The 69,615-nt window shown below is 47.7% G+C and overlaps 12 protein-coding genes across 12 annotated transcripts; 9 read left to right on the top strand and 3 right to left on the bottom strand.

The window, feature by feature from the left end:
- Nucleotides 1-6,814: 6,814 nt before the first annotated feature.
- Nucleotides 6,815-7,724, top strand: PtA15_13A341 (uncharacterized protein; the record flags this gene model as incomplete). Its single annotated transcript, XM_053162529.1, has 6 exons — nt 6,815-6,834; nt 7,022-7,117; nt 7,199-7,215; nt 7,337-7,357; nt 7,460-7,533; nt 7,635-7,724. 6 exons carry the CDS (start codon nt 6,815-6,817, stop codon nt 7,722-7,724), a joined length of 318 nt encoding a protein of 105 aa, XP_053026496.1.
- Nucleotides 7,725-8,419: 695 nt separating this feature from the next.
- On the bottom strand, nt 8,420-9,475 carry PtA15_13A342 (uncharacterized protein; the record flags this gene model as incomplete). The annotated part of the gene is made up of 5 exons (XM_053162530.1): nt 8,420-8,580; nt 8,663-8,707; nt 8,767-8,888; nt 8,992-9,212; nt 9,446-9,475. The coding sequence occupies 5 exons, from the start codon at nt 9,473-9,475 to the stop codon at nt 8,420-8,422; spliced, it is 579 nt and encodes a 192-aa protein (XP_053026497.1).
- A 1,765-nt stretch (nt 9,476-11,240) lies between these two features.
- Nucleotides 11,241-11,851, top strand: PtA15_13A343 (uncharacterized protein; the record flags this gene model as incomplete). The annotated part of the gene is made up of 2 exons (XM_053162531.1): nt 11,241-11,648; nt 11,801-11,851. 2 exons carry the CDS (start codon nt 11,241-11,243, stop codon nt 11,849-11,851), a joined length of 459 nt encoding a protein of 152 aa, XP_053026498.1.
- Nucleotides 11,852-16,098: 4,247 nt separating this feature from the next.
- PtA15_13A344 (uncharacterized protein) lies at nt 16,099-17,540 on the top strand (the record flags this gene model as incomplete). Its single annotated transcript, XM_053162532.1, has 2 exons — nt 16,099-16,106; nt 17,024-17,540. 2 exons carry the CDS (start codon nt 16,099-16,101, stop codon nt 17,538-17,540), a joined length of 525 nt encoding a protein of 174 aa, XP_053026499.1.
- A 1,080-nt stretch (nt 17,541-18,620) lies between these two features.
- PtA15_13A345 (uncharacterized protein) lies at nt 18,621-19,757 on the bottom strand (the record flags this gene model as incomplete). The annotated part of the gene is made up of 2 exons (XM_053162533.1): nt 18,621-19,239; nt 19,318-19,757. The coding sequence occupies 2 exons, from the start codon at nt 19,755-19,757 to the stop codon at nt 18,621-18,623; spliced, it is 1,059 nt and encodes a 352-aa protein (XP_053026500.1).
- Nucleotides 19,758-20,140: 383 nt separating this feature from the next.
- On the top strand, nt 20,141-20,389 carry PtA15_13A346 (uncharacterized protein; the record flags this gene model as incomplete). Its single annotated transcript, XM_053162534.1, has 1 exon — nt 20,141-20,389. One exon carries the CDS (start codon nt 20,141-20,143, stop codon nt 20,387-20,389), a length of 249 nt encoding a protein of 82 aa, XP_053026501.1.
- Nucleotides 20,390-20,488: 99 nt separating this feature from the next.
- PtA15_13A347 (uncharacterized protein) lies at nt 20,489-22,979 on the top strand (the record flags this gene model as incomplete). Its single annotated transcript, XM_053162535.1, has 15 exons — nt 20,489-20,687; nt 20,752-20,803; nt 20,887-21,037; nt 21,112-21,145; nt 21,235-21,258; nt 21,351-21,415; nt 21,506-21,518; nt 21,598-21,614; nt 21,698-21,869; nt 21,958-21,961; nt 22,073-22,142; nt 22,233-22,366; nt 22,455-22,545; nt 22,627-22,779; nt 22,869-22,979. 15 exons carry the CDS (start codon nt 20,489-20,491, stop codon nt 22,977-22,979), a joined length of 1,290 nt encoding a protein of 429 aa, XP_053026502.1.
- A 26,118-nt stretch (nt 22,980-49,097) lies between these two features.
- On the top strand, nt 49,098-53,105 carry PtA15_13A348 (uncharacterized protein; the record flags this gene model as incomplete). The annotated part of the gene is made up of 5 exons (XM_053162536.1): nt 49,098-49,895; nt 49,980-50,292; nt 50,360-50,661; nt 50,744-52,399; nt 52,482-53,105. 5 exons carry the CDS (start codon nt 49,098-49,100, stop codon nt 53,103-53,105), a joined length of 3,693 nt encoding a protein of 1,230 aa, XP_053026503.1.
- Nucleotides 53,106-53,788: 683 nt separating this feature from the next.
- PtA15_13A349 (uncharacterized protein) lies at nt 53,789-54,040 on the top strand (the record flags this gene model as incomplete). Its single annotated transcript, XM_053162537.1, has 2 exons — nt 53,789-53,839; nt 53,888-54,040. The coding sequence occupies 2 exons, from the start codon at nt 53,789-53,791 to the stop codon at nt 54,038-54,040; spliced, it is 204 nt and encodes a 67-aa protein (XP_053026504.1).
- Nucleotides 54,041-54,136: 96 nt separating this feature from the next.
- Nucleotides 54,137-55,045, bottom strand: PtA15_13A350 (uncharacterized protein; the record flags this gene model as incomplete). Its single annotated transcript, XM_053162539.1, has 2 exons — nt 54,137-54,296; nt 54,390-55,045. 2 exons carry the CDS (start codon nt 55,043-55,045, stop codon nt 54,137-54,139), a joined length of 816 nt encoding a protein of 271 aa, XP_053026505.1.
- A 1,467-nt stretch (nt 55,046-56,512) lies between these two features.
- PtA15_13A351 (uncharacterized protein) lies at nt 56,513-58,319 on the top strand (the record flags this gene model as incomplete). The annotated part of the gene is given in 4 exon segments (XM_053162540.1): nt 56,513-56,573; nt 56,591-56,830; nt 56,896-57,152; nt 58,032-58,319. The coding sequence occupies 4 exon segments, from the start codon at nt 56,513-56,515 to the stop codon at nt 58,317-58,319; spliced, it is 846 nt and encodes a 281-aa protein (XP_053026506.1).
- A 1,084-nt stretch (nt 58,320-59,403) lies between these two features.
- On the top strand, nt 59,404-60,659 carry PtA15_13A352 (uncharacterized protein; the record flags this gene model as incomplete). Its single annotated transcript, XM_053162541.1, has 3 exons — nt 59,404-59,877; nt 59,951-60,189; nt 60,293-60,659. The coding sequence occupies 3 exons, from the start codon at nt 59,404-59,406 to the stop codon at nt 60,657-60,659; spliced, it is 1,080 nt and encodes a 359-aa protein (XP_053026507.1).
- Between the last annotated feature and the right edge of the window lie 8,956 nt (nt 60,660-69,615).

Here is a 69,615-nt window from a genome sequence, read left to right on the forward strand (position 1 = left end):
CAGAAGCTCAGGCCTCAGCCTTTAAATCATGACATTGGCTACAGGAGTGGAAAATAAGTTCCCAAGAATGATTATGAAATAAAAAAAAGTAAAAGTAAAATAACAAACATGCTGAAATTTTCTAACTTCTTGCAAATTTCTCAGAATTTTCATTACTGTTCAAATGAAGGAGGGAAAATTGGAGAACAAAGTATGGCATGCAACAAGAATGATAAAAAATTAAAAATTTTGAAATCATTTTCAATTATTGGGGCGTGTTACTTCTGGGGTGCAATGTTACATGGTGTGAACATGTTACATGTTGGGTTACATGTTGAGTAGCGCATGTGTACATGTGTTATGTGGTGTGTGTACATGTTGCTTACAGGTTACATGGTGTATGTCACAGGTGGTGCATACATGCTACATGTTCTACACAGGTTACACTGTGTTGCATGTTGCACAAGCTTGATACATGGGTATTATGGGTCGTAGCATGGGCTCCGCAGTGCAGACTTCCATGTACATAGACTATATGTACAGTGCCCAGAAGAAAGTTTTCATGAAATTTCTCTTGACTAGAACACATACAAACCATGCCTGTTAATTTCTGATTCATTGGGAGGATGGACAGAAAGGTTCCAAAAGAATGAATATAAGTAATGTTTTTGGAAAAAATAAGTGCATACTAGCTGAAAATATTTTTTCATTAAATGATAATTTGGGAAAATCTTTAATACTATTCCAAAAAATCATGAATAATCAGAATCAATAGACTGACATGTGATGTGAATGATAATAAATGAAAAAAATGAATCCCAAAATCCATCCTAAATTTTTGTGGGCAGGGAAAGTACATCAAAAATTGCAAATTTGCACTGCAGGTAACAAAAAAACAGTGTCTGAGGTGTTTTCACTGCCAACTAAAATTTAGGATGGATTTTGGGATTCATTTTTTTCATTTATTATCATTCATGTCACATGTCAGTCTATTGATTCTAATTATTCATGATTTTTTTGGAATAGTATTACGGACCTACTTCGCGCAGCAGGGAAAAACTCTTCGCGCACAGAATCGACCGTCCCCTGACGTCAAGCCCGCTGTGCGCGCAAGCCAAAAATTACTTCGCGCACAGCGACTTCCCCCAAAAGAAGGAGGGGATTTTTCTCAAAAAAAAAATTGATTAATCAAAAGAGGGGGTCTTAACTGCCCTCTCCAAAAAATATTGGATTTTTCGGAGGTGTCCTTGTCATGTAAAAAAAAAAAAACATAATTAATATCCAAAAAAAAGGCACCCGCTACCCCGATAGCCCACCCCGGGGACTTTTCACCTGCTAAGACTTAAGCGGTCGGGTACCCAGCCCCTCGAAAAGAAAGTTTGAGGTTCTTTTTGAGGGGCAGCAGTGTTATGACACATGATTTCATGTGTCATTTATTTCACACACTTTTATGGGGTTTGGTTTCTCACCAACCCAATCATGTACATATTTTTGGCCCATAAATAGTGATGCCTATCAAATACATTTCCCCTTGGGGGAGTTTTCATCTCATTCTCGCCATTTCCTGATATCCCAGCTCTTCAGGTTATGAGCCCGCGCTGTCACCAGCGGTAGTGCTATCTCGCTAGTTACTCTCCCCATCTGCAAGCCCCCAGCGGATTATCTTTTTTTCTTTCTTTACATGACTCGCCGCTATCTCGTGGTAACTGTTGATTGATCAAGCTATCTTTAATTCGCTTTCAATCCTACGGTGTCAATCTTACGGTTTGTTTTATCGCCAAGCCGCACGGATTCATGGTCCTCACACGACTTCTTGGATTATCATTGCTTTCCTCGACATCAATCCCTGCTTTGCTACGTTTGCCATCATCAGGCACCTCGTTTTTTTTATGCGTTTTGATGCTATCTTACCCGCATCAATTTGCACGATTTATCGCCACTATCCGGCGGCTCAATCTATTGTTTGCGTTTTTTGATGCTATCTACCTTGGCACCAGTACGCTCGGTTCATCCCCAACCTGTGTTTTTGAACGCTTCATCATCTGGCATCAACACACCATTCTCGGCCCCTCAGTATTTACAAAACCTCGGTTCTTCATCAAGCTGCCTTGTCGATACGGATATCCCATTGATTCTCGACCTGCATCAACTCCGGCGCTCACGGCCTTTCAATGTTGATCGTTTTCAAACTTTTCAACTCGGACGTCTTCGAGCTTCTGCCCGCACTCGGCCAGCTCACCAAGGACATCCGGTCGCTCGATTAGCTCAGGCCACACTCATGTCCCCCGCCCACCCTGACATCACTCTCCAGCCCCCACTTGCGTCGGAACCTCCGGCGAGGCCAGCAAATTAGGGAGATATCAAGACCAACAGCCTTCCCCTCCGGCTCTTTGTTGTTGGTTTGCTGCTGGATGACTCAACCTGTTTGCGCTGGCCCTTGCAACATTGGCTCATTGTACAGCTCTCGTCATCAAGACAACATTGGTGGCGGCCGGCTACACTTGATCAAAACAGTCCACTCCTGTCTTTGGTGGTCTTCAATCAAATCCCCTACACTCTTTTCTTTTCCTTTCATTCACATTCCTTCACTTTCCTTCTCATCTTTTCTTGGGTTGGTGAGGGGGGGAGTGTTATGACACATGATTTCATGTGTCATTTATTTCACGCACTTTTATGGGGTTTGGTTTCTCACCAACCCAATCATGTACATATTTTTGGCCCATAAATAGTGATGCCTATCAAATACATTTCCCCTTGGGGGAGTTTTCATCTCATTCTCGCCATTTCCTGATATCCCAGCTCTTCAAGCAGCTCCGGGCCCGGCTATACCCCAGCCGCGTGCCGATGGCCGGCACAGGCCATCGAGCGGAGTTGCACACTCCCCCGATGACCGGCCGGCCAGCACACATGTGTGCATCTAGCACTATTTACCGGTCATCGAGGGGATTGTGTACTCCTCTCGATGGCCACTCTGTCCCGGTCATCGAGTGGAGTACATACTTCCCTCGATGACCCGGTCCGTTCCGGTCATCGAGGGGAGTACATGCTTCCCTCGATAACCGGGTCCGTCCCGGTCATCGAGGGGAGTGTTCACTCCTCTCGATGACCGGGTCCATGCCGATCATCGAGAGGAGTACATCCTTCCCTCGATGACCGGGTCCGTTCCGGTCATCGAGAGGAATGTTCACTCCTCTCGACGACCGGAGTAATCGGGTCGCCGAGGGGAGTGTACTCCTCTCGATGGTCGGAACAGGGCGTCCATCGAGAGGAGTACATCCTTCCCTCGATGACCGAGTCCGTTCCGGTCATCGAGGGGAGTGTTCACTCCTCTCGCCAACCGGAGCAACCAGGTCACCAAGCTCCGGTCGTCGAGAGGAGTGAACATTCCTCTCGATGACCGGAACGGACCCGGTCATCGAGGGAAGGATGTATTCCTCTCGATGACCGGCATGGACCCGCCCGGTCATCGAGGGGAGTGTCATCGAGAGGAGTGAACACTCCCCTCGATGACCGGGATAGATTGGCCATCGAGAGGAGTACATAATCCCCTCGATGACCGGTAATTTGTGCCACATGCACGCATGTGCTGGCCGGTCATCGGGGGAGTGTGCAACTCCGCTCGATGGCCTGTGCCGGCCATCGGCACGGCGGCTGGGGGATAGCCCGGCCCGGAGCTGCCGCCCCTCGAACTTTCTTTTCGAGGGGCTGGGTACCCGACCACTTAAGTTTGAGCAGGTACAAAGGCCCCGGGGTGGGCTACCGGGGTAGCGGGTGCCTTTTTTTTGGATTAATATTATGATTTTTTTTTTGCATCACAAGGACACCTTCAAAAAATCCAATATTTTTTGCAGGGGGCAAGTAAGACCCCCTCTTTGGATCCATCGAAAAAAAATCTGGAAAAATCACCTCCTTCTTTTGAGGGAAGTCACTGTGCGCGAAGTAATTTTTGGCTTGCGCGCACAGCGGGGTCAACGTCGGGGGACGGTCGATTCTGTGCGCAAAGAGTTTTCCGCTGCTGCGCGAAGTAGGTCCGTAATAATTTGATAATTATTATTATTTACTAAGTTATTGCAGTCTTTTGGATACTTGATGTATCTCTAAGGCTGGCACCTCCAAAGCCACCAAACTCTGACAACAACTGGCCCACATCACTAAGAAGCCCAATGAAGAGGAGAAAAAACACCGCCAGGCCAAGGCCAGCTTAGCAGACACACTTCAAACTCAGAACCCACCCCTCCCCCCAACGCAAGTACTGACCACTGGAGCAGGGGTAGCCGCGACCAAGGCCCCCAAAGTTGCCCAACCAGACAAGTTCAATGGCAAACACGGAGCAGTGGCGAAGACGTTTGTCCGCCAGGTCGGCATCTATATGACCTTGAACAAGGCTTTTTTCCCCACCAACACAACACAAATACTTTTTGTGTCCTCCTACATGACCAGACCGGCGGGCGTATGAGATGCCCCATTCCTTGAACAGGCAGCAGCAGACCCGCCCACCCTGATGTATGTAGAATTCACAGCGGCCTTCCGGGGTTGACCCGGAAAAGAAGGCAAAGGCAGAACAAGCCCTTTGAGCGCTGAAGCAGACCGGTTCAGTGGCGGACTACACCCACTCCTTTGTCCAGCATTCTTCCGCCGCAGGAGGGGAAATCCCCACCCTGATCAGCCAGTTCCGCCAGGGCCTGAAGCGGGACATCCAGATGGCTCTAATTTTTTGCCGCACCCCATTTGCAACTATTAACAAGGTTGCTAGCTTGGTACTAGAGCTTGACACGGCAATGAGCGTAGCGGAGAACGGAATAGCGCTGACCAAACAGAAGATTGACCCCGACGCCATGGACCTATTGGCATCAAACGGCCGACTCTCCAACTTTGAGAAGACCCGGATGATGCAGGAAGGCCTCTGTTTCCAATGCGGAGTTTGTAAAATTTAACCTGAGTTACTTGTTGCTGAAATATTTAGATGGTGTTTATCTATGGAAATGTGTTGTACATGGGTTACATGTTGCATAACAATTTAATACAGTTGTAAATTTTAAATGGGGTTACTTTTTGCCAAAATATTTACATGGTGTTTATCTGTGGAAATATCTTTTACAGGGGTTACATGTTGCATAAAAATTTTATACAGTTGTACTACATTTTACATGGGTTTACTTGTTGCTGAAATATTTACATGGTGTTTATCTGCGCAAATATATTGTACAGGCCCCAGGGGTTACATGTCACATAACAATTTCATATGGGAGTTGGTTGTGGTGCCCGCGTACAACTCCCAAAGAGGCCCTCTGCAAAGGGCCTTTTGGGCAGACAACTCCCTTTTATCCTGTCAAAAAATTATTAAAAAAATTATAAAAACAACTCCCAAATGAAAAAGGGAGAAGGACTCCCAAAACTTGTCCCGGCAATGTAAATCTGGAAATGGGAGTTGTTTTCCAACCCTCTATCTTTATAGTGGTAAAACACTTTAGAGGGAGGGATTTGCAGGCTAGGTGGACCCTGTGGCCTGAGAGAGTTAAGGGTTTTGGTGGCACTTTATCACATTCCCTCTCATGTGCTGGTGCTTTATTTTTTTCCCCCTCTAAGAGCATTCACATTTGTTTGCTAAATTTGCGGGCCAAGTAAGCCCGGGTTTGTGGGCAGGGTAGCTGACCAAGGCTATTTTGAGCGGGCAGACGCTTTTTTTGGGTCAGCTGAAGGCTAGCTGATGTGAGAAACACCATATAAACCTGAGGTTAAATTTCAGGTTTAGGTTTGCTAAATATAGCAAGCCCAAACCTGAAATCAAGCCTGGGCTTGTTGACCCGGGCAATTGTTGTTCTAAGTTGCCAAAAACCAGCAATTTAGAGCATCTCCAGCAGTCCGGGGGTGGATTGCGCTGCTTTTGGCAGGCAGAGATTCACTTTTTTCCAATCTCTCAGAGATTTCCAAGTCTCTCACCTGCCGCTGGCTTCCACAGGCTGCTATAGACATGGGAATGTAGCAGGCTGGAGGCAAAAATGATACATTTTTGATGCTTCCATCAAAAAGTACCTTCTGGCACAAAGGCCACCCAACAGGGAATGCTGATTGTATTGTGAAAGATGAGGTTGGCTGGACCTTCAAAAGCACATGGACCAGCTTGAGTAAGCAAAAATGGGTGCAACCCAAGCCACAGCCTGTTTAAGTCAGCACTATCCACCCCCGGACTGCTGGAGATGCTCTTAAGCTGACAAATGTGAATGCTCTAATTCTCATTTCCATTGCATCTCAAACTATCCCCATCTCTGTACTATTCTCCCAGTGCCACCTCTTCTGCCCATTTCCTTGATCTACAATCATTGTTGTGACATCGTGAGTTTTGGATTCTGTACAGTGCAAGTTATGAAGGAAGCAGACCCACTGGGAGACACAAAAAAGGATATTGAGTGCCACTAAAGGCCCAAAAAAATTAAGAAAAATATTGAAAGGTTACCAAACATCTTGGGCACAATTTTTTCTCCCAAACCTTAGCCTCCCAATGAGAAATGGGATCATTCAAAAGGATTGAAAAACCCCAATTCTTTCAGTCCACGGGCTTGAAAAGATATGTCCCTCGTCTGGTTGAGGGTACATACGGGACGGCGTCCCCCCTCCAGTAATAGAGGGACTTTTAGAAATGAGTTACACAGTGGAGTCGAGTAGAGTCGAGTTGGACTGAAATGGACATGTCACTCGGCTGTCGCGGCGATGTCCCGGCCCTTTTGCAGTCAACCGACCGGCTGTCCACCTCGGTTGCACAGTCAAACACAAAAAACAACCATCCCAAGATCAACTCGATATCCCTTCCGAACAAGAAACATTCAAGCAACCGACGATGGTCAAAGGAAGCGACATGTCAGTCTCGAACTGCTTGCTTCTACCCCCGCCGTGTCCCCAGACTCTCTCTCTTTCTTCTCTTCCGACTCATCAGATCAACAGGCCTGTTTATCTTCCGAGCACACAAGAATGACCAAACAAGCAAATGACCGCCGCGGAAAAACAAGCACTTCGCTGACTTTCGATTCTAATCTCCGCTCGACAGTATCCTGATTCTCGTGGCAGTCATTTTCCCTCCTGCGGCGGCCCTGTTCGTGACAGGCTGTGGATGCGACCTTCTGATCAACATCCTCCTGACGATGCAAGTCCTCATCCTATCTCTCTCTCAGGACCCGGCCAAGAATTCTCAGCTAACGGGTTAATCTTTTTTTGGACTGCACAGATTGGGATACCTTCCTGGTCTGTCTTAGAGAATCTTGAAAGCATATAGATTGCCTTTGTTGGGCGCAGAAACCTTCCGCTAACCTCTCTCTCTCTCTTGTTCACCTCTTCCGAAAAACCCATCGAACGACCGTCATAGGACATCTGCATGCATTCTACCGTTCGTATCTTCGAGTCTTTTTTTTACACATCGACTTGCTTACCGCCGAATGGATGTGAGGCTGATATTGGTAGCGTTCTGTATTTGTACCGCCTTGAGCAGTGATCTATAAACGGATGCAAGCCGAAGAGCGATATGGACAAGAAGGCTACAAATACGTCGGAAACGCGACCTATGTGAGTCAAGTCCACCAGCCTTTTCCTCAAATGACCGTTGTCCCATTTGTCTCTGCTTACCACTACCACCCCTGTGGGTGTATTTCGGTTCGTATATACAGGAGCCTATTGGCTATCAGTCTCCGCCGAACCAACAACCTCCCATTTTGCATCAAGCTTCGGCACCTCCGGCTTACGGCTCAGCTGTGTAATCAAATCCCTCTCAGCCCCTAGTAAATTACTTCATCATTCAACCCGCCCTATCCACTTCAATCTGTCTTGACGCCTTTCGTCTCCCTGTCAACTATCTTCCATCCTCGTCGAATCCTCACCGGTCTCTAGAGCCCGGTCTTGTCCATTTCACATCTTGTATCTTCATCGGCCTGCTTTCATCCTCACATTGGTTAACTGCCCATACACATGCACTAGTTGCTTATCTCTTCATTGTGTTATGTTGTTGTACCATTATTCTTTTTTTGAAGAACCAGAATTAAACAAAAGTTAAAATTTGTCCACGTGTGTCTATGCCACTTTTGTTGAGTCAATTCAACCAAAAATTAAAGTTTTTGGTTTATGTGTGGGTGGGCAGTTGCCTGGGTCAAGGTTTGTATGCACGAAGCTCCACAGCCATTCAATCAGTTCGCAAAACGAGTAAACCGTTTCCAATGGGACTGTAAAAAAATAACCTCCTTCTTTTAAAACAGACATTCAAAATGAAATTTGTGGTAAAGGGAAAAAAAGATACACAGGGTAGACACGCATTGAAAAGCAGAAATTTTGAGAGGACCTAGGTACCGTAGATATATGTTGGGGGTAATTGAGACGGCTGAATGAGAAAACAACAGGGTCCGAGATGGAAAATCGAGACGAGAGGTCAGAAAAGCGTCCAGAACAAGAGTAGAACAGTTTATTTGTATGGAGGGACGGAGCCGTAGTTGGGTACGGGCTGGTACTGGGAGTTTGGCTGTGTGTGGTGTGGATCATGGTGGCCGACGGCAGGCGGGGGCGTGTGGTCGGGGTATTTGGAGATAATCCACCAGGCATGAATGACTCCGGGGATCCAACCCACTGCGTAAGATAACCAAGAAATCGGAACCATTCAGCTCTATCAAGGGTGCTCGAAAAAAAAGCTAGCTTTCTAAAGACTGACGGATGAAGAGGGCAACGTTGATCCAGAAATCGGCCGCACAGGCGCCTGTTTATGTGCTCTCAACCAACCGTAATTCAATACGTCAGTTGTTGTTGTCTACATACAGGTTGGAGGCAAATGTACAGCAAACGAAAGCGCAGGAAGAAGAAGGAAGGTCGACTTTACGTTTGATGAACACCGATGCTGGGGGCACGAAGATCGCCAGAAAGTAAAGCAAGAGGTCGGTCTACATCCATACATCAGAAAGTAAGTACAGAGCCATCCCAGACGTGTAAGTTGTTCAGTAAACCAATGAAAGCTGGGCCGAATGTGGGTGTTCATGGACTGACCGTGGATGAAGGTGTCGAGCGAGCCATGTCCGATGCTGGTTGTGGTTGCGGTTTTGTTTATTGTTTTGATAGGACTCCAGCAAAATGATAATTGTTTGCTCCTGGTCGAGATGGTCCCTGGGTCCCTTCAAATGTAACCTTTCCCCCGGGGGGAAGCTGTGCCCCCTCTGGCGGTGAGTCACCGGAGTCACCGTGGCTACACACCACCCCCGGCGGGTCACCTGATTAGGACGACAATTGCATCATCGCAACCTTGAACGAGCAACATTAGGCAACATTCCCTATTTACTTCCCAACGCTGCAGGCAGGTAAATGCAAATGAGAGCCCCGGTGGAAGAGCCGTCAGATTTGACGGCTTCTTAACCGGAAACCACGTTTCCGGCCGGTATCTCCGGTCAGCTCAGGAGTCAGAAGGCACTAGATTGGACGCAACGCGTAATTCGTAACTACGAACCTGCTGATGGGTTTCACCTCTTAGATGCATGATGGCTCCAACTTGTCGGTCTAGGTCTGTCCGGGTCCGCCTTAAGATAGACCTACAACAAACTTCGTCCGAAACCATATGCAGATGCCTCTATACCACTCGGATAGAGACGTATTTGCGAATGAGTCTTAACCAGGATACCTATTTATAGAGCACTTTTGTGCACACAGAAACGTCGAACGCAATCCACATTTTCCAAATATTTGCAGTTTAATTCCTCGCGACAATTCTCAGAACGCCTTTTGCAGCTATGAAGCTAGTCTACTACACCGCCTCTGTGCTTGTTCTTTTGATTGCTATCTTGCATGCCAGTCCGGCGTCTAGTACAGCCCGTGATATGTTACCGGATGGGGGCTACGAGTCCGAAGAGTCAGTCAACAGCCGACCGAAGGGAATACGACGATGGCCAAAAAGGAAAAAGGGGAAGGAAGATCTTCGCCCATTGCCGTGGGCCTCGACGGACGGGCAGCTTTCCGCTGAGCCAAAACAAGGAGGCTGCTTCTGGCACTGGTGGAAGTTTTAGCGAAGTCCTTTGACCAAGCGTAAGCAGAAAATCTGCAATGTTTTTCACCATTCAGTTGTCCTCCCGACCTCAGTCATTGATGCTTCCCTTTCTACATCACTCACACCTTCCATGAGGTCCAAAGGTATAAAAAAACCCTTTCATGAACCCATCTCGTGTGCACCAACAAGCTCAAACTGTGTAGTTTCCACTCATTCAAGTTGCCATATTAACATGAACCCTCTTGTTGGACCAAATTGCATGCCTTTACAAAGTCTCCATCCACACACCGCCAAAGCCTTCCTATGTTTCTCTCTGAAAGTGAGAAAGTGCAGGCGCATCATCGAGCCTTTTTATAAATAGTCTTGCATTCCTTCAATCTCTCAAAATTGAAAGACTCTGTTCTCCCTTTGTTCTCCAGCATCGGGAACCTCTCGTAAGAGGCAGATGAGTAAGAATGGTAATGACTTGTGTAAGACCCAGCGCTACGATTATTCCGATGGGTAGCGCCGACGTGCATACATAGTTTTTTTGTCCCTTGTCCCTGGTAAATAATTTAACCAAGTCCCTCTGTTTTTTGAGGTGGATGGCTGTGCCGCTGGGGTCCGGTCAGCGCAATGCGACCTGTTATGATCCCCCGGTAGACTACATAGGAGGGTGGCCAGTGTTTTACCACTCCACGGGTAGGAGGTGGCCGGTGTTTTACCACTCCACAGGTATGTGAGGGTGGGACTTTATTGAGTTGGCAAATATTTACAATCCCACTGCCTGCAGTGGTGCTAAACGGTTTATGCTGTTTTATGATTGTTTTTCAGAAATCTTGATCTGGTCTGGATGTAAAGTTCCAAAATCTGTTCTTGGGCTTTGTGTAAAGTTCCAAGAGCTGTTCTTGGGCTTTGAACGTGGTGGGCCGGTAGCTTCAGCGGGTCAGGTCCGAGATACTAGAGTCTACACCAACATATGGTTCCAGGTATTGTAGGGCTTGCAACAAACTTGATCCGTAGCCAGTACGGCATGTAAACAGAGGCCCCAATGCCTATCCAAACCACTCGGACTGAAGCATCCTTGTGGAAGCCAGTAAAATGGGCCTTTCAAAAGATATAAAACAGAGCCCTCCGGCCGCAACTGTTGGGCGTCATCAGCCATCAGTCCTGCCTTAGAAACACATTTCATACCTTGACCAGGATAAGCACCTTCACACACCACATCCAGAAATACCACATTGGAATCCCTCACGACAACCCCAGCACACCTCTTGCAACTATGAAACTAGTCTACTACACCACCACCGTCCTCGCTCTTTTGATTGCTATGTTGCATGTCAATCTGGTCTCTAGCAGTAACAGCCTGGTCCGCCAAGGGTCTTCAAAAGTCCTATCCCAGGGGGGAACGCCAGCAAACCCCGGTTTGGCAATAGAATCGGAACAGGCGAAGCGGGCTAGGAGGATAAGAGAAGAGCGTCGCGAGGAGCGAAAAAAACTTAGAATTGGATGCCTGGAGTTAATTCCAGAAGAGGGAACTGGCAGCTCCAAAGCCAAAATGTCACCACCACACCCGCAAGAAAACACATTTAGAAACCCAGAGTTGGGCAAAGACCTTGACGAAATCACCGAAGACCAGTGGACTGCGAGTGCTAGCGACAGAGCCATTCGGCAATCGTGCGATGAGGAAGTAGGATGCTTGTGGTTTTTATCGTTACTTCATTAGCCAGGCCTCTTGCCAAAGCGTAAGTGGAAAATCTGCGTTTTTTCTTCAAAAGTAAAGTTGCCTCCGGACAGCTGTTGATATACATATAAATACTTAACTTTTGTTTACCCCACTAGATCACGCGCTCCACGAGGTGCAAAAGGAATCTAAAGGAATACTTTCATTAAACTATCAGATCCGGTCGTGCTCGCTATTCACAAACAAACTCAAACTGTACCTATTCTTATCTTATTCGATTCGCCATCTCCTCTTGAATCCTCTTGTTGGCCCACCTTACAGCCAATCCGAAAAAGCTTGGCTCTGCTTGGCTTCTTTGGATGGAATTTCCAGCGGAAATTCCTTCTGGATTTGCCAACCTGTGTGTATCCAACAACACGGTTTGACAGATGGATATCCATCCCCGCGAGCGCAGTTGCTATCGGCAGCGCCGTTTGGTAGCAAAAAAAAAAATGCAGGCCACTGGGGGGACCGGCACCATGACACCCAGGTGCGTTCATGGGAATGGGAGTCGAGGATGAAAATTGGTCAAGGATTCTGATTCTGGAATCAAAATCCGGGAAAACCAACCGGAAGTCTCTGATTGAGCTTGCCTGATTTTGATATAGGCATCCTGCATATATCAAAATGTCCAACCTTGTCACTTTATTGCATACAAGGTTGGAAAATCCCACAGGAATTTCCAGTGGAAATTCCCCCCAAAGAAGCCAAGCTTTTTCGGATTGGCTGTACATTCCTTTACAAAATCTATTGTGTTTTGAATAATGCTTGGATCTTTCCTCAAATTTTCTGGTTTTGTTATGTAGTAACTTTATTTTAAACTTCACACCAAACTGTAAAAGCCAGACCCAACTTTAAACAAAACCTTGAAATTGACTTCCGCCCGGGATGTCTTTGTGTCACGACCCAGCGCTCGGTCGGCCTCTCCCTGCCCGGCCCATACTGGCAGAGGGCAACGGCCGATGGTCATGGCCTGTGGTGGGTGGGGTAAAGAAGCTGCTCTGGTTCTGAAAATGAACTCGGTATTTCTCTAACCCAACTCCTTCACCCCCTACTGGAGGAAATTGGCTCCGGGGGTGGATTTAGCCTTGGGCCTCATCTGACATCTGTCAAGATGCACCATGTGGAAAGGATATAAAAAATATGGAGTTGACCTCGGTCAACGAAACCAGAAAATTTGAGAAATCATCCAAGATTTATTCAAAACACTATACATCCACCCTCCGCCAAGGCCGTCCTTTGTTCCTTTCTGAAAATTTCAAAGCGCACCCAGTTAACCTCCATATTAGACACGTCATTCATGCTTGTTGTGCACGCTCATTCATTCCTGTATTCTCCCAGAATTGAAAGTATTTCCTTCCCCTTTTTGCTCTGGTACGGGGAACCTCCACAATGAGACAAATAATTGACCACAATTGAAACAGTGTCAAGGGTACCTTCATTCCAATTGATGACACCAACATGCCTAAATATTGTCTCTGGTGAGTGTAAGAGACGGAGATGACAAGAGCACGAGTTAAGCAACCGGAAGGACAAGAGAGATCAAAGAGAGAATGTCAAGTATCAAAGGGGTTTGGCAATGGCGAAAATAATTCAAGCAAGGAAAAGATTGGATGAGAGAGGAAGGGAATAAATCACTCAAAAATAGAGGCCGACAGCCTATAAGCACGAAGAGATATCACAGCCCCATGAGCTCTTTGCGGTCATTGTTTCACACCATCCAAATTCCAATCCATCATCCCATCAATGCATGGCGCAAGTGACATCATTCCCCCCTTCCTCCCTCTTGGGATTTGTTCTTATCATCACCAAGTGCGTCCCTCTCCTGCACTTCACGTGCGGAGCTTGCCTTAATCCTCGTAAGTCGTAATCAGGATTGGCGTTTTCATACATACACAAGTAAAAAACCTTCCTTCGCCGCATCTTATAAACACCACACGCCTTTTGCAACTATGAAGCTAGTCCACTACACCACCTCCGTGCTAGTTATTCTATTCTTTGTTTTGCATGTCAGTCTGGAAATGGATCAGCCTCAGAGGCTCAGGTCCGACTCCGAGAGGTCAGTAAACAACTACCTGACGAAACAACAAAAAAAGGAAAGGAAGGCACAAGAAAAGCAAGAAGCAAAAGAAAGAAAAGCCGCCCGCAAGGCGTCAGGGAACGACGTTTATGATCTGCAACTGTTGGCCTCGACCGCGTCTCTTGACAATGCGTCAGCCTCGAGGAACGCACCCGCCCGAAGCAAAGACCTTTTCTCAGTGACATCAACCGGGGAAAATGTTCCCGATGAGGACCTCTACGAGGTCAAGGTGCCAAAGTCAGGGTGCCTCTGCGGCTTGTGGAAGCGGTGATGATCAACTCCATTATCCACTGCCAGACTACTTGACCATGCAAGCGTAAGTAGAACATCTCAAATGTCTTTTGAAAATCCGTTGTTCACCCCACAGTTGCTTACAATTCATGTTTTTGCATCACTAAATTATTCTTTCCACCAGGACCAAAAGGAAAACTTGGATCTGTCAGAATCTGAGCTTTTAGTCCGCTCACTTTCTTTGTTCCCAGTTCCAGTTCCAGTACCTGTTCCTGTTCCCTTTTCCTGTCCCAGTCCCAGTTCCTGTCCTGTCCTCTGTCCAAGTTCCAGTTCCTGTCCCTGTCCCCTATCCCAGTTCCTGTCCTGTCCCCAGTCCCAGTTCCTCCCTGTCACTGACTTGTTACAGATTTTAGTTCATTTTGTCTTGTGTGTTACATGCTGTTAGGCCCCCTCTGGATCTCGTGCAGGGGGCTCTCTAGTTGTGTATACGTGTCTGCTCCTTGAGTATGAAATAAAATCCTTGAGTCTGAGCCAAGGCCCAAAACTGCTCTAGCCCCACCTGAGCCATCAACCTTCAGCAAAGCTCCTTGGTCAACCCCTCCGCCTTGCCTCTCAATCTCTCTGTCCTCAAGTGAAAACTCAACAGGATCAACTCATCAGCTCTGTCCATAGTCTCAACTCATTCAAGCTGCCCACCTTGAATTCATTCACAAAGTATCCAGCCGTACTTCACAAGAAATTGCTTTGTTTCTGCCAAAGAGTACATAGTCAACCTACTAGACACACGATCCATTCTCCTTGATTCTTCCAAAATGGAAAATATTTTCTGCCCCCTTCTTTCTGCGGCATTTGATCCTCCAGAATTAGAAAGAGAATGTACATGATGGAGACAGTGCAAGAGCTATGTCACTGCCAGAATAATTGGCTGGGCTGAGGTTCTCCCAGTTCAACCGGGATGAATTCAACCCAGCCAAATATGCTGGCAGTGTACCAGCAACATGTCTAGCCTTTTTGTCTCTGGTGAGTACATCCAGGAGCTGCATTGGATAGGTAAATGACTCTATTTTGATTATATTTATGTGGAGCTGACCATTGTCCTGGTGAGTTGTAAGTGGGTTGGAGAATTAAGAGCTTAGTGAGTAATACATGTTAATGAACAAATCAAATAAGTATAAGGTGTGGGTAACTAACAAGTAACTTCCGCTACTATGACTCAACAACACAGAGAATAGCTGAAGCTGTCATTTTGAGTTTCAACATCAAAACTATTATCAAAGTAATGTATTTATTCAATTCATTCAACTTATTGTTTCATTTCCATTCACTGAAAGATAGAAGAACTAATTATATTACTTTATTTCTGTGATGCAGAGTCTTTTGTTATCCAAATCACAAAGGCTTGACAGGTCAACTATATTATAATTAGCTTACTTCTTTATCTTTATCTGAAATAGCAAAGTAAGTTTTATCTGCCTTAAGGTTTAAAGATTTCTTTTATCATATGCTGCAATTATAAATTAAAGACAAGTATATAACTAAGAAATATGATCCTTAAGTTGTCTGAATTCTTTTAACAAAGCCAGAGTTGAAGTTGAACTCAGACTCCAGCAATGGGGTCACAGGTGGCATGGGACTTTCTCTGAGCCATATAGCAACCATCACTTGTTTTGATCCTTGTTATTCAATTCCTGTCAATTGCAATTCTTGTTCTCTGTTCCAATTATTGATCCATTCCTCCAATCTGCTTGCTCCGTTCTGAGCTCTGCAACTTCACCAGTCCTCTTCCCCAAACCCCCAAACACCAACAATGAGTCTGAAGACTCCATTTGTTTTTATCCACTATTCTCCAATTAAGGCAGCCTCAACAGCACCTTTCCCTTCCACCAACTGCCTTCCACCTGGCATGGTAGGAGTTCCACAATGGTTAACAGAATTAGCTGAAATACTACATCTACAGCTAGGGCTTGCCAAGTCTCATCAACTAGAGGTCTGAATACGCAGCAATGTTCGGCCCTAGATGCCTCAAAAGCTTAAGGTGGGATCAGAAATCACAAGTCCCGATTAAACTCAGAAAAAAGTGGGCTGCTGCAGACTGCTTTGGTGGCAATGGAAGTGTCCGTAGGTCTCAGTGCGTGCAGCCTCGGGGCAAATCAAGTCTTGGTTTTTTTGTGGAGGCTGGCCGGCATTGCAACCCCGTCGGTCAGTTGTAATTGTGCGGTCTGCTCAAATGCTGGGTAGCTTCCCAACAGCCTGTGTGATTGTGACCTTCAAAGGCCTGGCGCCAGCTTGCCGGATGGGGGCGTGGACAGCGATCGGGCGACTGACAGTCAGCCCGGGGTTGGCTCCAGCCACCGAGCGGCCGCCCGGCAACAGACCGGCAGAGCTGTGGTCGGTTGACCATAGTCATGCCGCTGTACCTCTTGACCTCAAGAGGTACAGCGGACAGCCCCTCGCGTGACCCCGACGACGCGCTGCCCTTCATTAGCCATGGCAGCCGGACAGGTGGACCTTTGTCGTCGGACTGTCGGAGACAGATCTCTTTCCCTATTGAGAGGAGATCATCTGGGCATGTCCAGTCAAGAGGGAGGCGTCATGGTGCACAGACAAGAAGATGACTCGGCCGCCTTCCAGACCGGCTATAGGCGGTGTTTCCCGAGAAACTCTTCAAAAAGATTCTCCATACACGTTTCAAACGCACACGGACTTTTCCGGTCACATCTTCATTGGTTGGCCGAATGCCCATGTGCGGATAAACCCCGTATGGTCAATACAGCGCTCGTAAGAAGCTTGATCCGAAACCACGGCAGGAGAGGCCCAATGACTATCCAAACCTCATGGACGGAAGCGTCTTGCAATTTAGGGACAAGTCTGCTGGGCAACCGATATAAAGGGAGGCCCCTGGTGTCGCTCTGCCTCTGCGCCGCCACCCTCACCCAGATAAACGATTCAACCAGGATAAGGCCTTTCAGCGACCGTAGATACCCCACACAGCTTATCAAACGACATTTGATTCCCTCCCGACACTTCTCAGGACGCCGTCCGCAGTTATGAAACTAGTCTACTACACTACCTCCGTGCTCGCTCTTTTGCTTGCTATACTGCATGTCAATCCGGTGTCTAGCAGCCCAGTCCCTTCTGAGCTTCCAACGGAAAAATCCCGCGGGGAAACGCAAACAAGCAGCCCACCGACAATAGAAGAGGACAGAGTGAAAGACGAAGAACACTATCCATCTGAATCCCTGCAGGGAAGACCAGAGAACGCACCACTTGACAAGCTTTACTCAATACCGCTAACAGATGAAGAAGAAGAGGAGAAAAGCTCAGTCCTTACCGAGCCAACAGGCGACTCCCATGATGAAATGCCAACACATTATAGCCAGTCGGAAATAGTAGAACTAGAGCCGCTTCCTATCAGAGAACCTCCATCTAGAGAACTTTACAGTTCACCGACGGAACCGAACAACAAGTACCTCGCTAAAATCGCCGAGAAACCGTCTGCAGACGAGCCGAAATGGTGTGGCTGCTTCCCCTGGGCGCACGGGAAGTAGTCATGGTTCATTAAATTTACATCAGCCTGGCCACTTGACCAAGCGTAAGTAGCAACTCTGCAATGTCTTGCACAAATCAGTTTTCCACAGCTGTTAACTTCACTATTCCACTCCCCTAGATTATTCGTTCCATGAGGCCCAAAAGGCAAAATTTTCATCTCCTCATCAGCACCGGTCGGATTCACAAACAAGCCCGACCTTCACGTACTTTCAACTCCACCGAATCGCCCTCTCAACACGAATGCTTTGTTGGCCAACCTTACATTCCATTACGTATTCTGCAGCCGTAAACCCGATCGATACTTCTTGTGGCCCCATTTCGGGGCTTCCATTCCTTCATTCTCCCGCAATTGCAAGTCTACTCTCGCTTTGTTCGCAGGCATCATGAATCTCTAGATGGAGAAGCATGATTGACCGTGGTAGAGACTGTGTAAGAGCCGCGAAGCGCCGACACGCCCAGCCTTTTCGCCTCTGGCGAGTGTCTGTAGGGTCTGCATCGGATCTTCTCTCACTTGAGACAAAGGGTGTACTCTACCCTTGTCATCGCGAGTTTTGAGGGGGTGGGTGATGCCAGAGAGCTGGTCAGTATTGCAGCCAGTGCGGTGTTCATCGCCTTCTTTCAGGGATCATACGCGCTGTTCATAGCCGCAAGTTTCATAAACATTCATGTGGACAACTTGGCAAAAAAGGGCAACCAAGTTTGATTCATCTGACCCCGATAAATCAGAATTTGAGTCTTGTGTGAGTAGCACTGCAATAGAAATCAAATTGAGAGCAAACAGTACAACTCGTAAAATCAGACATGTGTGTAACTCTTGTGCCTCCTTCATGCGTGGGGCGCGCGGGAATTCGAAAAAAAAGATGGGCTTGCGGTTGGCGCGTCTGGAGATATGAAATGATGAACCTCGAAGAGAAAGAAAGGAAAGGAGAACAGGAGGATCGGGAAAAATAGCTGATGAGGCGGCCGTTCGATTGGACCATAAGAAGCAGGATTGTTCCATCTGGCCAGTTGAGATGGATAACGGCCAAAGAAACGGAGCAGAAGCGACCGGCTGCTGGTCCGCTGTCCCGGGCAGCGACCTAGATGGCCGGCCTGGGCACCAGCGCCAAGGAGGCCGAGGGCCTGGGCGCGGCGGCCTGGAGCTTCGCAAGGATGGCCTGTTTCTTGAGGCTGAAGAACTGCCGGGCCTCGTCGTCGGGCAGCCGGGCGAGGTCTTTCTGCATGAGCTGGCAGTCCGCGGCGTCTTGCTCGATCTGCAGCCGGGCCGCGTCCATCCGCAGACTCTCGCGCTCGTTGGCGGCCTCGAGGGCGTCGAGCGCGGCCTCGTCGGCGAGATCCGGCCCGCGTCTTTGGGCCAGCCCGGCCGGTCCAGCTGGAGGCCGAGAGCCAGTGTGCGGAGGGTGTTCGCGGATGGTGTCCGAGGAAGTCCGGGCGCGGGCCGCATCTGCGGACGCTCCTCCCCCGGGTCCGGCGCCTCCAGCTGCCGCTTCCTCGGCCTCGCCTTCCCTCCATCCAGGCAGGTAGCGCAGATGGTAATGCCACTCGATCTTGAGTCCGAACGCGCGGCCATGCCGGGCCTGGAACATCTCCATCGCTTTGTCGATCAGCCCTGCCTCGGTTCTGTCGCTTTGGCCAGAGGCCTTGGCCTCCCGATAGTACGCGGAGAAGGTGAGAGTGTCTTCTCGAACCTGCTCCCATCTAGGCACCATCACAGACAGAGACGCAAAAATTAGTCTGGACTGTTGGTGGTGGCTGGGAAAAGCGGTGCATAGGTACCTTGTTTGTAGCACCTTTTCAGACCGCTTGAAGCCGAAGAAATGGGAGTTGAAGACGGCCGCCAGGGTGGACCAAAACACCTCGTCGGTTGGCCGGGGTCTGTTTTTGAAGAGTTTGGTCACTTCGATCCAGCTGAGGACGAGTCGCTCGTCTTCCCCATCGTAGAAGTGGGTGGTCAAGTCGGCGCGTGGTCTGGCTGGCTCTTGGCTTGCCTTGGACGATGATTGGGGATTCATTGTATGTTGTCGGATAAAAAGAGGCGTTGAGGATGAGCAGGTTTGTGGAGCGGGGCTGGGAGTTGTGTGCTGTGTTTGCGAACGACAAAGGATGGGGTTCTGGGATATCTGGTCGAAGGGGGTGCAGATCAGGGTGAAAGGATTGCTGGGGGTGGATTCCACGACATAGCACGCAGCCAGACGGTTTATATACACGGCCAACATCCCAACGGACAAAGCTTTGTTTTAGTGTGCACTATCAAAACGAACTGCCCTTCACAAAAGACGGGCTGGATACCGGAAACAAGGGCCCAGCTACAGCATCTGTGCCTTGGTGGCGGATTGCGTTATCCAGGCAGCACTAGCTTCAGAGAGAAGCGAAGGGCGGCAGGGAAACTGGGCGGATCTGGCTGGAGAAACAACAGAATTCGAGACGGGGCCAGTTCCATTCTACAGTCTGAGCTCAAGTCAAGTACATACACGACTGGCTTGAGTGGAGCTTGGGGAGCGGTGAGCCGGCCTTTGGAGGGAGCCACCCAGCATGCATCGTTGTCCACCTCGTGCAGCCATGGTGTCTAGGCGGAGGAGGGCTGAGAAAGAGCAGTGCCATGTTGACTCCGGGCGGCCCCGTGGGTGGCGCGGGCATGAACTCCGCCGGCCGAGATGGCCCAGACCATCCAGGAGATTCGATCTCCTCCCTGTCCCGCTGGATCATACGCAACTTTCCGATCCGATCACCAACCGCCAAAGAACGGCTGAAAACCCCCCGGAAGGTCGCTCTCCTCCTATCCCATCATTGGCTTCTCCAAGTGGTCCCACCGGTGAGTCCAAGCCTGTTTCTTTCTGGAGCTTGGTGATAGATTGGAAACGAAGACATACATAACCTTCTCAATACCTCGGAAAGCGTGAGTATCCACCCGACGAGAATACTCTCATACATACATCGTTGGCTAGACATGATCACGACGAGTGAAGTGGCGAAGCTCATTCCATCCGGCGCCGAGCAACAAGCGGCCCGGGAAGCGTTCGTGCAGAAGTACGGCACATCGGCGTCCGCGTCGGCTTGGCCGATACCCGAGGACCAGGAATGGTACTGGAAACAGACCCCGCGGCCGGTCGACTTGCTGCCCATCTGGAAATTCGTCTTCGTTAATCGTTCGTGTGTGCTTTCTCATCAACCCGTGATCTCCTCCGCGGCTGAGACATCTGGCCCGTGCAGCCCTGTTGGAAAGCGTCGGTCTTCGCACAAACGACGACCCCACATACGGAAGGTGCTTCGCCAGATATGCTCTCTCAAGCTTCGTCCATCCGCAAACGATCGACACTGAATCCAAACGCTCTGCCCTTTCGCCAGGTATTCCCTGCCCTTTTCCCCGAGTGAAAAGCTGATCCGGGACGACAAGAAAATCACCTGCTGGGATGGACGGGTGTTTCTGAAGGATCGAGGCGACGGGCTCGTGGCTGAGCCGGTCGAAGACAAGACCTCCCAGTGGGTTTGGTACCAGGTCAGATCCTCCAGTCTTTCGCCCTTGAAGTTTTCCATCGCTCTGTCCGACACATTCTTACATGTCATTCATAGGTGTGGTGGGACGAGGAGGCGTCAAAGCGTACAGGTACGCAAGATATTGCACCACTTTTTCAATGTGCATTCAGGATACCTCAATCTGATTGTCATGATACTCTTCTTTTTGGCATGGTGAAGGTGTCGAACTCGACTTATTGTATTGTAGGCACGAGATTCAAGTCTACCATTCATGGCACACAAGAAGCCACCTGCAATCTTTTCCATTCAAACGTAGTATCCTATGTCTGATCTAGGCCACGGCATCTGTGAATACGGAGGCACTTTTTCCAGAAACGCCCGCAAGTTCTTGGACGCAGGTGTCAGTAACACTCTGCCCCTGGGATAATCCATTGATACGCATTGCTCATTTGATTCTTGATTGTTCGGCTTTGAAAATCCTGGGTATCAGTATAGATTGATTGGTGCGTCCCAGAGTGGCTCTTGCATGGTCGGAGAGACCCTTGATGAGAAACCCCCAGCTGACCGAACTCTGGACAACAGTCCCAGATCTCCCATCAGTAAGCACACGCAATCCCCCCATGAGAACCCTTATTTATCAGCTAATTATCATCTGCCGAAAAAAAAAACTGTTAAATCTCAGCATGGCCGCAGTACTGGCTTCCATGCATACTTGACTAACCTGGACTGTCTGGCGCATGCTGTCCATGCTGTCCTGGCGGACATCATCAAGCGGGACTCGGCTGCGGGTCGTGCCCAACGGCCCGTGATCGTGGCTGGCCAGAGCATGGGCGGGTTTACGACCGTCCTGTATGGTCCGTTGTCTCTCCGCCCGTCTCCACCAGTCCCACGTGGCCTCACTCATTTGCTGACCACACCGCGACCCGTCGTTTCTCATCTTAGGCCTGTAAGTTCACCGGCTGTTGTCCAATCGGCGGCGGCTCTCTGGCCCTGAAATTCTGGATGCGTAGATCATAAGGCTCATCCAACTGATCGTTTCTCTTCCTCTTCTTCGAAGCTTGTACCACTCGCCGGCGGTCAAAAGTCGCCCGGTGATCCGAGGCCTCCCGCAACCGAAACTGCTTGGCGTGAGTGGTGCCGCAGGCCACCCGGATCCTTCCCCTAAAGTATCATTTTTTTCTGACTAGCTGGGGTTTTCATGTACATTGTCGACCCAGTTGATACCACTATGTCCAATGCTGGCCATAGCACCAGACTCAAGACCGGCATATGTGGTCGAGCTTTTCGCTAGAGCCGTGTCTCGGTTTGCCGGTAGAATGCCGCTTGCGAATGCCAACAAGGGCAAAAACACGTGCGTCAATCTCATCGACTTGATTCTTTGATCATCAAAACATTTATTTACTTTACTTTGGATGACTGACATTCCTTCGGGACGGTAGGCCAGATTCCTGGTTTGAGGACCAGTTCAGGTGCGATCCACAGAGCTACACCGGCAACTTGAGAATCTCGACCGGGTTGAAGATCCTAAAGGTATCCATCTTTCCGCTCAAGGCCTCTTCTTCACTTCATCCGACCAAAAAAAGCTGATGCGGGAAATAAAACGGAGTTTAGGCACTTGACTTCACCAACGAACATCTCGCCGACCTTGTCGTCTCGTTCCAAATCATGCATGGAGGGAGTGATCGAGTGACCAACCCCAGCGGAAGCATAACCCTCTTCGAACAATCTCGGTCGACCAAGAAATCGATCAAGATCTACCCTTTCGTTCGTCCCCCTCCTTGTCTCGTATGTCTAAAAGGCGCGCCTTTGATGTGTCCCGGGTTTTGTCTCGCGATCTCTCTGTGGACGTGTAGGTTGAACACATCATGATGAGGATCGGCAGAGATGAAGAGGACGACCAGCCCCGTCAGAAAATCCTGGACGACATCGTCGAATGGATCGACGAAATCAGGGCAAACCCATAGAATCCGGCGATCGATGCCGGCCACATTCTTCACCCATCGCGCCGACAACGCTTCAAGCCACTTGCCCCTATCTACATGCATCTGCTTTCTGCTTCTTCGCCGGGAACACGGATGCTCTCTTGTTTTGGACGGGGGATACCGCTCTTAATACGATGCGTTGGCCCTTTTTTGTATAGCACTGTATCCTCATCGTCACACTCTCCTCTCATCGCATGCTAGCTGGATTGCGCACCCAGAGATATCTCGTATAGACGTCGTTGTGGATACATCACTACTCTTGCTTGTTGATTTCATTGTCGCCATTTATCGCATCATCCTCCTCCTCTCCCTTCCAGGAAATAGACTATAGCTCACTACAAAACAAGCTCAAGAGACTGCCAGCGGTTGGCATCTGGCATACTCCAGTGTAGCTGCCATTGGAACTCCTCGTGATTACATCATACCCTTTCATGAATGTGGACAGTGACTGTGCATGGAAGCTTGCTTGAAATATCCTTTGAGAAAGGCTTGAGTATGATCACCCCAAGCTTCCTTTGAGTTTCTGCATGTCAAGTGCTGGCAGTTTGTTGAGTTTTTCTTGCAGTGAACATTGCTTGCTTGCTTTTTTTACAGAATGTTAGGTAAGTTCAAGAGTCCACAAGACATTAAGCTATCTGCAACCGGCACATCACTTTGTTTTCAATGAAAAGAGTCTGAGGATGGGACTTGGAGGAGGTTGATGTATGCGTCTCTGTAGACTCTTCACTGGGTGCACCGTTTGCTGGGAAAATGATCTCAAGAGATCCTGGATGGGTGGGACTAGACAAGACCTTATTCTTGGAGAGAATTCTAGAAGCCTGCTTTCATTATGGCAGCCGGCTACGTATCACAAGCCATTGTGACAACTTGTAAAACCTCATAGAGTCATTATTATAGAGACATTATTACTCGTTGAGAGCTAACAATACCATCTGTGGCCCGCACTAGAGCCACCAGAAACCCTTGTTGCATATGAAATACTAGAGTTCAAAGCGGCTACGCCGCTGCACCTTTGGGGAAAGAGGGTAACATACCCTAAACCACAACCCCCCCCCCCCCCCACCTCTTTTGTGTAAAGAAATGGATACTGAAGGAGGAATTATTGTCAAAAACATGTACATATCTGAATAGCAGCAAGATCAAAATTTCACTTCAAAAAACATGATGGATGATAGCCAACAAATGGAGAACCAAATTATCCCACCACCCCAAAAGTTTTTGAAAAATATTCACAGCATAATCAATTTTCAAGTAGTGTTATTTTCTCATACAAAAAATCTCTTATCCTAATCAGGTAATATGCCAGTGGAAACATCAAGCTGGATTACTGCACTCTTGAGACCAAGAATGACCATAATGACAACATATGGTAAAAAAAGTCTGGGGTCTCTTCAAAGAGGGGTGTAGTCATGACAATGGTGAAAGGTTTTGCTATGTGCAGTGAAGCACACCTGGAATTCTGAGTGTGCAACCCACTTGGTACTACAAGAACTTCTCTTTGGATCCCTGGGTTTCCAATGGTATATCCTGATCCAATTGAATTGTCATGATGCTGTAGGGAAATATACAAGACACTATGAGGTTGCCTCACATCACCTGCCAACAATTTGCATACACTGGCTGACTCTCACCTTCTTTGCTTCAGGGTTGAAAATTTACATGTTTTTATTGTGGAAGGAAAAATAAAAAAACTATTAATCCACACAGAGTTGTAAAAATGCCATCAATCTGTGGTTATGTGTTGAAATTTGGAACCATGTCAGTATAGAGATTATGGAGAATTGATGTGTAGAAGAATGCCTTGCTGAGAGATGCAACAGACAATAAATATCCAACCCCATCCTGGTATGTTACAGACACCATTGCTAGGAATGGACAGAAAGCCTGATGAGCCTCAGTCATACCCGCACTGTTCCTGGACACAATTTCTGAGAAAGAGAAGGTTTCACTACAGCTGTATGAACCAGTAATTAAATAACACGGACAAGGCCCCTGACAGTTCTGAGGCTGAAGAAAACAGAGGAATCTGGCATTGAACTTCATTCCTTTGTGAATGTGATTCAGAGAGTAGTTCAGTTACATGTGTTCCTACAGGACAAATGACGCGCACTCTAAAAGAAATATGGATGTACTTTGTGCACAAAAAACTCTTTGCGCACTGCAGGGGGCGTCCACTCAACATCCCGGCCATAGTGCGCGGAAGCTCAAAACGCTTAATTGTGCACTGCAGATGAAAAACCATAAAATTCTCATTTTTTTTCTGCCATGCGGCAGAAGAGATTTCCCCCCCCCGCCCCCTCCAACAATTCTTTTGGAAATTTTGGGACACTCACTTTCACACAAGACAAGGGTGAAAAATAAATACCCATTAATGAGCTGGATCCCCCGGTGACTCTCCCCCGGGGATATCTAACCTGCCACAAATGACCTGGGGACACAGCCCCTCAAAAACATAGTTCGAGGGGCAGAAGTCAGCCGCTGTGCCGTGCCGACGGCCGGCGCAGGCCCACAGTGCGGAGGATACACACTCCCCCGACGACCGGCCAGCACACATGTGGAGTGCAAATCACCGGTCATCTAAGGGATTAAGCACTCCTCTTGATGACCGGGTCCGTTGCGGTCATTGAGAGGGGTCAACGCACCTCTTGATGACTGGAACGGAATCCGTCAATGAGAGGAGAAGCACACCTCTCGATGACCAGAACAAAACCGGTCATCGAGAGGAGAAACACACCTCTCGGTGACCGGGAGCAGACCGGTCATCGAGGCAATTAAGTACTCCGCTCGATGACCGGGTCCGTTGCGGTCATCAAGAGGAGTACTTAATCCACTCGATGACCAAGCAGATCCGGTCATCAAGAGGATTACTTAATCTCCTTGATGACCGGAACAGACCCGGTCATTGAGAGGAGAAACACTCCCCCAATGACCGGAGCGAACCATTCAACGAGATGAGTGATGAACAGTTCGCTCCGGTCATTGAGGGGAGTCTTGACTCCTCTCGATGACTGGAAAACGGACCCATCGAGAGGAGCACTTGATCCCCTCAATGTATGAACGGTCTGGTCCCGGTCACCGAGAGGTGTGTTTCTCCTCTCGATGACCGGGTTCTGGTCATCGCTCCTCTCGATGACCGGCCTACTTCTCCTCCCCCTCCTGGGGGTCAGGCTTAGTTCAAGGAGGAAGGGGGGGGGGGGGGGGGCTATTCTCAATGATGGTGGGCGAGTGGTTTTAGACCTCGGCGAAGTGTGTGAGATACATGATTGCAGCCACAGGGCCCTCTACCTTGTCAGGTAGTATTCAACAGCTGGGTTCTAGAGCCTTCACTCCATTGTGAAAAGCCGTGGCCGGAGGCGAAGCAAACAGCATTGGGCAAGTATGAGCAGGCCGAGGAGGTTTTGGTGGCCTGTGTAGCGGGCGGGCGGGATCGGCAGGACTCCTGGGGATGCACAAGAAGCAGCTCGGCCTTCGTGATTGAGGGATCACTACCAGCAACAATACCCTCATGACCTGGGAAGCGGTATTTCCCTGTACAAAGCTGCGTGACAGTCAAAGCCTCTCGTGGTTTAGGAAGGTACAGCAAAGGCGCAGCATCTTCGAGAGGGAGAACCGTCAAAAAAGACCCGCCTTGGCCAAAAGCGGTTCTGGCCCGGGTGTGAACATATACATCCATAACAACAAAAAAGTGTGCAGGTCATCTAAAGGCGAAGTTCTGATTTGTTTTGTTTTGTTTGAAGGGTCCCAGTCGCTTGTCTCGGACAGCGCCACGCGACTGTAAAGATTTGCAGTGTTGGAGTACCCCAAAATGGGGAGGACTCCTAGACTTATTGAAACATGTGTGCGCTGTTGATCTAGAGAAAAAAAGAGGAGCGAGGGGAGGTAGACAATAAATAAAGGCGCCTCGACGGGGGCTGGACCTTCACGGGTCGAGTTCCCCTCTCGCAGTTGTGGAGGTTGAGCACGATCCGTCGGTTAACACTCTCCGCCTTCGCATTTGCAAAGGTTTGAGGGCTTTAATCTTTTATCTCAATCCCCTGTTGCGCTTGCGCAGGCTGATTATGTCTTATCTTTTCCCCCTGCTGCGCTTGCAAAGGTGGGTCAAAACATTCATCACACAAAGAAGGAAAAAACCTCCCCTGTTGCACTTGCACAGGTTGAGGTAAATTTTACTCCCCTGTTGCACTTGCTCAGGCTGGGCAATTTATTTAACCAACCATTTGCCCACCTCTCTCCCCTTGCATTTGCAACAGGCAGAGGTGGGAGAATCCGGTCCCTTTTCATTCATGGTTCATGAATTGGGGGATCAGTCCGAGGCATTAATGTTTGGGGACTTAAAATTTAATTCACACGGCAGCAAAGTCAAACATACTTCTGCCTGGGAAGAAGGGAACTGTGGGAAATATTGCCAAGTTGGCCACTGTGCCACTGGCAGGCCCCTTTTGGGGCCTTTTGGGAAAGGGGGAGGGTGAACCCATGAACCCAATTTCCATGAAACTGTGGATTTAACATACTTAGATCACCTCCTGCGCTCTGCGGCGCGTAGCGCAAATGGAACATCAAACTTCTGCAAGCAGGCCTCACTCAGTCCAGATACCATCCAACCCTTTACTTCGTCATCAAAAGTGGCTCTCTGGCTGGTGCCGTGACGGTCCATGTCAACGATCTAGCAGTTGTTGGTGAACCTCTGTTTGTTGACCAGCTCATAGAAAACCTGGGTAAGTGGTTCAAGATTGGGGCGGACAAGGAGCTACACCATTTCCTCCCCATGAAGATTGATTGAGACGTAGAACACCAGATCCTCTCCATTTCCCAACCACATTAGATATCCAATCTTCAAAACAGGTTCCTGTCAAATTCTGCTATCTCCGTTTGACCCCCAACAGACTCAGCATTCAAAGATCTAGTCCCGCAAAAGTCTGCTGAGCAGCCTGCCTCCGGGCCCTAGTATCCTCAACTCATAGACGCTCTTCTCAGGGCCTCTCAGTGCACCCGCACGGACATTGCCTTTGCAGTACATCACCTCTCCCAATTCCTGTGTGATCCCCAGAAGAGCACTGGCAAGCAGCTCTGTGAGTGCTTCACTATCTAATCTCCACCACGGATCTCCGGTTACGGCTGGGTGGTTCACTGACTTGCGCTGGACTCTCAGACTCGGACTGGGAAGAGGATTGTCACAACAGATGGTCCACTTTGTTGTACACGTACTGTCTTGGCAATGTCACATTTTCCTGGAAGTCCCAAAAACAGGCCAACATTTCCCTCTCAAGCACGGAAGCGGAGTACAAAGTGATGTCCAACGCGTGCAAGGAGGGGCTGTGGCTCCGGTATGTACTCACCAAACTAAAGCTGCGCCCCTCTACATCCATCCCACTCCATGTTGATAATGCCGGTGCGGAAGCTTTAGCCAAGAACCCGAACATCATGCGCGCACCAAGCACATCAATTCACAATACCACTTTGCCCGCAAGTGCTTCAACAGCAGAAAAATCTCAGTCCTACATGTGTCAACCAAGGATATGCTTGCCAACATGCTCACCAAGCTGCTCAACCAGGTTCTTCTAGAGGATCACCGCGCACGCTTTGGTGTTTTCTGATAAAATTCACAAGACTAGGATAAATTACTTGTGTTAGATATGGATCAATCTGTCAGACACAGAGATAGAGAATTAAGAAATAACAAATGTAACTAGGAGCAGATCCGCTCTGGTACTAAAAGATAGATAAGATTCTATAGAAAGCTTGGGCTGCAAAGCAGCTGGAAATCCTGAGGATCTAAAGTTGAAGCGACTGTAGTCAACATCAGTAACTGGGCTCCCGTAGCGGTGAGCTGAGTGAGAAGAATCTCATGTTAGACTTGTTGGGCCTGATTCTCAGTGGTCCCTGATATACGAGCTGCAAGAGCGCCGGAACTGCAGTTGTCTAATATTCAGTACAGTACAACTGTCAGTTCTGCGCTGCTTGTATGAGGGCTCTGCCGCGATGGACTTACTGCCGATTACGGGGTTGGTGATCCTATTGCGGAGGCTGGAACCTAATAGGTCTGATGTGGCGTCGGATGCGAGTGAGCTGAATCATGAGAAAATCATCCCGATCAGCACCGACTCTCGTCCTAGCTATGACAATCCCAGCATGCATGCTTACCTGGTAGGTTGCCTGTCGTGCTTGGGTTGCTTGGGCTCTTTGTCAATTGTTGACGTGGCTGTAGAGAGGGGAGCGTAGGAATTAGCTTTCGCACATTCCAACCACCTGGGAGCAGCATGCATCATGCGCCTGAAGGTCGCGCTGACTCACCATGGCCCCTTTTAGGGTTAGGTTTAGACTTCTTGCGTTTCCTTTGATTCGGGGTTAAGCCCAAATCTGACATTTTCTAACACTGTCTCCCCTTTCCCTATCTTGCTTCTTCCATCCCATCTTTTCTTCTTCTTTTTCTCTTTCTCTCTCTTTAGGGTTGTCAGCAAGCGGGGGTGTTGAGGTGTGGTGTTTCTTGTGTTATTCTTTCCTATCTGCTTCCAACCTTTCTCTCCCATGTCACAGTCTGTGACATCTTGTAGTTTCAGAGACATGGAAGTCCTTTCCTTATCCTTCCACAAACTCTCTCACTTTGTGTTCTGCTGTCTCAGTCTCAGGATGATTCATCTCATCAGCAATCAGTCTATTATAAGCAGGCATTGATGCCAACAGGATCAGTAAGAAAAGATGCATGACCATGTATTAAAAGACCACCAAGGTGAGACAGGCACAAGCAGATTGAACAGAATGAATCTTGGATGAGATGAGTGAGGCAGAAGGCAATGAAGAAAGAAGAGTGGAGTCAAAAATCCAACACAAGTCTTATGAAAAAAAAAATAGAGAAGGTTTTGACAACGCTGTCAATGAATTAAACAATCTCAAAATTGCTTTTCTGGATAATTCATATTTCAATTCCTTTATCCTAGTTTGAATTAATTCAACCCTTGATTTGATTCTATGGTGATTACAGTATCTATTCTGTTGGTCGCCTCCAAGTATCTTGTGAATGGCTAGGTTATGTTCTGAGAAAACTGTTTGGATATGTTTTGAGATTAGATCCAATTCACCCAGTTGTTGCATTAATGATACTTTGCTGCTAGATGGAATGAATTCAACACCCAAGGGAGATAAATTGTTTTGACCAAAATTGCTCTCCAGATATATTTTAATGTTATCTAATTTTCCCTGGAATTGACTGCTTTCATCCATCAGATTGTATTTCTGGTCAAATTCTGGGTCAACATGTACATCCATCAACTCTGGATAGTTCTCCCTGAAAAATCTGACCAATTGAAAGAGAACCGATATCTCATTTTGAACTTCTTCATTTGTATCTATTTGTTCAATCTGTTCAAACATATGATATATTTTCAGGAATAATGCCTTGATTTGTTCAAATACATATGCATGGTCAGCTCTGTTTACCAATCTTAATTTTTCAAAAATTCTGAAAAGTTGATCCTGTTGAAATAAATTGTTATCAATATCTTTCATTGCAGCTTCCCAAACTGGATGCCTCTGGCTTGGAAATAGCTTATGGTACCTCCTGAATATCTGCTTTAATGAATAAAATGAGAAAAGTCTTTGCTGTGTGGCTTGAAGAACTTTGATATTTTTGAGTGTGATTGGAATGAAATAATGAAAATTTCAGTTTAAAGAGCAATACTGGGTTGAAAGTGAAAATTGGCCTACCTGAAAACATCTCTCTCTCTGGTGATGCATACCAGCTTTTGAAAACATTATTGCAATACTCTAAATAGTTGGTGCCAAACAAATTTGGTTGATCATAGATATAGTTGTGGAACATGTTTTCCACAGCTTCATCTAAAGCCTCTTTTGTAAATAGAGAGGTAAAATCATTTTGTGTAATCAAATGATTCTTGTACATGAAATAAAGTGCTTGGAATCCAAGCCTGTGAATAGAGACCTCTGCCTGCTTGGGAGGATAATCTTTTGGGCTGCTCTTCTTAATCATATCTATTGTCTCTTCAGCTACTTGCTTTCCAATCATTTCCATAACAGTCCGCTTGTTATCTTCAGCTAAGGGCACTGGTTTTTTAAGACTCTCTTCCGGAGTACTGCTTTTTCTTTCTGTCTTTGAACTATTTTCTTCATTTTTGGTAGTTGATGTGACAGAAAAAGGATCAACATTCTCCCTAGAAAAAAATTGAGATTGAGAAAGAGCATCAAATTTCAGAAATTTGTTCCAGTATTAAGCATAATTCTCCTGAAAAAAGTGAGGTTGATTCTACACACATTTCCATTTGGCCAACAAGTAGTTTTAAATCCCCATTTTCAGCACTTTTGGGCTCAGTTATGACTTGAATGATTATGGGTGGGTAATATTCTGGATTTATAACAAGAGTAGAGGATATTCCTTTCAAATTTGCCACTCAACTATCTTTCAGAATGGCTATTTTTCCATGGATGTGTTTCAACTCAAGATAATCTGGAACAAAGAATTTATTTTGGTTTTCCAACTCATCTGGTCTTAAATTATCAATCTTGGGAAAACTGGCCTCCACATTTTCTCCAAGAGACTTGAAATCCTTTTTAATCTGATTTATCAGAACTGACCCATTATAGTAGTCAGCTCTAGTTGATTTTGAAGAGTAGATACTGTATGCTAACAGAGATTCTTACTTTCTCTTTCTTCCTGAGATCCTGGAAGCTCTGGCACTAATTTGAAGTTTCAGAGGAGGGTTTCCATTCAGTTGGTAGGTCAGGAATTCACTGAATGCTTCATATCTAATTAGAACTTACATTTTCTTTTGAATTGGGTGCTCTTTATTGGGTTCAGGACTTTCTCAATATATTCTTCAGGTGATTCTTTATAATATTCAGGATCTAAGGCCTGGTGGACATGTAATATATGGGGATGTTGATTTTTACAATGTATGTTTTACACTGCATCCACATCGTAAATCCCATACGATGTAAAATTGTATCATGGAGGGCATTGGTTGAATTTTACACGTGATCATCAAAATAAGACCCCATGCAAAGCCAGCCCATGCAAAAGGCACAATGTAAAAGTACAACTGATATTTGTCACAACATAATTTCACAATTCATCTCTGACATGGTATGTCCCGTGCAAAAGAGATCATGTGTAAAGTTAAAGAAGTTACCAAAAAGAATGAAATTCACATCGTATCTTCCTACCATGTAAAAATTGTAACATGGAAAAAAGGAACTTAACATCCATAATCTGCAGATTTACATGCGATGCAAAAAAAGCAGAAAAAAAAACCAAAAAAAAACCGTCCAACAATTCAAGAAAAAAATGTAACAGCAAACAAAATCGAAGAAATGAGCTAGACCAAAGCACCCCGCACTATCCTAGCAGACTTCCGCGTAGGTGCTACGGAAGTGGCCTCCCTGCCCGACCTCTCCTTGACCACCGCCTTCTCGCCTGCCTTCTCCTCGGCCACCGCCTTCTTGCCTGCCTTCTCCTTGGCCTCGGCCACCGCTTTCCAATTCCAATAGTGTGATTCAATTCGATCCCAGTCCGCATCGTCCAAAGGACAAGGCTGGAAACCAGACGCTGATGGTTTCTTAATCGCCTTCGAGGGCACCTTCTTCTTCACATTGAGTACCTTAGGTCCACCCGGTGATGGCGCGGGAGGGACTTCGGGAGTTGAGTCGCCCCTTTTAACCTTCTTTGTCGGACGGAAACGCTTTGCACCGGCACCAGGGTTCAGTCGCGACGGTGCAGTCGCTGGCGGCGGAGCTAAGGGAGCGGCCGCGAGAATTGTAGCTGAACCAGCTGGGCCACTCTTGATCTTCTTCGTCGGACGGACTTGTTTCGAACTGGCACCAGGGTTTAGTTGCGCCGGTGCAGTCGCTGGCAGGGAAGACAAGGGAGCGGCCAACAGAGCTGGAACTAAACTGGGTGAGCCGTGATCACCAGCCAAAGTGTCTTGATCACCTGCGCGACCCCGTTTTTTCCGCACAACTTTGGTAGCCGGTGATGGCAACGGCAAGATAGCCGGAGGGGCCACCACGGGTATAGCGTCTACCTGAACTTTCTTCGCCCGCTTGATCCTTATCTTCAAGGTGGGTCGTTCCTCTATGGGGGACGCGGACTCTTGGGCAGGTTGCTCGTCCTCCAGTGGGGCTTCTCTTTCTTCGGAATGTTTCTTGAAGGATTCTACATCGCTCAAATGAAGGGGAAGGAATCATTAGAATTTTTTTTAAAAAAAAAATACAAACTGCAAAGCACCACTTACGTGTTCCTGTAGCAAGATTGGGATCAACTACCGCCGAGGAGACCACCTTCAGAGGTTGGATATGGATCCCGCTTGGTCGGTCTGTGTAGTACGACAAATATAACACCGCCCGCATTTGAGAAAATGGGAGGTTTGGCCCTGCTCGGGGGTTATCGCAAGCAATGTTAGCAATGCTTTGATCAACAAATACATCCTCCTCGGGCGTCCATCGTCGGGAGTAGATCACCCAGCTGGTATTTGGTTGGGCCCCACTGATACTACCAGGAACACGGTTAATCAATCTTGCATGTCCGTCGTTTTCCAGGTCGTTGTGCAACCACACGCCAGTTATGCCGTTGACATGGCGCAACACCTTGCCCCAATAATGTGACCCGCCCCAAAAGCCGCGAGATATGAGAGTATAGACCTTGCCAGCCAACGTCAAATTAAATGGCCAATCAATCTTGGCCATGAATTCTAGCTGAGAATCGTCGTCGGGAATCGTAGCAAGTTCAACGTGAGCATACAAGTGTAGCGGGGGCTTTCCGTTCTCCCAAGATAATGTTGATTTTTCGTGCATGTATCGTGGGGTACTTGAGGCGGTGGGAGCTGCCTTCTTTGTTTTCCTTTTGTTGAGGTCGCGGTTACACTCATGGCACTGCAGCCCAGTGATGCCTGACAGGCCAGTTGTGGTCCACCGAGTAAAAATCTCCGTAACATTTGATGGCTGAAGGTGGTTGTGTTGAAACATCTCTGGAGTGATCTTCAATCCGTTCAGTGTTCTTTCCGCCCGGTGATGCTGTTTTTGAACAGCTTCAGGATGTGTGGGACACGAGAATTCGCGAGCTTTGTGGACCTGGAACAACAATGGAAGAGCTCTTGAGGAATTGCTGCTGGGGTCGATGCACATTTCCACGAAACGGTCTGCCGAGGAGAACTGGCCCGGTACAAAGCTTGCCGGATTGATTTGGTTGACTACATCAAATAATGATTTTGATCCGTTGGTGAGTGTGGAACGGATGGAGCCCTTTGGAGTTAGATCGAAGGTTGACCAAGATGAGAAATGCAAGACGAGGTTGTAGAACAGATCATTCTTCTTGCCACCTGTTTGTTGGAGCCAAAGGGGGCTATAAACTGCAAAGAGAGATTTGAGTGTTGCCACTAACCAACACCGGTTCTTCAAGAAGTCGTATCGCTTGTGAACCTTCTTTGGCGCAGCGTAGGATACAAAGGTGGTATGGAGGGATCGGTCGATGTTAGGGGTGTTTGGAGGCCGTCCTTTAGCGCGTTTCTCAGGATGTTCGGAAATAAGCTCTTCCGTCGTATCAGGGGCCCTTCCATCGTTGAATAAAGCCCTCTGACGTTTTGTGGGTTTTGTCCAGCCGATAGATTGACTGACATCAATCTGCTTCCTTGGTCGGTTTCCGTACTCAATAGGCATGCCTCGCATGACAGCATGGTAATCCCGCTCCAACGCCATCACAAAGCCATACAGCTCAATCATCCTGTGGAACAGGTGCTTCTTTCCAACACTGTGAAATGAACAAAAAAAATCAGTTCCATTAAAGGATAAAAAGGCAATGGGAAGGAGTAATTACCTAAACATATAGTATACTCGGTGCATGCTCTCCTGAGCATTGGTGGTGTTTGGTAGACCATCTTCGCCATCAGGGGAGTCCTCGAGCATCACACGTCGGCTGGGGAACAAAGTAGCTTCGACGTCTGCCATTGTCCACCAATCCAGCCACTTCTTGACCTTTGGGAAGCGGCGTCGAATCTCGTCAATCCTCTCTTCATGTGTCTGACCTGCCGCGGAGTTTGTGAGTAAAAGGTTGTGACACATTTTCTCAAATGGCTTCTGTGAAACGTAAAAACACCTGATGAGTGATGCAATGAAAATGCAGGGGAGGAAAAGAAGTGCGTACAACTTCGTCAGCCATGATGACCGATCGGTTCCGCTTGATCCGAGTAACGGAGGCCTGGAAGTGGTGACTGCAACCCTTCAAGTGACCTATGGCAACTTTGTCGGTGGTGTTGAATACTTCCATAAAGGCGGCAATGAACCCGTTCCGTTGAGCACTAGAGAAATCAACTACACTTTGTAAGAGCTGCTCACGTTCCTCCTTCAGGATTGAGGGGATGAGAAACTGTCTGAAAAGGGTGGAAAAGTGTGTTTGATAGTATCTCTCAGTGAGTCCTCGGATCCAGCTAAGTTGTACGGGTATCCATCGGTTGATCCGACTACAATACATCGAGGTTGTGAGGAGATATCCATTCTCAAAAAACCTGTATGTGACGTCGGAAAGAAGTCCACCACTGTAAAGTTGGTTGCCTTCTTCTGATCGAGCTAGAAGTCGTTCGGACATCCACTTTGTCTGGAAAGTAAAGTGCTCGTTGCCACCCCGGAATGATGCCGATATGATTTCCAATCCTTTGCTGGAAGGCCAAGTTTTAGGGTAGCAGGAGAGAATAATTAGTGTGAGTTAGAAATCAGGAGATCGAGGAAGAAATTAAGAATGATAAGACAAGAAAAGTACTCAACCGGTCCCACTCAAACATCTGCAGGATAAATAAGTCCCCCATGCCTGCGCCGTTCTTGTCGGGGCCAAGGTTTAACTCGCGCAGGATTTCGCGGCGGAGGTAGCGGAGTCTATCTGAGTTGCCAAATGATTCGTGAATGTCTACCACACTGGTAAATGGTTGGTTGACATCATCGGGGTTGGGAACTCTGACCTGTACAGGTTAATCCACGGTGTCAATTGACTTGCTGTGGTGAGGACCAGAGGGAAACTTACCTTCAATTCCAGTGCACTAGCTTTTGGGTTCTTCTTAACCTTGTTGGAGAACTCGGCTCGTGCAAGGGGATCAGCCTTCTTTGCAGTTGGCCAGGGGTGGTCGTGGTATCCGTGATGCCGCATGAGACCCCAACCGGTTTCCTTGTGAATGTCAAATCGCACCATTGTTCCCTCACACTTCTTCCAGTATACAGTACCGGGGCACTGTCCTGCGCTTCCTTCACACGGGGGTTTCCTGAGGCGCAAGAAAAAACCCCTAAATGTGATGTGATGAACGGAGAAAATAGTAAACTGGACTTACTGATCAAGCAGCTCTTTGATTTTGCCACAGCCAGTGGGGGGAGGACCGGTGTAATCACATTTGTCGTTGTTGCACAGGAGAACCCCTAGACACGGGAAGCGGCTCACTTTCCATGTGCCATCTGAACGGTTATCAACGGTGTTCTTCTTAGAGTACCCGACAGAACCGAAGTTGGTGATCTGATTGCCAGGCTTGAGAACAAACTTTGTTTCTCGGTTGGGGTATATAGGATAGCCCTGCTTGTCAAGGATGCAGTCGTGGTCGATAAAGGTCTGGTGGTCCCAATCCATTCCGTGGGGGATCTCCCAGTTATGGCGCTTGGTTTTTTTGACAAGGGCCGTTGGGTGATTGATGGTTTCAGCAAAATTAGGCGGGGAGTTGAAATTGATCTGAGTTGTTTCCGGCATAGGGTTCTTGTTCTTTTGATTCTTGGCCATGGGGATGATGTATAGCGTGTATTGCAGCAAAAAGGTATTGATTGAAAAGACTGTGTATGCTGAACGGGTAGAAAGATTGTTGGCTAGGAGTTTCGTAGATTGAGATGGTGACGGACGGGAAATAGCAGTCTGCAGAGGATAAGAGAGGAGGGAGAAATACTTACCGGCATGCTTTGATTGTTTTGAGTTATAGCTCGCCATACAACAAGTGCAATCCAAAAGGGTGGGTGGGGATCGCGGTTGGGGACCTAGAGATTGCCAGTGAATGCGATGGTGCGTTGGTGGATTTGGAGAGAAATGACCGGATGGGTGAGGATGAACTGTGCACATTCTCTCACAAGGTTGCAAATCTGTTTCTGTACGGGTCAATCTGCGGATTTGCATGCCTTTGGAACAAGGTTGTGCATGCACAGGATGTAAAATTACCCAATGCGGGAGTGCAGGTTTTTTTTTGCACTCTGCCATTTACATGTTGGGTGTTTACATGAGGTCATTGTGGACGAAGTCAATGTAAAATTGCATGCAAGTAAAGTTAGATGTAGTTTTACACACTGTACCCTTTACATGAGGTTGTCTGTGTAAAGGCATAGGTTGTGAAATTCACCCGCCCCGTAATATATCATTTTGGTAATCACTGAAGGTTGCTTCTACAGTATGTAAAAATTAATAATAAATGTTAGTTATATTTATTGGGGAAATGAAAATATGAGTATAACATAATCCCATCAACAAGATTGTGATTTGTTCACCAACCTTTCTCTGTCATCAAACCATGCACTGGAATTGCTTCAGTGGCTTTCAAGCAGAACACTGCAAGTAAGAGGACAAGTTGGAGGTACCTTGGTTTAACAATCATTGTAAATGGGAATTGATGATATGTAATCAATGTGTTGAAATGATGGTTGTTGGTAAGCAATCTAAATTCACTGATGAATTGAAGCAAGTTACTATCAGCAGGCCCTTTGCTTAAATCAAAGAGACCCTGCATACTGTAGTAAATGAATTTCTTATACATTTCCCCATGAAACTTGCCACAGAAGATGAAGCTGATGAGAGTTGAACTCAAACTGTTTTCTGAAACATAAAAGTAGGTTTTTTAACTTTCTGGCCTAGTTCATCTATAAATACAACTTGTACTGTTTCAAGATGAAACCCCAAAATCAAAAAATATTTTAGGATTACATAATTCCAAGTCTATTGAAACTATATTTTTTGTGGAAAACAAATCAAGGGTCCCCCCTACAAGTTACAAAATTTACCAAAAAAAACAAAAAGGTTTTCCCCACAAATTCAAGGAAACAAAGTACAAGAATTTAAAATGTTTTCCCCACTAAATAAATACAGGAATCACCAGGCAAAATTTGAGATTGGCCAAATGCCTGAAGTTCTATCAAAAGAGTGTAGATTTCAAAGGATTTACTGAAGATTATGGAGAAGATAAAACTCAAGGTAAGACCAGCTCAACAAAAAAGAGATCAAACGGGAGTACAAGATATATCAGAAAAAGATATAATGTATAAGCATAAGTACATATGTTTCTAATGAGTTCAGTACAAGTAAGGGTGAAACATGAGTGAAACTGTGAAGCCCCGGCCTTCTGTGGGGTTTCAAAAGACCTGTTGTGGTCTTACATAAGCACAAGGGATACTTAGCCCGCTCTAGGGTTCCGATCCGGATCCCGCAGATCTGGAGAAATCTGGAAACCTTGCAGGCCGGATGCAGGTTTGGGGTTGAGCTTGAGAGATCTGGAATTTGGTCGGATAGTGAAAAGCGCTCCAAAAGTGGGATCTATACGGGCAAACCTGAGAAAACACCCTAAAATTGGGTCTTTTCTCAAAGAATACCCGTCAAACCCGCATAAATTGGGGAATCCCCGCCATACCCAATCAAATTGGCACTTCTCTCTGCAAATACCCCTTGCTTCTGTACCAGTTTCAGATCCAGAAAAATCTGGCTGCATTCCGGATATGACCAGGGTCAGGGTGCGGAATAGGTGATATCTGGCTCCGGGGCGCCGGATCAGAACCTTAGTCCGCTCTCATTGTGAGCCTGTGTCTCTAAAATGACACCAGGGAACAAGAAAAAAGAGGGAATCTACTAGATTTCTGGGGATAAAGAAATAAAAGTAGAATTAAAGAGAAAGAGATAAAGGTCAAAGACTTGAATACTGCTCATGGACCTGGGTAATGCACAACCTGGAAAATTAAGCTACCAGCTGTGCTAAAACAGTGTGAGGAATCAGAAATAGTAGAACTATTCTGCTCTGATTTTAAGACTATTTCTAGGCTTGACAAGAGGTTGTGATGATTGAAGTTGGGAGAGAAACCAGGAGAGAGAATTCAAGAGAAACAGATTTCACTCTGAGATAAACAAGTCCAGTGAAAGAGGGTACTTACTACAACACTGGGTCAGCTATGCTATAATTAGTGATAGTGCAGTGTAGCGGAGATCAATTCCACTAAACCTAACAGGGCTCCCTGTTAGCTGTTAAAGGAGTTAAGGCCAGCAAAAAAAACCAAGCCTGCTACGCTGTCTTATGCCGCTTTTTAGTGGGTTTTTCCGCTGAAAGTGGCATAACGTAGCGTAGTGTTAGCATAGCGCGGCTAAAAGTCTACTAACGCAATGGAAACAGTTGGCAAAGCTAAAAGGCGCTACGCTATCACACAGGGGCCATTCATCGTAGTTTAGTTTAGCGATCCACCATTGCTCACTGTCAATGTTGTGTGGTGATACTGGGAGTATAGTGGCCTCTGTTTGGTGATCCTGGGTTGTCTCTGGGTATGTTTCTGGTTGTCTGAAGTCTGTGTATCCTCCATCTGCATGGGGGATACTGACTTTGGCAAATTTTGATTTTTTTCTGATGTAATCACATATGTAGTACATGTGGTTTGGGGCGCCCGCTGCTGCGCATCATGCACATCACAAACCAACTCTATGAAGGAATAGAGCTATTGGAAATTGACCAGTTGACACTAGGGTTGAAATTAGACAAGGAAACATAATCCAAGTTTATTAAAATCACAGAAACACAGAAGGCAAGATCAAAGTTTTTGCCTGTACTCTTTAGCAAAAATCCCATAAAAGTTGAAATTAATCCCCAAACACCCTGGAGGGCACCTCGGATTGACCCTTCAGCCTGTGCCGGAGCAACAGGCAAAAAAAGGTTGGTCAAAAATGTAATCAAGGAGGCCCTAATCAAGTGATTAGTGGGCTCCAGGGAGGGGGTGGGACGAAACCAGATCCCCTGGGGGAAAAACCACTTCCCCCCAGCCCTTTAAGTATTGGTCCCAGCTCCCACATGACAGAAGTTGACGACACCCTGGGCCCTGACATTCTTTGCACACCACAACTGTGTTGCCAGGGCCCTGCACCTGGGCAGGCAACATGCTGGCCTGTATGTACACACTCATTCGAGTGTATACAGGTCAGCTTGAGAGGTGTATTCCTCAGGATGACCGCTCAGGGTCATTCAGAAGTGTTTCGAATCAGAATTCGGAAGTGTTCTGAATCCGAGGAAGTTGGCTTCGAGGTATGTCCACCCAGACTTCAGCCTCCTTCGCGGTCTACACATGTCTCGACAACCGGTCTGTACCGGTTGTGGAGGGGAGTCACCCCTCTCGATGACCGCTCTGACCGGCCATCGGCGGAACTCATATCTCCTCCCCATGACCGGTATGTGCCGGTCATCGAGGGGACTCACACCTCTCGATGACCGGTCTGTACCGGTCACCGAGGAGACTCAGATCTCCTCCTCATGACCGGTCTCTGCCGGTCATCGAGAGGACTCAGGTCTCCCCTCGATGACCGGTCTCTGCCGGTCATCGAGAGGACTCAGGTCTCCTCTCGATGACCGGTCTGTGCCGGTCATCGAGGGGAATCAGGTCTCCTCTCGATGACCGGTCTCTGCCGGTCATCGAGGGGAATCAGGTCTCCTCTCGATGACCGGTCTCTGCCGGTCATCGAGGGGAATCAGGTCTCCCCTCGATAACCGGTCTCCGCCGGTCATCGAGAGGACTCAGGTCTCCCCTCGATGACCGCCGGTCTGTGCCGGTCATCGAGGGGAATCAGGTCTCCTCTCGATGACCGGCAGAGACCGGTCATCGAGAGGACTAAGGTCTCCCCTCGATGACCGGTCTGTGCCGGTCATCGAGAGGACTCAGGTCTTCCCTCGATGACCGGTCTCCGCCGGTCATCGAGAGGACTCATTCTCCTCTGGACGACCGGCACATAGCAAGGCTTGCTATAAAACAATGTGCAAGCCTCAATCCTCTCGGCGCGAGCAGGATATATGTATCCTACTCGCCTGGAGGAAACCTCTCGACGAGCCTGCATAACATGTATTCAGGCTCGCCGAGAGGTTTCCGCCCGGCGCGTAGGATACATAATCCAGGCTTGCTAAGAGGTTTCCTGTCTGCTTACAGGAGCGTAGCGGATGTGGGGCTGGTCCATGGAGCGGCGACCAATGAACCCACGTCGCGCGGAGCCGGACAGCGCGACAACACTGCGGCTGCGGGGCAGACCCATAATGGGGCGACCCCCGCACAAAGTCTCAGGCTAAGCCGAACTTAGAATACCTAAGATCCGACGCCAGAACTTCGTAGGTCCAATCGCCGGAATTTTCACCGCAGTCAACACCGCTCGAGGAAAAATTTCGCCCCTCCCACCCGCCCAGTTGTGGATCCACGGGTCACTCAGACCTATCAACGATCTCTCCTTCCCACACGGTAGGCAAGGTATACCCTCGGTGAATTCGTTTGTGGAATCATCCGACTTTACGACCACTTGGGACGACTTTAACGTCGTAGCCAAATTTATTCGAGAGTTACAGGAACCGGTCCTACTCGCCATATTCGACTGGGAAAAGGCCTATCGCCAGATCCCAACAAAACCGGACCAATGGCCGTACCTCATGGTACGGACATTCGAAGACGAGCTACTGTTAGACACCAGAATTACTTTCGGCGGGGTCGCCGGATGCGGTACGTTTGGTAGACCAGCGGACGCCTGGAAGAAATTGATGATGCGGGAGTTCGACGTACTCACCGTCTTCAGATGGGTCGACGATAACATGTTCGTGAAAAGCGCCGAATCAACCGTGGAAATGGCCGACATAGTGAAGAGATCGGACCAGCTCGGAGTTAAAACAAATCTAGAAAAGTTCTCACCCTTCTTGACGGAGCAGAAATACGTTGGGTTCATCTGGAACGGAGAAATGAAAACGGTACGACTTCCGGCAGAGAAACTGAAGAAACGGATCGAGCAGATTAGAGTATACACAGAGCTGGGGGCCAAGTTCAGATACGCGGAGTTCGAGATACTGGTCGGCCGACTTAATCACGTATCGTACATGCTACCGCAGCTACGCTGCTATCTATGCAGCCTGTACAAATGGCTAATGGAATGGATAGACCGGAGCTCACAGAGACCCGTCCCGGACGACGTGAACGAAGACCTGCACGAGTGGCTGTCGACTCTTCTCAACTTTGACGCCACACGACTCATCGTGAACCCAGACCCAACGGAAATCGGCTGGGTAGGGGAAGCGTCAACAAAATTCGGAATTGGGGTGCTAATCGGCCGCAAATGGGCCCAATTCCGCCTGCGGTCAGCGGAACGGTTAGGAAAGGGGTTACGCAAGGACTCTGAAAAAGAACGAATCGCACGACTAGAAACCATTGCCGTCAGGCTGGGGTTAATGATGCTGATAAAGTTGGGAGCAAAAGGAAGCAAGACGTTTATTGTATGGACCGACAATTCGACAACGGAATCCGTCATCCTCAAAAGGAAATCCGGAGACAGGTTTGTCAACTCGGAGTGGAAAATCATGCAGAAGACGCTTATTGAACACCAAATCAACCTCGTAGCAAAACGGGTCGTCTCGGCGGAAAACCGCGCAGACGCGCTATCCAGAGGAATCAGGGACGGTCACAGAGGGAGAGATCAGATAATCATCGAAATCCCACGAGACCTTGAAGAACTGATAACACAAGTTGAACATTAAATAGATAAATGCAATGATTATTGCAGAAACCACGGCAGCATACACCGCGGACAGTGGCAGCGCTGAGGGATGGGTATGGGCACGGAGCCAGGCTCAGGCTACCCCTGAGTTGTGGGAGCGGGCTCCGGCCTTTTGGGGATCTCTGTGCTAAGGCAAGAGAGACCAAACTACCTAAGAGTTATGTCCCCAAAGTAGAGAGAACAAAAGGCTCTCTACTCAAAGGTCTCCTCCTCTACTTCCCCGGAAAGAAAGGGGAACTCTCCCTGACCGGGTGTTCCGGCAGGGAGGTGAAAGTATAGGAGAGAGAGAAAAGGACAGACTCCCCTCAGCCCGTACCGGGCAGACTTGAGGTGCTACCGGTGTAGTTCCTGGGTCTGCCCAAGCAAACCCTGCACCTGCCTAGTAGGCACGGCCCAAACCAAAGGCCTTAGGCGCCTTTCCCTACACCTCACATCACCCGTGAATGCCCAGCCGGGGAATGGATCCCGGAGGGTAGGATACATATGTATCCTTCTCGACAAGAGGTTTCGGGGATACATATGTATCCTGCTCGCTGAGAGGAAACAAGGAGATTCCTCCCGGCGTAAGCTATAGCCACATCACCCCTGCTCCAGGCTTGAAAAGGGCAGGAGGGAAGGCCCGCACTCCCTCTCCCATCTCGCCGGTCAAAGACAAGCTCCTGGCAAGCCTAGATTGTATCCAGGCTCGCCAAGAGGTTTTCCCGGTGAGTCAGGACACATCATCTAGGCTTTCCAAGGGAAACCTACTGGCGATGAGGATACATATGTATCCTTCTTGCCAAGAGGTTTCCTCTTGGCAAAGAGGATAACACCTGTATCCTGCTTGCTGAGAGGAAACAATGGAGGCGCACAGTAGCTGTATCTTCACTCCTCCCCGCTTGAAAAGGGAAGGATGCAATGCCCTCACTCCCTCTCTCATCTCGCCGGACAGAGAGGAGGGATCTACTCTCACTTGTTGAAGAGGAGCAAGGGCCCTCTTCTTTGACCAGTGAGAGGGGGAAAGAAGGTGTGCAGCCCCACACACCCTTTTCAGCCAAGCTGCACACCCAAATAAGGGTGTGCAACCTTGCACACCCGCTTGGCAAGGGTTGCCAAATAATGGTGTGTACATAAACGCCAAAACAGGCCCAAAAGTGGGTGTGTTTGGCCGCACACCTTGTTTTAAGGGAGTGTTTGGCCGCACACCCTTTTTTCAAGGGTGTGGGTATGCCTTTATCAACACTCTTGACTGCGCCTAACCTCACAAGTTGCTCCCCCTTTGACTCTCTGCTGGTGGCCAAACCCCAACTTCAAGCCACTCACACCACCCACCCTTTGGCCAGACTTGACATAACAGATGCTGACCCTGGCTGCGGCAAAGTCAGCGCTACTTTGTGCACGTGTGTAGTCCCAGATTCATCTACTTATTGCAACTAGCTGCGGCAAGGTCAGCATAACTCAGTCCCAAGATTCTTTGAAGTATTGCAAGTGACAGTTGCAAGGTCTTTTATATATTCAAACTTTAGTCTTTTAATAGCAGGATTCAAAGTAGACCCGCGCATGCCACTTGCAAGGCAAGGCAAGCCGGCGTTCAACTCAAATGTTGAGCGTTGAATTGCAGTCCCCCGCAAAACTGGGTTATGCAAAGTGACCTGCATGCACGCCTGGGTCTACTTTGAAACCCCCTAATTTATGCTTGGGCTTTTTGTAAACAGGTTTAACAGACTACTTGTTATGCTTGTGCTCCCTTTCAGACTACTGGGTATGCTCTGGCTCCTTTTCAGACTGCTTTTTATGCTTGTGCTCCTTTTCCTTTTATACTGAAACTTTTATGTGTTTTTATTTTATTTTATTTGTCTAGCAGCTGGCTGAAAATAAGAGGGACAATGATATTAGTTAGCACTCTTTATAAAAAACTGCTATGCTAAAAAATGATTCAAATTTCTGGCAAAGTTCAAGCATCCAGCGTAGAGGATGGAGATAGGAATGGGTGGTAAGCCAAAAAATTTGCTATAATTTCACAAAAATGGTTTCAAATCTTTTTGTTGGTTTCCAAGCTGTTTTTGAGATTTTTTGATAGTGATTCTTGCTAGGGAAATTAATTGGAACCACTAAAGGTGCTGCGGCGAAGCCGCCTTGACCTCTAGTCTTAATTCAAAACAAAGTTAAACCTTAAAGTTAAAAAAATAAAAGATGAATGATATATAAGTAAAATACATGCGCAGCAGTGACGTGGAAGCTCTACCAGGCGCTCCAACCACTTGTAAATATGTAATTATGTAGGGGCAGGCTAAATGCACTACCAAACTTTACTACATGTACTCCAAAAATGGAGTGCACACTTGTGTACTCCAAAAATATTGGAGTGTACAATGGCTCGCTCCATGAATCACTCCAGTCAACATACCCTATACGGCTAATCCAAAAAATGTTCAATTTTTGGAGTGCGCAATCCTTGCACTACTAATATTTTATAGTGCACTATTGTGCACTCCTTTTTGAACTTTTTTTTCTTCTATTTTTTGCTCTCAGAAATGGAGTGCAACACAATGCACTCCTATACTAAACACAAGGTCTGCGTCCAAGACCTTCCAGGGTTGCTGGAACTTGTTCAAAAATGGCCTGACTTGAGTCTATACATATAAGGATTTGGAGTCCCAAGTTTCTTGATCCCTTGTCTATTTTTTCTGTTTGGTTTTCTTATCCATACAGAATAACTTTGTTTTTTTGGTTATTTTCTTGTTTTATTTCTTTTGATTTGTCAAAAAAATCATTTTCAAAGTTTTCTGAATCTTATTTGATGAATTTCAAGTTCTTGAGATGCAAAGTTGTGTGTAAGCCCCCTCTCAGGGTCCTTACAAAACCTGTCACTAAAGACATGTCACAGATAGATATGTAGTCTGCACTTCCTTCCACATCCTAGCCGGCAGAGATCCGCCTTCCTCCATCTCTCCCGGCTAGGTAAGCCTCTCCCTTTTCCTCCTTCCTTTTCCTTCTTCTCTTACAAAAACCCTAGTTGTACATACTGAGAGATCTTGCCCTTCACATCTCTCCTGTCTAGATTGTCCCCTTCATCTGAAATATATAGCCCCGTGAACTAGAATCTCCTCTCAAGGTTCCCCCTCTGTGCCCCACTTGACGGACAGTGAAGGACTCCCAACTGGAGTCCTTACATTGTGCACTCCAAATGTTTTGGAGTGCACAGGATCAAAATTGGCGTGCATAAATTGTGCACTCCAGATTTTTGGAGTGTACAGGTGGTCCACTCCAAAATTTACCACATTTATGGAGTGAACATTAGTCTACTCCAATAATTTTGGAGTGAATTGGAGTACATGTAGTAAAAGTTGGTAGTGCATTTAGCCTGCCCCATTATGTAAGCAAACTGTGAAAATGTTCAAATTCAGGATCCCTCATGCAGCTGGAGGACCCACAGACTTCAGCAGACCAGAGACACCCAAGGATCACCTTACAGAGCCCACTTCACTTCCAGTATCACCACAGGATATTTACAGTAAGTACCCTCTTTCACTGACCTTGTTCATGTCAGACCAAGCTCTTTTAGAGATATTCATTTGGTACCCGCGGCAGGTACCTAGTACCACTTGGTGGGTACCCCTTGCACCACCCGCGCAGCGGTGCCATGTGCGGTACTAGGTATGTGGTTTTGGCCAGAAAGCGGTGTGGTACCTGGGTACCGCCTAGAAGTACATCCCACCACCCGGGGGGATCCAGGGCCTTGACCCGGTAGATCCAGATTGGCAAAGGCCTCCCAGCAAGGTGGACAAATTCAGCTTGCTGTGAGGATTCCTCTTGGCGTATCCAGCTTGCCGGGAGCTGGATGCATATGTATTCAGCTTGCGGCTGCCAAGGGACCTCCCAATGAGCTGAAGAGGAGTCTCTTTGCCAAGCTGGATACATATCCAGCTTGCCAAGAGGAATCCTCTAAGGGAGCTGGATGTGCCCAGCTCGCTGTGAGACCTCCCTAGTCAAGCTGGATATATACATATCCAGATTGCTGAGAAGAATCCTCCCAGCAAGCTGGATATTACATATCCATCTTGGCAAGGGATGTTTCATCCCAGCAAGCTGTATACATATGTATCCAGCTTGGCAAGGGAGGTCCACCCGGCAAGCTGGACGCAAATCTAGCTCGCTGGGTGGACTCACCTCTTTGAACAGAATCATTCCTACTGTCAAAGAGGTGTAGATGCCTCCAACCGGAAATTTTTATTCCTCTGGTCAGAGGTGTGTACTCCTCCTTGACCAAAGCTCCAGTAAGAGTTGTGTATTTGTCCTCAACCAAGGGGATTCCTCTGGTTGAAGAGGAAGATTTCCCCTTTGCAAGCACTGGCTTGCTTGCCTTCCAGCTCATTGCAAAGGAAAAAAATCTGGATTGAGCAAAGAGGACGCTGCCGCACCCAGAAATAGCACAGGCGGTACCCCTGGTACCTTCCAGGCAGTGCCAGGTGCGGTACTAGGTACCTGAAATCTTCTGGAAATCAGTGCAATACCCGTGTCCAGAATGACTATATCTAATTAAGCTCTTTTGTTCTTGACTTCTCTCTCCTTGTTTCTCTCCTCTTTTCAACCCCTCAAAGATCATCAGGTTATGCCTTGTCAAACCTAGACATAGTCTAAAAACCAGAGCAGAATAGTTACACTATTTCTGATTCCCACCACCATTTATTTGGTGTGAGTAGAGGCTGTTGCATTCTCTTGGCCTTGCACAGGTGGAATCCAACTTTTACAGGTTAAGAATAGCCCAGATCATAAATAAAAGACTGAAAGTCTAGGCCTGATCATATCTCTTTCTCTCTCTTTCTTTCTTTCCCTTCTTCTGTTTGTGATTTCTTTATCCCAAGAAATTCAAACAGAGCCCTTATTTTTTTTTGTGTCGTTTTGTCACTTTAGAGAAACAGGCTTACAAGGAAGGTATGGCTGGGAATCTGAGACCTGCTGGTGTGAAATTTCAGTTGGCTGATAGATATTGTTGAAGGATTTTCAACCGGAGGCGAAGCAAGATGGAGCAGAAAGGGGAAAATTTGGCTTAGCCAAGAACAGACAAAGTCTGAAAATAGGACCAGATACCTCACTTGAAGGGGCTTAAGTACCTTTGCAGATAAGACAGAGTGCAGGCTCAAGTGCGCACAAGGGATCAAGATGGTCAGGACTGATGGTTTCTTTTCTTCTAGTCTAAAGTTTTTTTAAATAGACTAGATACAATGTGTTTGACTTGTGGGCGCAAGTTAGAGAGACACATTATGAATGAAAAAAAAACACAGCGCTGGTTGAAAAATAGTTGCACCGACGTATGGGAGTCGTCTTCCCAAAATTTGGGAGTTGTTTTTCCAAGACCCTATTTTAAAATTCACACCAAACTCTAGAAACCACATCCAACTTTAAACCATACCTTGAGATAGAGTTCTGCCCGGGATATCTTTGTTTAACGACTCAGCGCTTGATTGGCCCCTCCCTGCCCGTCCCATGGTAGCAGAGGGCAACAGCCAATGGACATGGGCAGTGGATGATTGGGTCAAGAATGTGCTCTGATTCCAAATATGAGCTTGGATTTTCTCTAACCCAACTTCTAGACCCCCTACTGGAGGGTATTGGCTTCGGGGGTGGATTTGGCCTTGGGCCTCATCTGACATCTGTCAAGATGCACCTCATGGAAGGGATATGAAAATTATGGAGTAAACCTTGGTCAACAAAACCAGAAAAATTGGGAAAATATCCAACCTTTCTTCAAAACACAATAGGTGTGGATTTTTGTCTGCATGTGCTTGAAAAACCTTGAATGCAAGGTTGGCCTAAGGTTTGGTGTAAAGTGTAATTTAAAGTTAAGTGCATAGCAAAACCAGAAAATTTGAGAAAAATCCAACCATTCTGCAAAACACAGTAGTTCCGGGCTCTGATGGTCTTGCTGGTGTTAGGATTGGTTGAAATTGAGTCATATCAACAAGTTAATGGTGTTGATGTCAGCACTTTCATCTCAATTGGTAGTGTAAAAAACAGAGGGTTCTCAACTTCTCCGGCATTAGAACAATTTTTTTCAACAACATTAGACTGGATTTCCTCTTTGTTTTGGTCAATACATGACTGATCTGGATATAATTCAAGTTCCATTGGTACCAGGAGTGTTGAGATGAGCCTCGGAGGGGGCTTGAGCTGAGGGCAGAGGGCTTTGCTGGTGGGTGCCAGGGGGCTCGTCCCCGGGTGGGCCCATCTACAATCGCGGCGAGTTCCACCCACCAACGCTCTGCAATCGATCCCGGCCCAGCATTTCTCCGGCACCGATGGCAGGTGCAGCCACACCGGCCCCTGCGAACGACGCCCCACCCGCAATGGAGCAATGCGCAGACCTGCTGGAGGGCATTGAAGACTGGAGCGACTTCGAACTAGGCGAGGAAGAGTCCGAACAAGCATCCCCAGACGGACCACAGCCAGTCCCCCTCTGCCGCAACTTCGTGAAATGCCGCGTCGAAAAGGTTCCCGGCGAGGCCCAGTGGAATCCACTCAAACGGCGCATGGAGAGACGCGTCGAAGTGGCACTCAAGTCTGATGATCGCTCGGAAACAAAGACCTTGCTGCTCTGCGATGAATGGACCGACTTACCACTGGACCAGGGTAACCCTCTCAATATTGTTTCCTTCCCCGGTTCGCCACCTATCAACTTGCAGCTCGATCCTTTGGTGTTCTCTAGGGCCGAGCCTGGACATGTACTCATCCTATTTCCTTCTCTCCTTATCAGCGCAACCGTCGTCTCGAATGCGCCCCTATGCTCCAGGAGAAGTGTGCTGAGTACCCGGCTGAAGATCAGTTCGACTGAGATCGGCGAGCCTATCGTCAGAGGGAACATCGTCCATGAAGTCATCCAGAACTCGTTGCTACGAACTCAACAAGAAGAAGACCAAAAGATCCTCAAACTTGATCCCACACCCAGTATCTCTGACACCTGGGAGATAAGCCGCTTATCCGAAGAAGCCCGCAAGGCCTGCATCAGACACCTCAGCGACTTATTCATGATTGGCAAGACTGCCGATGAAGGCGTCAAGATGGTATCCGGCTATCTCGAGCAATTACCTTCCTGGTCCAGCAAATACTTGATCAATCGCAAGGAGAACGGTAAAATCATTTTGAACGTCAGTCCTATCCACTCACATCAGCTGCACTTTGCGTCCTGACTCGGTTTTTTTCTTTCTCTTTTTTGTTTTCTGGTGTCTAAGAAAGACGCGGTGTTGATAGATCCGCGAAGCAATGCCAAGACGGGAGGCGACGAGCCAAGAATCGGGATCACTGGCGTGCTCGACACCGAGGAGGAGATATGGTCGCCCAAGTACGGACTCAAAGGCAAAATAGACGTCACCGTGCAAGCGCACGTCCTCGAAAACCCATCACATTCAATTAAGAACCAGCTTTTCGATCCCGCTTCGAGCCTGCAGATCTTCCCCTTGGAAATCAAGACTGGCCGGCAGCCGAGTGGGATTGAGCACATTGCACAAACTATGCTCTACACTTTGCTGCTAAGCGACCGGTACAGTGCGTTTTTCTTTTTGGTGACACGCCCCACGAGATTTCCTCACTGAATCATTGTTGACACCTTCAGATGTCGACATCACTGCTGGACTGCTGTTCTACACTTCGTGCGACGATTTAATAAGAGTCCGAGTGGTCAAAGACGAGCTGCGGCATCTGGTGATGGCCAGGAATAGATTGGCTCGCTACATGCATTCCGAGCCCTCCTACTCGCCCGAAGCAGCCTTACCTGAGCCCACTGATCTCGAGGATCTCGGAGATTTGACTGTCCGTGAGGTGCCTCCCGGAGACCACATCCTCCCCGAACCGATTGACAACGACCGAGCATGCTGCAGATGTTTTGAAGTTGAGGGCTGTATGCTTTATCGTAAAGTACAGATCCCTCCCTTTATTCCCACTTTTTTTCCTCTTCCCTGTGCCTTACGCCTTGCTTATTTATGGTACGTTTTTTCAGGCGGTTGAACAAGTCGATTTGCTCCCACCTCAAAAAGGTATCGATCGCCTCCGAGAGCTCTACGAGCGCAAGACGTATCATCTGACGCCTGTCCACACGGAATTCTTTCGGCGATGGGAGGCGTTGGTTTCGCATGAGGAGAAAGAACTTGGGAAGTTGAAGAAACAGATTTGGACGATGACTGCGGACGAGAGAGAGCGGACAGGAAATGCCTTAGCCAACATGGTGATCGATTACTCGTTTGACATGAACGATGGGTCGTATGACCCCACATCAATGACCAAGATTCATCGACACACCTACCGTCTCCAGCGTTTCCAGACTGCACCCGACTCGACCCCGGATGATGAAAAGGCCTCCCTCTTGTTCGGACACATGAGCAAACACGACCCGATCGTCGTCTCGATCGAAGGCAAGAAGCTGGCCATCGCCCGGGGCTTCATCCTTGACCTGACTCCGAGAAGCATGACGGTTGGCTTGGATCATCGATTGGAAGAGATCGATCCGCTCCCCGTTGGCACCAATCTCACCGCCTTCCTCACTCAATATGCTGCCACACAACCCCGTCGTTCCTCAAGATCCCTCGTTCGGTATCGGGTCGACAAAGATGAATTGCTGGCCGGCATGGGCAAAATTCGCGACAATCTGGCCCAGCTTTTCTTGGAAAACGGCCACAGTCGGCTGCGCGAATTGGTAGTGGATTTGAGAAAACCGAGATTCGAGGCTTCGCGTCTTGAAAGCCTGACAGAGAATAATCGTGCGGCTCATCTGAATCGAGAGCAGATTGGCGTACTCGACAAAGTCCTAACTGCGCAAGACTATGCACTAGTTTTAGGTATGCCAGGTACTGGCAAGACGACGACGATTGCTGAGCTGATTAAAACCTTAATTGGAAGGGGTAAGACGGTCTTGTTGACGTCCTACACGCATTCAGCAGTAGACAATATCCTCTCGAAGCTCGTTGACTCGAAGATCGATATGCTCAGGCTCGGCAACGTCGACAAAGTTTCTAGTGCACTGCGTCGGTTCACGCTGCATGAATCCGACCCAGCTCAGTCCATGGAGGCCTTCGAGATGAAGCTGATGTCCCCTCCACTAGTGGCGACCACCAGTCTCTCGATCAACCATCCACTCTTCAACCGCCGCACTTTTGACTACTGCATCGTTGACGAGGCCTCCCAGGTCACCCTGCCGACGTGTCTCGGCCCGCTGCGTTACGCAAACGTCTTCGTCTTGGTCGGCGACCACTACCAACTGCCTCCATTGGTCAAAAACCACAAGGCCAAGGCGGGCGGCCTGGAGACCTCGCTGTTCAAGCTTCTCACGGAGGCGCATCCGGATGCGGTGGCCTCGCTGACGATGCAGTATCGGATGAACGAGGACATTATGAGTCTCAGTAACGCTCTTATCTACGAAGGTCGGCTGTGTTCTGCCGACCCAAGCATGTCCGACTTGGGGCTCGAGATCCCCTTAGGACTGCTCACCGATTCATTCCATACGGACGATCCTGTGGGATGCCATGATGGCTGTTGGCTATCTGATATCATGCAACCCGCGAGAAAGGTCGTGTTTGCTAATACAGACCTGTTGCATGAGAAAGAGTCTAAGACGGGAAACCAGCTACAAAACGAAGCAGAGGCGTATTTAGCCCTCCAGGTAAACCATCCAGTCTTGACTTCTTTCCCCCCTCTCTGTTGCTGCTTGCGGGGCTGACCGAGCTTTGATGATGGACACACAGCTCGTCAATGCGTTTGTCGAACGAGGCGTTCCAGCATCAGAGATCGGGATCATTGCGCCCTACCGCCAACAGATCAAGCTGCTGACGTCGCTCTCCCAAGCCCACCCGGAGCTCGAGATCCTGACGGCAGACAAGTCGCAAGGCCGGGACAAAGCGTGCATCATCATGAGCATGGTGCGGAACAATGCCGAGGAGGAGGTCGGCGAGTTGCTCAAGGATTGGCGCCGGATCAACGTCTGTCTCACCCGTGCCAAGCGCAAACTCGTCCTCTTCGGCTCCAAGCAAACGCTCAGACACTCGCAGGTCCTGAACGACTTCTTCACGTTCATCGACCAACGGGGGTGGATATATGACCTGCAGCCCGACGCCATGACTGCCCACAAGTCGCTCGGCTCGTTCAAGTCCTCCGCCCCCATCGACACACACCCCCCTCCTACTACATCGGCTCTCGCCCCTAGCCATCCGCCAGAATCTCCCCCTTCGTCAACCGCTTCTAAACGCCCCGCCGATCACTTCTCTCCCCCTAAAACTCTCACTAAAAAAGTTAATCTCCCCGTCCCACTTCCGAAGTTCGGCGTCTTGCGCGACGTCACTCTTGATTTTGTTGGCGACCCTAATACTTGATTCTTCTCCTCCATACCGTGAAAAGTTGCGTATAGAACCCTGCCTTCTTTTTTCCCTCTTTTCTCTTGTTTTTCGAGTGCCCATACTTCTCTTGTAAGGATTCACGTCACCCGGCCTTTGTTGTTCCAAGTGATAGTTAGCATAGACTTGTAGATTGTGTCCTTTGAATGACTATCCAATTAGGACGCTTGTCAAAAAATGTGCAAACTTGGTTTCTAATTTAATCTGAATGCCCATTCTTTGATATCTTTTTTTCGATCATTCCTTTCTTCCTTCTTGTTTTCCTTTGCTTGGAAAAAAGAGGGAGGAGGAAGTCTTGTTGTTTCATATTTTAATGATTATATTACTATTGATAAATGCGTGGCCGTTAAACTTTAAAATTTAATCACGAAAAAGGAAAACAAAAAAGGGGGTAAAGAGAGAGAGAGAGAGATAGGTGGGTGGATGAATCAGGTGAAGGAATGGATGCGTTGTGTGGGTGTTGGGGATCGAATCTCGTCAATGTTTTCTTGTTAAAGAAAGATGTGGGCATAAAGTGACATCATCTGGGACTAGGAGGATCGTAAAATTGAGTTCTTTCAAGACTCAAGTCATCGTACTAAACATCTGACAAGGGTTGCATTGGGCAGACGTTAGTGTCGAGAATGCGTCCGGGAAGAAGAGTAGAGATAACTCACAAGTAGATGTGTAAGCAAGTCAGACAACAGAAACTATCGGAACTGACGGCGATTCGGGTATGAGGATGACCACAAGCGGCCTCTGATCTGTCTGGGAGCTGACAGGATGCCGAGAGTGCCTCGATGCCGTCTGCATGGCTCGGTTACGCCGTCGGGTCATTCGACCCACCCGGATCTGAGAGTCCAACGCCGAGACGGGAAGCCGTGGATGTTGCGAGCAATGATAGCCCTATCGACAAGGATGTGGCCCTAGCGTAGCCCAATGGGAGTCCGAAACTCCGCTGGAGAGTATGGACGTCATGGATGCTATCGGTAAGCTGTAGCATGGACGCAAGTGGGGCGCGCTTTGACACTTCATCCGACGGCGAGCTGGCTTTGGAAGTCGAGCCATAGCTCGGACACTGAGCCGAGCCGGAGCCGGGGCTCTTCCTCGTGAGCCGAGGCAGGACTGTGCAGGATCTCGTCCCAGCTGGAGGGCAGACTGTTGCTGCGGGAGCTCCTCGAGTTCAAGGGGCTTTGATCCCAAAGACAAGCGACAGGGGAAGAAACAGGAGTGAGTTCGGGCTGTGGACAACGATGATGGTGGGACAGGGCAGACAAGACTGACCTTGAAAGCTGGTCGAACCATGCTATCGTGCGCTTGGGCGGGCCCTTCGGGGAGGGCGAGTCATTGACACCGACGATCGTCTGGCTGGACGGCTCGGCCGCCGTCTTTCCGCTCGAGAGATCAGTCTCTCGACGGCCAGAGAGGTTAAGCGTGAGCCGGTGAGATTCGAGAGAGCGGGCACGACTGGACCGGTTGGTCGCGAGTGGTGGCAGCTGGAAGGGGCTTCTGACGACGACGTAGGTGGAGTCGCTGGGCAGAAGCCTCGTCGGACGCGAGATTGTGTCTTTGAAATCTTGGTGATCCGGTTTGGGGCGTTCAACGGATATCTTCGACCAACGGAGGATGCCAGGACGACGGAGCGCAGCCAACGAGGGCCTTTTATCTTGCTGGATCGGCGCCGGTTTCTCGGATATGATGGTGTTGGGGCCCGCTTCCAGGTCTCTCTCGTCTGGTCCCGATTTGTCCTCCGGTGGTTTAGGATCGATAGGCTTCGGCTGAGCAGGCTGTTGGGGACGCTTGTCGAGATAAGATTGCAGACAGGAAATCATATAGGCAAGAAGGAAGCCGCCGATGATCATGCCCAGTATGACAGCGAAGACGCCAAATGAGCTCACTGTTCGGTGTCCATTCTCAGTGACAGAATCCGGAGAGGACATTTACAGCCAATCGCTTGTTTCTTTCTTGTCGGCAGAAACTGGTGGTTGATAGATATTCGCAAGCAAATTTAATGTATCTGTCTATTATGAGGTTCTCTGCGCCAGTCGATACAGCTGGTTCATTGATTTACTCGAGGTAGACCAGGCAGAGAAATCTGGTAAGCTGAATAATACTTTCTGTACAAGCTTATGATCTCGCCGGGGAGTGTCCGCAGGAGGCGCGGTTCCGGGTCTGAGGAGTTGATGAAGGCTAATGTGATGTAAAAGAGGGTAAGTTTTGTATGGGCGAGTAGAGGAGCACTAGGCTTAAGGTATAGAGAGAGTTCCAAGTGCTCCTCCTTGTGGTCGGTCGAGCTGATTTATGTTTGCTTCGTCGAGCCTTTGGACAGAAGCTTTGTGCCTCCAAAGGGATGTGTTTCAAGAGTCGATTGATGATGCGGTGTCGACGACGCTTGATCTCCCCAGCACAACTTGTTTGACCGACGGCCTTGATGTATGGTTAGCTCCAACGATTAATTATGGGCGAGGAAAACGGGGTTTTTTTCTTCTTGTTGCTGTTGCCGAAGAATACTGTCGGTGTCGAAGGTTTTACTGGAGTGGACCGTGTGGTTAGTTGATGATATGTGGTCAAAGGAAGTGAAGGAGTGTAGATCTATCTAATGAAAGTGATGAAAGCTCTTCGAAATATATCTATGTGTGTATCTATCAGCTGATCTATCGTTGATACAAAGATACCGCTGAATGTTGGATGTGGAACAAGAAGGAACAATGCCAACAGGAAAGTGCGATTCGCGAATATGTAAGCTGAGTTGAAGGATGGAGCCAACGAATGACGAGACAAGCGTAGGAAATTGCTACAAAGGGCCCTTGTTGCACGAGTTGCCAGTATGACACCTTGTTTTTGCTCCACGTACGTAGGTTGTACTAGAGAGATACCCTAGCACAACCAAGGGTCGTTAGTATTTACATCAACTTGGAGCGAAGGCTCGCTCTGCCTGAAGGCTCTTCTCAGCGACAAGGCGTGCACAAGGGAGAAAGTCGGGTCGTCGAGTTTGGTCGATAATGGCGTGGTATACGGATAAAGGTTGGAGGAGACAGCAACGGTTCACATACAACCGACGACGCCATCTCCCAGTGAGGCTTCTGAAGATCCACAAACAAGCCTGATCGGGAACCTCTCGGCCGTTGCTGGGGATATGTATCCTCTGCAACTCCTGATTCCGGGCACCAACAGCAGGAGGGTTGCCAGCGGGCGAGCGGGTCGGGGCTGCTCATGCTGACCTCTCCACGTTCCACCCTTTTCGTCGCGCCGAAGAATATTGAACCCGATGAAATTCCGGGTGGGCCGGACGTGTCGCGCTGGCCTGGTGCGATGCTAGCAGGAAGGGATCAAACCTCAGCCACTTCCTTGCCACTCACTCAAAGGGCTACGATGTTACATCGGAGTGAGCGAGAGCCACTGAGAGCATGGCCTCGCATGCCCGAGCCATGGAGGGCCCCGAGCTAGTCGGACGACACCTGGCTAAATGTGATTGATGCCTGCAGTCTCGACCTTCCTCGGATTACCAGTCGCATATAGGGTGAAAGGAATACTCAGCGCGGCTAAGTCTGCGAGAAAGAAGGCTTCGCTGGCCCTTCATCCGGCAACACGGTTGAGCCGTTGCGTGCCGCTTGCTCGCTTCTCCAAAGCCTTTGAGCTTGGCAGGGACGGATCGGCGTCAGACGAGATGTGTCAATTCGACCCCGGTGAAGAAGAGATGTTTGGACACGGCGGTCTGGTCAATGGTCCCCAGCGGTCGGCGCAATGCGAAAAAGTCCTCCGCTCGGGGAGGAAGTTAGGGCTCACACAGAACCGCCCGACCGGTCTTGGAGCGTCCCGGGCGCAACGACAGCGGACCCGGAGCAGAACAAGAACTTGCCGGACAGCACTGCCACCTGCCGCCAGCGACCGAACTGGCTCGCTCGGGTGCCGAATGGAGATCGAAGGACACAACTTGCATGTCTCAGCACCAACATATTCCAGACGGAAGCCTGGCTTGGCCCCTTGGGCCAAACTGCCAAGGGCCTTGGCAGTCCCACTTGCCCACCAGTGCTCTCATATCGGTATGTACGCTCTTGGTCAACTTAAAACAACAACGCGGCCCCGCGAGGAAAGAATGGGGAATTTGGGGATTCTCAAAACGACAAAGACAAAGCTTGGCAGCTCTGTAAGCATGTGCAGCATACATCAGATCTGATTGATCCTCACACGGGGCCGATCGAAAGTGTTTTTCGGAAATGAAAAGGAGTGGTGGCTTCCGTACGATTTGTACACCGATGCAAGCTTGAATCTAGGAAGCACAGCTCGGCGTAAGAAGCCCGTCGATTATTGACGATGCTCCCCGGTGATCCAAAGTTATTCCAAACCAAAGTAAGACTACGGCGCGCCAAGGGTTTTGGCTGGTTTTGGACATCAACTTTCGTTTTGGACATTGCGTTTCAGCTTTCACCCAAGCCCAACCGCGGCATCTTCGGATGCGGAGGGTGAAACACAACATCCAAACCAACCGAATGGTATTTATCAAAAAACTCTTGGCCTGATACCCGGTTGGTGTTGCTTTTGCAAAGGAAGATTCTAAAGGAAGCTGTTAGACATCCATACACCGAAATCTGAACTTGCGTCACGTTCCAAGAATTAATACACATGAGTGAAGCATTCCTATCGATAAGCCAAGAACCAGAAGCAGAAGTATGGAATGTTTCTAATCATGGGTCTATGAAGCTCGTTGAGAGCAATGCTGAGCCATGATGTTCTTTCTCTGTGGCACATAAAATAAGCTGCTCGTCCAACCCAGCAGCTCTCAAACATCAGCCAAACTCCTCTCCATCTCATACCCAGACTAGAACCTCTATATCACCGACGTTCCCCACAACAAAACACTCAACCAAATAAGCGCACGAGATGAAGTGTCTGTTTAGCCTTATCCTCTTCGGGGCAATTTTCCAGCTCAACTTAGCCGCTCCAGCGCTCTTGAACTTGGGCGAGAAACCATTTTCACCGGTGCCGTTTTTGCCTGCAATCGTGGCTGTCAAAAAGGTCGTCACTGCAATGGAAGACATTCCCAAATTCTTTTCCCAGACTGAAAGAGTTCCAATCCTCCTTGAGAAATCGTCTACCGAAATCTCGCCCGTCGGCAGCGTGGCCGTCCTCAGAGGTCACCCTAGCGCCTCGATTCAGGGATCCGAAGTCCTTCATACGGCCCAGCCCGCCAAAGTCGCTAAAGCTGCCGAATAATCTCTGTTCGCTTAAGCATTAAGAGGGGACGTGTAGGTTGCTTTTCCCTAAACTTTAAATCCCTGGGTTTCTGCAAACTTTCTCTAAAATGCACCTTGATTCTTTTTCTTCGCATCCATTTAATCACTGAAGACACATAGGTAGAAAACGATACAAAACGTTGGACGCCCTTTGCAACTGGAATATTCGACTTCGTCTTTCGCAACACACCCTCCAATCAATCCAGCGCTCTCCAAGATACCTTTAAAGCCGTATCTACTGTACAATCCCCTTGACTTCACAAACACAAAAAATGTCTCCTAAAAATACTTTATTTCTGCCATCCTTTAATCATAACGAGGAAGAAAATTTCGAACTAAAAACAAGAGATTATCACTATCACCGGTCAGAAAATAGATATAGTGATGCTAGTTGACTGAAAAGTGGTGATTGTTTTCCACTTCTACTGGCTCAATGTATTTTCTGGATACTATTATAACAATGGGAAGGGAGTTGGAGCAACGATGTGACACTGCGCCAATGGACACCTAGCGACTGCTTAGCGGCGGGCTTTTAGGGCCACTAGGCTGCGCCACAGTGTATTTAACGGGCATACGCTGGTACGCAGGCCGCAGCATTGGTAGTGTTGGTGGCAAAATGATGTGCTATGCTGCGGTAACGGCAGGCAACACCTCACTTAGACTAGCTGGCCAGGTTATGGGTTGAGGCAGAAAGAAGCAAAGAAGGGACAGGAAAGTGGAGCTGCAGATTGTGATGGAAACAACAAGGTAAAGGATTTGTGGCCAATTACAATCAATAATCCCAAGTGCAAGATCCTGGAGTTGTTGGCTTGCGGGATACGACAGCCTAACTGCAAACTCCACGTTCTTAATGGAATTATTAGATGAGGAAAGAAGGAAAACTGTCGACAACAAGTAGCCCAATCCACACATAAGCAAAGGAGAAAGATACATACCTGATTGTCGGGCTTTTCTTGTCATGGTGTGTCCGGGGGTCACCTCTCCGAGTCCGGGTGGCCCCGGGGGCGTTGAGAATGACCCAATCGGGATGTTGTGGAATCGGTGCAGCGCGAAGTCCGTCGGCCATGACGATGCTGGCCTGTTTCCTTCCTGCTGCAAGGGTCAAGATCATCGGGCAAACTCTAGGACCGAAAGCACTATCTCGACAGCCAGCCTCACGAAGTTTCCACTCCACCAAGATGAGCAGCAGCCACCCTGAGCCACTAGTCTCGCTAGTCTCCCCTCAAGACGTCCAAGCCCAAGGAATCAAGAATTTCAAGATCTTGGATAGTTCGTTTCATCTGCCTAATTCAGGCCGATCCGTTCTTGACGAGTTCCGAAAAGGGCCAAGACTTCCAGGCGCCAGATTGTTCGACCACGAAGTTGTCGCCGATACCTCCTACACTATCGATGGCACCACCAAACTCGGACACATGCAGCCCGATCTTAGCACCTTTAAACGTGAGGTGGAGCGCTTGGGCATCACTAGAAATGACCATCTACTCGTATACGACTCCGTTGGCATCTTCTCGGGCCCTCGTGCGGCTTGGCTCTTAAACGTAGGCACGCTTATCTATCAAAAATCTTCGGGAATCCTGACATTCATGAATGTTTACAAATCTCCCTACACAGGCCTATGGTCACCCCAAGGTCTCAGTTCTGGATGGCGGCTTGCCGCGGTGGATCAAAGAAGAGTGTCCCGTCGAAACCGGGGCACCGATCCAGCCCGACAAATCAGACTATGAGCTTCCGGGATTCGACGAGGCGCTCGCGCGCGGGAAAGTGATACCATATGACGCCCTTGTTCGTAACTTCAAGGACTCCGCTGAAGGAGAAAGGATGTGTGTCTTTGATGCACGTCCCCGAGGCAGGTAAGTACAGATATCCTAATGATAAACCTAAAACCATAAAACATTCCTGTTCTCGACCAAATTGCTTGAGGGTACTAATCAACTGGCGCATCGTATCCCGCAGGTTTCTCGGCACCGATCCCGAACCGAGGCCCGGATTATCATCAGGTCATATGCCACATTCCCTCTCGCTTCCATTCACAACCTTGTTAACTCAACCGAGCGACTCGGAGCCCTACCGCAAATATCTAAGCCCCGATCAGCTCGAGAAAGTCTTCCTGAAGACCCTGAACAACGATCATCAGAAATGGGAGCAGATCAAACACGGCCAGAAAGGGGTCGTCGTCACCTGCGGAAGCGGCATGACCGCCTGCATCATCTGGCTCGCGCTTCGTCTCTGTGCCCCTAACGCACATCATCCCAGACTCTATGACGAAAGCTGGACCGGATACGCGCTCAGAAAAGACGCCCAAATCCTCAAATCCTCTTAATTGTCCTGATTGTGCGCACCTTTACAAGAAAAGATAGGTCAAGCCGTGTAATGTAGCAAAACAAGAAGAGAAAAAGGTTTCAAACACGATGCCTCATGTATAGCTGTTGTCATATTCAAACGTTTGTTACTATTATTATTGTTTTTGTGTCCTTGAAGTAGTGTTGAACCTTGTCAGCTGAAAAGGGATTGTCTAAGTCAGTGCAACATTTGTGCTTGGAAAACATGTCATTGTTGTATCCAATACCCCTGTGATGTATTGTTGTTAGTTAGCCTCCCTCCAGACAAGGACAAGTGATGGCTGGGGGAAGATGTAAAGCCCCGCGCGCGGACTTCACAAGACTATCACAGACCTCTGATACCAGTTCAACTCATTCCCGCTTCTCCACCTAGCTCAGCTGAGAACTGGACCAATATTCTCTCTGTTGTGGCTAGGCGAGTTTCCCCATTTCCATTTCTCCCTTGTCTCCTGCCTATAGACTAGCTGAAGAGAACTGGGCCAATATTCTCTCTGTTGTGGCTAGGAATTCATCCCAACCCGTTGGAGCTAGAATCCGCAGGCTCAGTGCCCGTTCCCGTGCCCCTCAAGATAGCTTAGTGAAGGACTCAACTGATTCCTTACAGAAGAACAGAAGAAAGTTGAGATGATTGTTGATGTGATGTGTGGGGATACAGTCACAAGTGTTTGGACAGATGATTGGCATATATGGTGGCAGCAGTGGAGGAGGGGGGACTTCAGAAAAAGTTGGAATTGTGGTCTTAATGTTGAAATCATAAATGCATAAACATAAACCATAAATAAAATTTGATAGGAAAGTGCTTACATAACACCGGCCAAAAATTGTTTGTAATGAAGTTTATGCATTTGTTGTTTGCAATGGAGTTTATGCATTTTTTGTTTCTAATGAAGTTTATGCATTTGTCATTCAATTTTGAAGACCCATGATGACCCTTCTGTCAAAAATTGGGTAGAGCCTCTCCATAACTCATTAATTCCCTTACTCCCTCCCCAGGCAAAGTGCTAAACAGTTGTTGTATTGCACCAACCAGAGAGAGGGACTTAGCCTCTAACAGACTGTTAGAGGCTGAAAGCAGTTTGATTTTTGGTGGGAAATCACCCAAAATTGCCCTCACTTTTCCAGCTCGAGACTCTGAGTGAGTTTCATTCTTGTTTGGATTTGAATTTCCATGATATTCATAAATTTCCCCATCCATTTTCCATTGTCTTCTATCCCTGGACCCCAACCCATCTTCTTGATGTGGAATTTCCCTTGTAATATCATTATTTTTGGATTCTGCACAGTCACTGGACAGAAACATTGGTACCCCCAAAAGCTCATTCTAGAAGGCCAACCCACAAAGTTGAAGTTATGAGAATGCAAGAATGAGTGGGTAAAATGACTTCAGAAGAATGAATACAACAAAATAAAAAGTATTTGGAACATCAAAAAATTTACAAAATTGCTTGCATTAAGTGATGATTTTGGAAAATCTTCAATACCATTCCAAAAAAATAATGAATAATCAGAATCAATGGATTCACATCTGAAATGAATGATAATAAATGAAAATAATGAAGTCAAAACTCCATTCTGAAATTTTGTGGGCAGTGAAAGCACACCAAACACTACCAACGTTCCCAGCTCTACTCCTGCTGCCTCTAGCCCGGCCGTTATTGAAGTGGATGACAACAAGTCTGATGCCAGTCAATTGGTTCTTTGGAATTTAAGTATGGAGGGTTCAAAATCCGCCAAACAAACACGGACTGAGGATGTCTCACTTGGGAAGATGATGACCATGCAACAAGAGCTGGCTTAACTCAATGAAGTCTGCAACTCAAATGGTGTTCAACAAGACCATCATGTCTAAGAATCTTGATCAAGGCAAGCTTATTACTCAAAGAAGCAAAAATCAATTATGGAGCGCAAACTACAAGAAGAGAAAGAGCAAAAGGAGAAGGAAGAAAAAGAGAAAAAAGAAAAGGAGGAAAATGAGAAAAATGAGAAAGAAGAAAAGGAGAAAAAAGAGAGGGAGGAAAATGAGAAAAGGGAGAGGGAAGAAGCCGAGACAGAGGAGTCCAAGGAAGAGAATGAGGACAACAAAGACACAGAATGAGAATCTGTTTGTTTCTGTTTGTTTAGCCACCATACTTTGACCGTTTATTTATTTATTTTTTGAATCATACATCAATTGCAATGAGATAGAGAGAAAGAAAACAAAAGCAAGAAATAATAGAGAAAGAGTTGTTGAGAATAAAAAATAACAAGCTAATTAGGACTGGGGTAGCTATCTTCATCAGAGCCATTTTTGTTCCAAAAATAATGAATGAGATTGTTCTGAAGGGTAGTATGTGCTTTGTGGTCTCTAATAGCCTGGTATTGTAACATAAATTGTTCAAAAGTTGAGTCATTTGGTCCATTAGTGGTTATTTCAAATTCTGTTTTGGTATGTGGTGTTTGGTTGTATTTGATGTTTCCTTCCATTTGACTCCCTGATTCATCTTTAACGTCATATTATGAAGAATAATCACCTCCAAGATAATATCAGAGAGGAATTTGTGTTTCCAAAATTGATTGGGGAATTGCACAATCACATAGCAAGATTGTAGGGCCGAAAAAGCTTGCTCAACATCCTTCTGGTAGGCTTCTTGCAATTTTGAAAAATGTTCCTTCTTGGCTTCTTGTGGGTGAGAGATTGTTTGGATGAATGTGGCATATGGAGGATAAGTGACATACGCAAGGTAGTAACCAAGGCTGTATTAATTGCCGTTGACTTTATATGAAACTGAGAGTCCTTCACCAATCACCCTCTTGAATCTGGTCAAAGATGGGAGATCAATCAAGCATGTTGATATTGTTGAGGGTACCGGGCAGTCCAAAGAACATGTGCCAATCCAAGTGTTTTAAAAGAGGTCGGGCTTTAGGCACGCCAAAAAAATCCCGGATGCACGCCAAAAAAGGCGTGAACTCCGGACCACTCCAAGATTTTTGGAGTGGAGGATTGTTCACTGCAAAACCAGCCCCCATTTGGAGTGCCCAAGCCGGCACTCCAGGCTGGTATGGAGTGAACACCCTGCCACGCCAAAACCAGCCCCCCTCGATGGCCGGGCTGCGCCGGCCATCGAGGGCAGTATGTACACTCGATGACCGGCACAGGCCGGTCATCGAGGGCAGTACACTCAATGACCGGCATAGACCGGTCATCGAGAGGATGCATCCCTCTCGATGGGACACACCCCTCTCGATGACCGGTTTGTACCGGTCATCAAGAGGACACACCCCTCTTGATGACCGGCATAGACCGGTCATCAAGAGGACAGATCCCTCTTGATGACCGGGATAGACCGGTCATCAAGAGGACACGCCCCTCTCGATGACCGGTCTATCCCGCTCATCGAAAGGACAGATGCCTCTCAATGACCGGTACAGACCAGTGATCGAGAGGGATATATCCTCCCGATGACCGGTCTATGCCGGTCATCAAGAGGGGTGTGTCCTCTTGATGACCGGTACAAACCGGTCATCGAGAGGGATGGATCCTCTCGATGACCGGTTTGTACCGGTCATCGAGAGGAGTGTGTCTCTCGATGAACGGTCTATGCCGGTCATCAAGAGGGGTGTGTCCCATCGAGAGGGATGCATCCTCTCGATGACCGGTCTATGCCGGTCATCGAGAGGATTGTGTCTCTCGATGACTGGTCTTGCCGGTCATCGAGAGGGGTGTGTCCGCTCGATGATGTAGCCGGGCTACAATAGAAGGGGCCTGACAGGTCCCGGTAGCCGAGACCTGACAGGTCCCGGACATGTTACGACACCCAGGAGGGTTCGTGAGGCATACTTTACAATGGAACGCCTCACGTACTCCTGTTACGTTAGGCCCTGTTTGGCAGCGTGATTATTACGCAATAAATAATCTTGCCGTGTCCCCCTACATTGTGTAAGACAGTACTTTTTTGCCTGATCTTTTGGAAGTAAACTGCCGAGCCTTATGAGGGTTTACTTTCAAAAGATTATCCTAAAAATACATGTTTTACCATATGTAATGTAGCATTTTTCCTATTATTACGCTGCGTAATATGACACTAACAAACAGGGCCTTATATTTCATACACTTCTCTTTAGGCGCTCCGTAGCGCGTAGCTTTTGTCAGATGTCCCTTTCAAAGAGACATTATTTCATTTATGTCAGATTGTCATTTCTAGTATTTCATATGTTATTTAGTCAGAGACCTGTATATAAACAGGTCCCCTCTTGTATGGTTTCATTCCCCTCAGTCATCTACAGTCTTAGTCGAAATCATACCATTTCTTCATCACATATACCGTGACCCCCCCTAGCCTCCTTTGAGTCTGTGTAGCGCCCCAGCACAATGACCGGCCTGTGCCCGTCATCGAGTGTACTGCCCTTGATGACCGGCACAGTGTACATACTGCCCTCGATGGCCGGCGCAGACCGGCCATCGAGGGGGGCTGGTTTTGGCGTGGCAGGGTGTTCACTCCATACCGGAGTGCCGGCTTGGGCACTCCAAATCAAACTTAACACAAGTCCCTCCCTGTGCTCGCAAGGCGCAAGCACCCTCCCGCTTGCGGGAGGGACTTGTGCCTAATGTCCAACATTTGGCTTGAGGCTGCCCAGCCAAATGTTGGAAAAATCCTTCTAACCCCCATATCACCACATACCCCTCTGATTTTTTCACAGCCTCCGGTACCATTAGAATCAGCTTTTGTTTCTACATAATCTCATGTGTTCAAAACAACACCTACCACCATCCACGAAAAAAAAATGATGTAGAAATTCCACCTGGGAGCCTATCCGGCCTGATCTAAACTGGATAGCCAGTCCGGTCTAAACACGTGAAATTAAGGTTTGTCATCATATGTCAAACCCTGTGGGACTCCTTGCTTATGCACTCAAGAGACCTGCCCAAATTAATCCAATACTGGAAAAAACCGTGAGAGCATGTCCTACCTCAACCTTTGGATAATCCAATGGCTTCTTTGCATTGCTCAGGGATAGCCCTCACCAGAATGGCCACTGAGCGGCCAGTTTTTGATGGTTCTAATTGAAAAAATATGTACAGGACAGCTCAGATTGAGAGCTATAAACTGGCATATGGGGCTTTGAATTTCAAGTTGAGAGGGAGAGGGAATAGAGATGTAAATACAAAATATGTGATTTTCTGCGCAAAACCCTGTCAGCCTCAGGCAAAGAATGTGACTTTAGTCCTAAGCCTCTCCTTTGGAGACGCTTTGCGCCTTAGTTAAGCTCGACTCCAAATGGGGGCTGGTTTTGGAGTGAACAATCCTCCACTCCAAAAATCTTGGAGTGGTCCGGAGTTCACACCTTTTTTGGCGTGCATCCGGCATTTCTTTGGCGTGCCTAAAGCCTGAACCTTTAAAAGGCCACCACTTCAAGGAAAACAGTTGGTTCTTTATCCTTGCCGCTATACGTTCCCTGATGAGCAACTGGACAATTCTTCCAGCACCAGTGCATGTAATTGATTGATCTCATCATACCGGGAAAACCTTGCTCCTCTGCAACTTCCAGGAGCCTAGCTGCATTGTTTTTTTTTGGGCTTTCTAAAAGTATTCTTTGCTGTAAACCCTGACAATAGTTTGGCAAAACTGCTTCAAGCTCTCAATTGCAGTTGTTTCACCTGTCATAGAGATAGTTGGTTAGATTTTGGCTATAAGATTGCAACAATTAGACATGTTAGAGAAGCATTTCACTCACTCATAAAACTTGTCAATAGAGTCTGCGCTAAATCTGTACACAAGCATTTGTATTGCAGCAGTGGTCTTTTGAAGAGGAGAAAAGCCCAACCTCCCATCTGCATCATGTTTCTGTACAAAATAATTGTTTGCTTTTTTGAGATTGTCAATGATTTTCAGGAAAAGACTCCTTTGCATTTGAAATTGATGGCGGAAGACGTCAAGAGGATATGCAGGGTCCTCAGCAAAGTAATCATTGTATAGCTGCTAGGGTCCCTGAATTCAATTCCGGTTTATTTATCTTCTTCTGGGTGTTGAACCACCATGTTTTTTTTCTCTTTTTTCTTGATTATTAAGCTGAGTATGGTTTGCTGGGAGGCTAAAACATCATCTTCATTGTCCACCCATTCAAGGAAATGTTTTAATATTTTGCATGGTCTTGAGTGATGGTGATTTGAATTTCAGAGGCGGGTGCAGAGTAGTCGGATAGTGGCTTCAAAGTGCCAGTCCATAATTGAACCTGAGCCACGACTGCTGTGACACAGGGTTGCAGGCCAGGGAACACAGGCCAACTGCCCCCCGGACCGTTGTCGATGCTCTTAGCGTGAGAGCAGAGATTGGCAGCGGCGTGCATGTGAGGATGAAGGAGGATGTGTGGGAGTTTACCATGTGTATTTCATATTCTTATGTTTACTACACTTTCTGGCTGTGTTTTCTTTGTTTAGAGCCAGAGCGGGGGGGGGGGACTTTCCCTTCTTATTACTTAGGCCCCGTTTGGCACCAATATAATTCTAGGTGATATAATTGCTGATTAATTCAATAAAAAATAGAAAATTCATCATAAAGCCTCCAAATTTGTTTTGTAGGCAACCTACAGTGCTGGTCTCTTTGACTTTGACATCAGATTCAACTGATTCAGCCATCTTCAGCACCATAATACCATTATATTGCTTTTGACCAACATGAAGTGATATAATGGTATGATGGTGCTGAAGATGGCTGGATAAGTTGATTATGGGTTCACAGTTGAAGAGACCAGCACTGTAGGCTGCCTACAAAAAAATTTTGGAGGCTTTATGTTGAATTTTGTATTTCTTATTGAATTAACCAGTGATTATATCACCTATATTTATATCAGTGCCAAACGGGGCCTTACTCTTACTTGCACGATTTTCAAAAGTTGTTACGGATGTTGCGGATTTGCATGCAGATTGCTGTCACTCTCTTATAGCTTGATTATTAATTATTTCTTCCGTGCAGCGGAGCTTTTCTTTACGTTATTTATGGTGCTCTCATGACTTTACAGTGGAGTATATTATACTTGGCTTCTTTACTTGCGTATTCCTTGCGCCTCACTGCTACTTTGGGGAGCGGAGTTCCAAAGAACCACTTGACTTATCCGGGAACATAGCAAAGTAGAGGAGGTCCCTGGACACTTTGTGACAGGACCACATTTATTTTTCATAGGCATTTTTTTGGCCAAACTTTGGCATGTGCCCGGACAGGCTTGCAGCACCATACTGGAGGACTTCCTGTTGCAATCTGGGAGACTCCCAGATTCACAAAGCCTAGATTTCCCTGCAAAATTTGGCTCAGATCTGGGTCTGGAAGTAGTTCCCAGATTGATGGGAAGTCCTCCACTAAAATGTGGAATTCCAAGAGATTCATCTACCCAGTTTTGATCAGAAAACCTGCAAGAAACTGACAGTTATAAAAACCTTGCTATATGTCAAAAAATTTCAAGTTTGGCTGGAATTGTGTGATATCTGTTAGATTTCAGGAAAAGATTGCATAGTAAGAGCCAAGGCACTTACATATGTATTTCTGGGGATTCTCCCCCAGAACTGTAGGAGGACAATGGAGTGAAAGGAAAGATTCTCTCCCCGTTGCTCCCAGGAGACCTGTCAGGAGAATCCCTGGAAAAGACCATTGGTAATTTCAGACTCAGTGGCATCAACCTGTTTGGATTTGTCTTATAATCCTTCACGGCTTTGCCACTTCACAAAGCTAGGAAACTTGGAGCCTTCTTGAAACCAAAAAGCTTTTCTTGCTCTTCCAATTTGCAACAAGCCGGCGGCCTGGCATTTGTGTCTTGGTTTAATGGACATGCTGCTCTTGCTGTCAAGTTGCCATCAAAAGGCACCTTAGGCCCACCACGACGTTGAATGAATGCGTAACTAATGGGAAACTCATAGCCCTCAACCTGTTTTCCATGTAACTTCTTGACCACTCAACATGCCTCTTCCAGTGTCAGGTCAGAGAGATGCATTGCTTACCTTTTGAGGAACTGGTATGTCTGTTGTGCAGTTGTGATCTTGACTTGTAAAAAGCTGCACCCCAACCTGGTGCTGTCAGTTTAGGAGCCCCAATATACAATCACCATGCTGTGGTCTGGGATCTGTCACAGAATTTTTGCCTTGATTGCAGACCGCCTTCAAATCAGAATTCTCTTCACTGATCACTCCTGCTGTGCAAATAGCAAATCTCACAGGCTCACATATATCCAAATTAAGTTTGATAAACTTGTTCTCTTATGAGAGACAAGAAGCCTCTATTTCCAAGAAACCTAGGGCAATGAGTGTACACTGGACCTCTCACAAAAGCTCCCATAATGACTCTAGTCTCCCTATTTTTTTGATTATTTCCTTTTCCAATCACTCAAAGGAAGTAGGCTGATTGATTCATAATTTCAAAGCACAGGAAACATGCTCCTTGTAATGAATCAAAACGTGAAGAATCCAATTGGTAATAATATTACTAATAATAAGGGCTCATCAAGAACAAATTCCAATAGAGAATGGAGTCCCCAAACGCCAATACTTCCAATGTGGTACTAATTGGGGACCAAGAGGTCTTGGAGAGCGGTTCCAGTCAAAAACTTGTGCGCGAAATGTCACAGATTTCCAAGGGATACAGTACCAGCTGGATGTAATAAGTCCACTTTTGATGTCAGTCATTCATTGACCTGAAGGTAGAATTGATGAGCAAGGGGACTGTACCTGTCAAACCCGCTTGAAAGATCAACTGAGTATGAGTGCTCAACAGACGGGGCAAGCAGTGCAACACCTAAGTCCCGGTGGGGTGTAATTTCTCTTGCTAACGCTTGCCTGGGTTCTGCTGTCTGCATCTTCAAGACCGACAGGAAGCTCGTCGTGGGGGGCTGGGATGGCAAAGACACGCATTTGGAAGACCATTAAGAAGAATGTTGGCAGAATAACCTTCATCTTGTATAAGGCTGGTGGAAAGA

This window comes from Puccinia triticina, chromosome 13A (genome assembly GCF_026914185.1).
Source record: "Puccinia triticina chromosome 13A, complete sequence".
Classification (NCBI taxonomy): Eukaryota; Fungi; Basidiomycota; class Pucciniomycetes; order Pucciniales; family Pucciniaceae; genus Puccinia; species Puccinia triticina.